This window comes from Rattus norvegicus, chromosome X, assembly GCF_021556685.1.
Source record: "Rattus norvegicus strain SHRSP/BbbUtx chromosome X, alternate assembly SHRSP_T2T, whole genome shotgun sequence".
In the NCBI taxonomy this organism is placed as follows: domain Eukaryota; kingdom Metazoa; phylum Chordata; class Mammalia; order Rodentia; family Muridae; genus Rattus; species Rattus norvegicus.
Genome location: NC_141554.1, coordinates 138,457,890 through 138,529,978, shown reverse-complemented (window position 1 = coordinate 138,529,978; position 72,089 = coordinate 138,457,890). Strand labels below are relative to the sequence as shown.

The 72,089-nt window shown below is 39.9% G+C and overlaps 1 protein-coding gene, 1 non-coding gene and 1 pseudogene across 2 annotated transcripts; 2 read left to right on the top strand and 1 right to left on the bottom strand.

The window, feature by feature from the left end:
• The first annotated feature begins 41,324 nt into the window (after positions 1 to 41,324).
• Positions 41,325 to 42,263, top strand: Or1aa2 (olfactory receptor family 1 subfamily AA member 2). The gene has a single exon (NM_001000492.1). It carries the CDS (start codon positions 41,325 to 41,327, stop codon positions 42,261 to 42,263), a length of 939 nt encoding a protein of 312 aa, NP_001000492.1.
• A 3,998-nt stretch (positions 42,264 to 46,261) lies between these two features.
• On the bottom strand, positions 46,262 to 46,393 carry LOC120099488 (small nucleolar RNA SNORA17). Its single transcript, XR_015647222.1, has one exon. It is a non-coding gene; the product is annotated as a small nucleolar RNA SNORA17 (small nucleolar RNA).
• Positions 46,394 to 53,932: 7,539 nt separating this feature from the next.
• Positions 53,933 to 58,077, top strand: Srsf7-ps2 (serine and arginine rich splicing factor 7, pseudogene 2; annotated as a pseudogene).
• The last annotated feature ends 14,012 nt before the right edge of the window (positions 58,078 to 72,089 follow it).

Genomic DNA, 72,089 nt, shown 5'->3' with positions numbered 1-72,089 from the left:
TTTCTAGTTCTATCCCTTTGTCTATGAATTTCATGAAGTCACTATTTTTTTTAATAACTTGAGTATTTCTTATATACATTTCAAGTGTTATTCCCTTTCCCGGTTTCCGGGCAAGCATCCCCCTCCCCCCTCCCCTTCGTTATGGGTGTTCCCCTCCCAACCCTCCCCCCATTGCCGCCCTCCCCCCATAGTCTAGTTCACTGGGGGTTCAGTCTTAGCAGGACCCAGGGCTTCCCCTTCCACTGGTGCTCTTACTAGGATATTCATTGCTACCTATGGGGTCAGAGTCCAGGGTCAGTCCATGTATAGTCTTTAGGTAGTGGCTTAGTCCCTGGAAGCTCTGGTTGCTTGACATTGTTGTACTTTTGGGGTCTCGAGCCCCTTCAAGCTCTTCCAGTTCTTTCTCTGATTCCTTCAACGGGGGACCTATTCTCAGTTCAGTGGTTTGCTGCTGGCATTCGCCTCTATATTTGCTGTATTCTGGCTGTGTCTCTCAGGAGCGATCTACATCCGGCTCCTGTCGGTCTGCATTTCTTTGCTTCATCCATCTTGTCTAATTGGGTGGCTGTATATGTATGGGCCACATGTGGGGCAGGCTCTGAATGGGTGTTCCTTCAGTCTCTGTTTTAATCTTTGCCTCTCCCTTCCCTGCCAAGGGTATTCTTTTTCCTCATTTAAAGAAGGAGTGAAGCATTCACATTTTGATCATCCGTCTTGAGTTTCATTTGTTCTAGGGATCTAGGGTAATTCAAGCATTTGGGCTAATAGCCACTTATCAATGAGTGCATACCATGTATGTCTTTCTGTGATTGGGTTAGCTCACTCAGGATGATATTTTCCAGTTCCAACCATTTGCCTACGAATTTCATAAAGTCGTTGTTTTTGATAGCTGAGTAATATTCCATTGTGTAGATGTACCACATTTTCTGTATCCATTCCTCTGTTGAAGGGCATCTGGGTTCTTTCCATTTTCTGGCTAGTATAAATAAGGCTGCAATGAACATAGTGGAGCACGTGTCTCTTTTATATGTTGAGGCATCTTTTGGGTATATGCCCAAGAGAGGTATAGCTGGATCCTCAGGCAGTTCAATGTCCAATTTTCTGAGGAATCTCCAGACTGATTTCCAGAATGGTTTTACCAGTCTGCAATCCCACCAACAATGGAGGAGTGTTCCTCTTTCTCCACATCCTCGCCAGCATCTGCTGTCACCTGAGTTTTTGATCTTAGCCATTCTCACTGGTGTGAGGTGAAATCTCAGGGTTGTTTTGATTTGCATTTCCCTTATGACTAAAGATGTTGAACATTTCTTTAGGTGTTTCTCAGCCATTCGGCATTCCTCAGCTGTGAATTCTTTGTTTAGCTCTGAACCCCATTTTTTAATAGGGTGATTTGACTCTCTGGAATCGAACTTCTTGAGTTCTTTGTATATTTTGGATATAAGGCCTCTATCTGTTGTAGGATTGGTAAAGATCTTTTCCCAATCTGTTGGTTGCCGTTTTGTCCTAACCATAGTGTCCTTTGCCTTACAGAAGCTTTGCAGTTTTATGAGATCCCATTTGTTGATTCTTGATCTTAGAGCATAAGCCATTGGTGTTTTATTCAGGAAATTTTTTCCAGTGCCCATGTGTTCCAGATGCTTCCCTAGTTTTTCTTCTATTAGTTTGAGTGTGTCTGGTTTGATGTGGACGTCCTTGATCCACTTGGACTTAAGCTTTGTACAGGGTGATAAGCATGGATCGATCTGCATTCTTCTACATGCTGACCTCCAGTTGAACCAGCACCATTTGCTGAAAATGCTATCTTTTTTCCATTTGATGGTTTTGGCTCCTTTTTCAAAAATCAAGTGACCATAGGTGTGTGGGTTCATTTCTGGGTCTTCAATTCTATTCCATTGGTCTATCTGTCTGTCTCTGTACCAATACCGTGCAGTTTTTATCACTATTGCTCTGTAATACTGATGAAGTCACTATTTTTAATAGTTGATTACTACTCCATTGTGTAGATTGATCACATGTTTTGTATCCATTCCTCTGTTGAAGTTCATCTGGGTTCTTTCCAGCTTCTGGATATTTTAAATAAGGCTTCTATGAGCATAGTGGAGCATGTGTCCTTGTTATATGTTGGAGCATCTTGTGCATATAGGCCTAGGAGTGGTATAGGTGGATCCTCAGGTAGTGCAATGTCCAATTTTCTGAGGAACCTCCAGACTGATTTTCAGAATGGTTATACCAGTCTGCAATCACACCAACAGTGGAGGAGTGTTCCTCTTTCTCCACATCCTCAGGATTATTTCAATATTCTTGTATTGGTTGAGGCTTCTTTTGTGACCAATTTTATCATCAGTTTTGGAGAAAGTACCATGATGTCCTGAGAAGAAGATAGATTGTTTTGTTTGAGGGTGAAGAGCTTGGTAGATCACTGTTCAATCCATGTGGCTCATAACATCTATTAATTACATTTCTCCTCTCTTTATTTCTGTTCCAATGACCCGTTCATATGTGAGAATGGGTTGTTGAAGTCACCTAGTATTATTGAATATTGTGCAATGTGTGCTTTGAGCTTTAGTAAATTTCTTTTATGAATGTGTGTGCCCTTGCATTTGGGGCATAGACTTCATAATTAAGATTTCTCTTGTTGGATTTTTCCTTTGATGAAGATGAAGTGTCCTGTCTTACCTTGCTTGATAATTTTGATTGAAAGTCTATTTCATTGGGCATTAGAATGGCAACTTCAACTTGTTTCTTGGGAGAATTTGCTTGGAAGACCTTTTTCTAGTCTTTTCCTTTGAGGTAGTATCTGTCTTTCTTATTGAGGAGTGTTTTTTTGTACACAGCAACATGCTAGATCTTGTTTGTGTATCCACTCTGTCAGCTTATGTTTTTTTTATAGGTGAGTTGCATCCATTAATTTTGAGAGATATTAAAGACAGATGAATGTTAGTTCCTGTTATGTTTGTTTTTGTAGGTGGCATTATGTCCATCTGGTTTACTCCTTTTGACTTTGTTGTGAGATGTTTAGCATCTTGTTTTTATTTTTTTTCTTTTTTTTCGATATTTTTTTTTATTAACTTGAGTATTTCTTATATACATTTCAAGTGTTATTCCCTTTCCTGGTATCCGGGCAAACATCCCCCTCCCCCCTCCCCTTCCTTATGGGTGTTCCCCTCCCAACACTCCCCCCCATTGCCGCCCTCCCCCCACCAGTCTAGTTCACTGGGGGTTCAGTCTTAGCGGGACCCAGGGCTTCCCCTTCCACTGGTGCTCTTACTAGGATATGCATTGCTACCTATGAGGTCAGAGTCCAGGGTCAGTCCATGTATAGTCTTTGGGTAGGGGCTTAGTCCCTGGAAGCTCTGGTTGCTTGGCATTGTTGTACATATGGAGTCTCGAGCCCCTTCAAGCTCTTCCAGTTCTTTCTCTGATTCCTTCAACGGGGGTCCTATTCTCACTTCAGTGGTTTGCTGTTGGCATTCGCCTCTGTGTTTGCTGTATTCTGGCTGTGTCTCTCGGGAGAGATCTACATCCGGGTCCTGTCGCTCTGCACTTCTTTGCTTCATCCATCTTGTCTAATTGGGTGGCTGTATATGCATGGGCCACATGTGGGGCAGGCTCTGAATGGGTGTTCCTTCAGTCTCTGTTTTAATCTTTGCCTCTCTCTTCCCTGCCAAGGGTATTCTTGTTCCCCTTTTAAAGAAGGAGTGAAGCATTCACATTTTGATATTCTGTCTTGAGTTTCATTTGCTCTAGGCATCTACGGTAATTCAAGCATTTGGGCTAATAGCCACTTATCAATGAGTGCATATCATGTATGTCTTTCTGTGATTGGGTTAGCTCACTCAGGATGATGTTTTCCAGTTCCAACCATTTGCCTATGAATTTCATAAAGTCGTTGTTTTTGATAGCTGAGTAATATTCCATTGTGTAGATTTTCCACATTTTCTGTATCCATTCCTCTGTTGAAGGGCATCTGGGTTCTTTCCATTTTCTGGCTATTATAAATAAGGCTGCAATGAACATAGTGGAGCACGTGTCTTTTTTATATGTTGGGGCATCTTTTGGGTATATGCCCAAGAGAGGTATAGCTGGATCCTCAGGCAGTTCAATGTCCAATTTTCTGAGGAACCTCCAGACTGATTTCCAGAATGGTTGTACCAGTTTGCAATCCCACCAACAATGGAGGAGTGTTCCTCTTCCTCCACATCCTCGCCAGCATCTGTTGTCCCCTGAGTTTTTGATCTTAGCCATTCTCACTGGTGTGAGGTGAAATCTCAGGGTTGTTTTGATTTGCATTTCCCTTATGACTAAAGATGTTGAACATTTCTTTAGGTGTTTCTCAGCCATTCGGCATTCCTCAGCTGTGAATTCTTTGTTTAGCTCTGAACCCCATTTTTTAATAGGGTTATTTGTTTCCCTGCGGTCTAACTTCTTGAGTTCTTTGTATATTTTGGATATAAGGCCTCTATCTGTTGTAGGATTGGTAAAGATCTTTTCCCAATCTGTTGGTTGCCGTTTTGTCCTAACCACCGTGTCCTTTGCCTTACAGAAGCTTTGTAGTTTTATGAGATCCCATTTGTCGATTCTTGATCTTAGAGAGTAAGCCATTGGTGTTTTGTTTAGGAAATTTTTTCCAGTGCCCATGTGTTCCAGATGCTTCCCTAGTTTTTCTTCTATTAGTTTGGTGTGTCTGGTTTGATGTGGACGTCCTTGATCCACTTGGACTTAAGCTTTGTACACGGTGATAAGCATGGATCGATCTGCATTCTTCTACATGTTGACCTCCAGTTGAACCAGCACCATTTGCTGAAAATGCTATCTTTTTTCCATTTGATGGTTTTGGCTCCTTTGTCAAAAATCAAGTGACCATAGGTGTGTGGGTTCTTTTCTGGGTCTTCAATTCTATTCCATTGGTCTATCTGTCTGTCTCTGTACCAATACCATGCAGTTTTTATCACTATTGCTCTGTAATACTGCTTGAGTTCAGGGATAGTGATTCCCCCTGAAGTTCTTTTATTGTTGAGGATAGTTTTAGATATCCTGGGTTTTTTGTTATTCCAGATGAATTTGCAAATTGTTCTGTCTAACTCTTTGAAGAATTGGATTGGTATTTTGATGGGGATTGCATTGAATCTGTAGATTGCTTTTGGTAAAATGGCCATTTTTACTATATTAATCCTGCCAATCCATGAGCATGGGAGATCTTTCCATCTTCTGAGGTCTTCTTCAATTTCCTTCTTCAGTGTCTTGAAGTTCTTATTGTACAGATCTTTTACTTGCTTTGTTAAAGTCACTCCGAGGTACTTTATATTATTTGGGTCTATTATGAAGGGTGTCGTTTCCCTAATTTCTTTCTCGGCTTGTTTCTCTTTTGTATAGAGGAAGGCAACTGATTTATTTGAGTTAATTTATACCCAGCCACTTTGCTGAAGTTGTTTATCAGCTTTAGTAGTTCTCTGGTGGAACTTTTGGGATCACTTAAATATACTATCATATCATCTGCAAATAGTGATATTTTGACTTCTTCTTTTCCTATCTGTATCCCCTTGACATCCTTTTGTTGTCTGATTGCTCTGGCTAGAACTTCAAGAACTATATTGAATAAGTAGGGAGAGAATCGGCAGCCCTGTCTAGTCCCTGATTTTAGTGGGATTGCTTCGTGTTTCTCTCCATTTAGTTTAATGTTAGCAACTGGTTTGCTGTATATGGCTTTTACTATGTTCAGGTATGGGCCTTGAATTCCTATTCTCTCCAGGACTTTTATCATGAAGGGGTGTTGAATTTTGTCAAATGATTTCTCAGCGTCTAATGAAATGATCATGTGGTTTTGTTCTTTCAGTTTGTTTATATAATGGATCACGTTGATGGTTTTCCTTATATTAAACCATCCCTGCATGCCTGGGATGAAGCCTACTTGGTCATGGTGGATGATTGTTTTGATGTGCTCTTGGATTCGGTTTGCCAGAATTTTGTTGAGTATTTTTGCATCGATATTCATAAGGGAAATTGGTCTGAAGTTCTCTTTCTTTGTTGTGTCTTTGTGTGGTTTAGGTATAAGAGTAATTGTGGCTTCGTAGAAGGTATTCGGTAGTGATCCACCTGTTTCAATTTTGTGGAATAGTTTGGATAATATTGGTATGAGGTCTTCTATGAAGGTTTGGTAGAATTCTGCACTAAACCCGTCTGGAACTGGGCTCTTTTTGGTTGGGAGACCTTTAATGACTGGTTCTATTTCCTTAGGAGTTATGGCGTTGTTTAACTGGTTTATCTGTTCCTGATTTAACTTCGGTACCTGGTATCTGTCTAGGAAATTGTCCATTTCCTGAAGATTTTCAAGTTTTGTTGAATATAGGTTTTTATAGTAAGATCTGATGATTTTTTGAATTTCCTCTGAATCTGTAGTTATGTCTCCCTTTTCATTTCTGATTTTGTTAATTTGGACGCACTCTCTGTGTCCTCTCGTTAGTCTGGCTAAGGGTTTATCTATCTTGTTGATTTTCTCAAAGAACCAACTTTTGGTTCTGTTGATTCTTTCTATGGTCCTTTTTGTTTCTACTTGGTTGATTTCCGCTCTGAGTTTGATTATTTCCTGCCTTCTACTCCGCCTGGGTGTATGTGCTTCTTTTTGTTCTAGAGCTTTTAGGTGTGCTGTCAAGCTGCTGACGTATGCTCTTTCCTGTTTCTTTCTGCAGGCACTCAGCGCTATGAGTTTTCCTCTTAGCACAGCTTTCATTGTGTCCCATAAGTTTGGGTATGTTGTACCTTCATTTTCATTAAATTCTAAAAAGTTTTTAATTTCTTTCTTTATTTCTTCCTTGACCAGGTTATCATTGAGTAGAGCATTGTTCAATTTCCAAGTATATGTGGGCATTCTTCCTTGATTGTTATTGAAGACCAGTTATAGGCCGTGGTGGTCCGATAGCACGCATGGGATTACTTCTATCTTTCTGTACCTGTTGAGGCCCGTTTTTTGACCAATTATATGGTCAATTTTGGAGAAAGTACCATGAGGAGCTGAGAAGAAGGTATATCCTTTTCCTTTAGGATAGAATGTTCTATAAATATCTGTTAAGTCCATTTGGCTCATGACTTCTCTTAGTCTGTCTACATCTCTGTTCAATTTCTGTTTCCATGATCTGTCCATTGATGAGAGTGGGGTGTTGAAATCTCCCACTATTATTGTGTGAGGTGCAATGTGTGTTTTGAGCTTTAGTAAGGTTTCTTTTATGTATGTAGGTGCCCTTTTATTTGGGGCATAGATATTTAGGATTCAGAGTTCATCTTCGTGGATTTTTCCTTTGATGAATATGAAGTGTCCTTCCTTATCTTTTTTGATGACTTTTAATTGAAAATTGATTTTATTTGATATTAGAATGGCTACTCCAGCTTGCTTCCTCTGACCATTTGCTTGGAAAATTGTTTTCCAGCCTTTCACTCTGAGGCAATGTCTGTCTTTGTCTCTGAGGTGTGTTTCCTGTAGGCAGCAGAATGCAGCTTCCTTGTTGCGTATCCAGTTTGTTAATCTATGTCTTTTTATTGGGGAGTTGAGGCCATTGATGTTGAGAGATATTAAGGAATAGTGATTATTGCTTCCCGTTATATTCATATTTGGATGTGAGGTTATGTTTGTGTGCTTTCATTCTCTTTCTTTTGTTGCCCAGACGATTAGTTTCTTGCTTCTTCTAGGTTATAGCTTGCCTCCTTATGTTGGGCTTTACTATTTATTATCCTTTGTAGTGCTGGATTTGTAGAAAGATATTGTGTAAATTTGGTTTTGTCATGGAATATCTTGGTTTCTCCATCTATGTTAATTGAGAGTTTTGCAGGACACAGTAACCTGGGCTGGCATTTGTGTTCTCTTAGGGTCTGTATGACATCTGTCCAGGATCTTCTGGCCTTCATAGTTTCTGGCGAGAAGTCTGGTGTGATTCTGATAGGTCTGCCTTTATATGTTACTTGACCTTTTTCCCTTACTGCTTTTAATATTCTTTCTTTATTTTGTGCGTTTGGTGTTTTGACTATTATGTGACAGGTGGTGTTTCTTTTCTGGTCCAATCTATTTGGAGTTCTGTAGGCTTCTTGTATGCCTATGGGTATCTCTTTTTTAGATTAGGGAAGTTTTCTTCTATGATTTTGTTGAAGATATTTACTGGTCCTTTGAGCTGGGAGTCTTCACTCTCTTCTATACCTATTATCCTTAGGTTTGATCTTCTCATTGAGTCCTGGATTTCCTGTATGTTTTGGACCAGTAGCTTTTTCCGCTTTACATTATCTTTGACAGTTGAGTCACTGATTTCTATGGAATCTTCTGCTCCTGATATTCTCTCTTCCATGTCTTGTATTCTGTTGGTGAAACTTGTATCTACAGCTCCTTGTCTCGTCTTTTGGTTTTCTATATCCAGGGTTGTTTCCATGTGTTCTTCCTTGATTGCTTCTATTTCCATTTTTAATTCCTTCAACTGTTTGATTGTGTTTTCCTGGAATTCTTTCAGGGATTTTTGCGATTCCTCTCTGTAGGCTTCTACTTGTTTATTAATGTTTTCCTGTGTTTCCCTAAGGGAGTTCTTCACATCTTTCTTGAAGTCCTCCAGCATCATGATCAAATATGATTTTGAAACTAGATCTTGCTTTTCTGGTGTGTTTGGATATTCCATGTTTGTTTTGGTGGAGAATTGGGCTCCGATGATGCCAAGTAGTCTTGGTTTCTGTCGCTTGGGTTCCTGCGCTTGCCTCTCGCCATCAGATTACCTCTAGTGTTACTTTGTTCTGCTATTTCTGACAGTGGCTAGACTGTCCTATAAGCCTGTGTGTCAGGAGTGCTGTAGACCTGTTTTCCTGTTTTCTTTCAGCCAGTTATGGGTACAGAGTGTTCTGCTTTCGGGCGTGTAGTTTTTCCTCTCTACAGGTCTTCAGCTGTTCCTGTGGGCCTGTGTCTTGAGTTCACCAGGCAGCTTTCTTGCAGCAGAAAAGTTGGTCTTACCTGTGGTCCCGAGGCTCATGTTCGCTCGTGGGGTGCTGCCCATGGGCTCTCTGCAGCGGCAGCAACCAGGAAGACCTGTGCCGCCCCTTCCCGGAGCTTCAGTGCACCAGGGTTCCAGATGGTCTTTGGCTTTTTCCTCTGGCGTCGGAGATGTGTGTGCAGAGAGCAGTCTCTTCTGGTTTCCCAGGCTTGTCTGCCTCTCTGAAGGTTTAGCTCTCCCTCCCACGGGACTTGGGTGCAGAGAACTGTTTATCCGGTCTGTTTCCTTCAGGTTCTGGCTGTGTCTCTGGCAGGGGTCCTGCCGCTCCTGGGCCCTCCCCCACGGGAGCCCAGAGGCCTTATACAGTTTCCTCTTGGGCCAGGGATGTGGGCAGGGGTGAGCAGTGTTGGTGGTCTCTTCCAAGCTCTGCAGCCTCAGGAGTGCCCACCTGACCAGGCGGTTGGGTCTCTCTCTCACAGGGTCTGGGAGCAGAGAGCTGCTGCAGGCCGGGATCTGCGGGTGTGGGACTTCCGGTAAACACAGAACGTGCCCGGTCCTAGAGGAATTCTGCTTCCATGTGTCCCAAGCTCACCAGGCAGCTTTCTTGCAGCAGAAAAGTTGGTCTTACCTGTTGTCCCGAGGCTCAAGTTCGCTCGTGGAGTGCTGCCCACGGGCTCTCGGCAGCGGCAGCAACCAGGAACTTGTTTTTGTTATGATTTTGTGGTTTTGGTGGTTTTTTTTTTTTTTTGTTTTGGTGTAGGTACCCTCCTTATGTTATAGTTTTCCTTGTAGAATCCTCTGTAGGATTGCATTGGTAAATACGTATTATTTGAATTTGGTTTCGTCCTGGAATATTTTGGTTTTTCCATCTATGTTGATTGAGAGTCTTGCTGGGTATAGTAGGCTAGGCTGGCATTTGCGTTCTCTTATAGTCTGCATGGCATCTGTCCAGTCTCCTCTGTATTTAAGTGTTTCTCTTGATAAATCTGGTGTAATTCTGATAAGTCTGCATTTATATATTACTAGGCCCTTTTCTCTTGAAGGTTTTCATGTTTTCTTTGTTCTGTGCATTCTGCATTTTGATTATGTTATGAGAGAATTTTCTTTTCTGATTCCATTTATTTGGTGTTCTATAGAACTTTTGTACATTTATGGGCATCTCTTTCTTTAGGTTTTAGAATAAAACTTTAGGGGAAGTTTTATTCTATGATTTTGTTGAAGATATTAGCTGGCCCTTTTAGGTGGGAATCTTTACTCTCTTCTTTCCCTATTATTCTTAAATTTTGACTTTTCATAGTTGAAAAGTCTCGATTTCCTGAATGTTGTGGATTAGGAGCTTTTTATGTTTTGAATTTTTGTTGACACTTGTGTAAATCTCTTCTAAGGCATATTCTATTCCTAAAATTCTCTCTTCTTTTTTTTTTTATTAACTTGAGTATTTCTTATATACATTTCCAGTGTTATTCCCTTTCCCGGTATCCGGGCAAACATCCCCCTCCCCCCCTCCCCTTCCTTATGGGTGTTCCCCTACCAACCCTCCCCCACATTGCCGCCCTCTCCCCACCAGTCTAGTTCACTGGGGGTTTAGTCTTAGCAGGACCCAGGGCTTCCCCTTCCACTGGTGCTCTTACTAGGATATTCATTGCTACCTATGAGGTCAGAGTCCAGGGTCAGTCCATGTATAGTCTTTAGGTAGTGGCTTAGTCCCTGGAAGCTCTGGTTGCTTGGCATTGTTGTACATATGGGGTCTCGAGCCCCTTCAAGCTCTTCCAGTTCTTTCTCCGATTCCTTCAACGGGGGTCCTATTCTCAGTTCAGTGGTTTGCTGCTGGCATTCTCCTCTGTATTTGCTGTATTCTGGCTGTGTCTCTCAGGAGCAATCTACATCCGTCTCCTGTCGGTCTGCACTTCTTTGCTTCATCCATCTTGTCTAATTGGGTGGCTGTATATGTATGGGCCACATGTGGGGCAGGCTCTGAATGGGTGTTCCTTCAGTCTCTGTTTTAATCTTTGCCTCTCTCTTCCCTGCCAAGGGTATTCTTGTTCCCCTTTTAAAGAAGGAGTGAAGCATTCACATTTTGATCATATGTCTTGAGTTTCATTTGTTCTAGGCATCTAGGGTAATTCAAGCATTTGGGCTAATAGCCACTTATCAATGAGTGCATACCATGTATGTCTTTCAGTGATTGGGTTAGCTCACTCAGGATGATATTTTCCAGTTCCAACCATTTGCCTACGAATTTCATAAAGTCGTTGTTTTTGATAGCCGAGTTATATTCCATTGTGTAGATGTACCACATTTTCGGTATCCATTCCTCTGTTGAAGGGCATCTGGGTTCTTTCCAGCTTCTGGTTATTATAAATAAGGCTGCAATGAACATAGTGGAGCACGTGTCTTTTTTATATGTTGGGGCATCTTTTGGGTATATGCCCAAGAGAGGTATAGCTGGATCCTCAGGCAGTTCAATGTCCAATTTTCTGAGGATTCTCCAGACTGATTTCCAGAATGGTTGTACCAGTAGGCAATCCCACCAACAATGGAGGAGTGTTTCTCTTTCTCCACATCCTCGCCAGCATCTGCTGTCCCCTGAGTTTTTGATCTTAGCCATTCTCACTGGTGTGAGGTGAAATCTCAGGGTTGTTTTGATTTGCATTTCCCTTATGACTAAAGATGTTGAACATTTCTTTAGGTGTTTCTCAGCCATTCGGCATTCCTCAGCTGTGAATTCTTTGTTTAGCTCTGAACCCCATTTTTTAATAGGGTGATTTGTTTCACTGCGGTCTAACTTCTTGAGTTCTTTGTATATTTTGGATATAAGGCCTCTATCTGTTGTAGGATTGGTAAAGATCTTTTCCCAATCTGTTGGTTGCCGTTTTGTCCTAACCACAGTGTCCTTTGCCTGACAGAAGCTTTGCAGTTTTATGAGATCCCATTTGACGATTCTTGATCTTAGAGCATAAGCCATTGGTGTTTTGTTTAGGAAATTTTTTCCAGTGCCCATGTGTTCCAGATGCTTCCCTAGTTTTTCTTCTATTAGTTTGAGTGTGTCTGGTTTGATGTGGAGGTCCTTGATCCACTTGGACTTAAGCTTTGTACACGGTGATAAGCATGGATCGATCTGCATTCTTCTACATGTTGACCTCAAGTTGAACCAGCACCATTTGCTGAAAATGCTATCTTTTTTCCATTGGATGGTTTTGGCTCCTTTGTCAAAAATCAAATGCCCATTGGTGTGTGGGTTCATTTCTGGGTCTTCAATTCTGTTCCATGGGTCTATGTGTCTGTCTCTGTACCAATACCATGCAGTTTTTATCACTATTGCTCTGTAATACTGCTTGAGTTCAGGGATAGTGATTCCCCCTGAAGTCCTTTTATTGTTGAGGATAGTTTTAGCTATCCTGGGTTTTTTGTTATTCCAGATGAATTTGCAAATTGTTCTGTCTAACTCTTTGAAGAATTGGATTGGTATTTTGATGGGGATTGCATTGAATCTGCAGATTGCTTTTGGTAAAATGGCCATTTTTACTATATTAATCCTGCCAATCCATGAGCATGGGAGATCTTTCCATCTTCTGAGGTCTTCTTCAATTTCTTTCCTCAGTGTCTTGAAGTTCTTATTGTACAGATCTTTTACTTGCTTTGTTAAAGTCACACAGAGGTACTTTATATTATTTGGGTCTATTATGAAGGGTGTCATTTCCCTAATTTCTTTCTCGGCTTGTTTCTCTTTTGTATAGAGGAAGGCAACTGATTTATTTGAGTTAATTTTATACCCAGCCACTTTGCTGAAGTTGTGTATCAGCTTTAGTAGTTCTCTGGTGGAACTTTTGAAATCACTTAAATATACTATCATGTCATCTGCAAATAGTGATATTTTGACCTCTTCTTTTCCGATCTGTATCCCCTTGACCTCCTTTTGTTGTCTGATTGCTCTGGCTAGAACTTCAAGAACTATATTGAATAAGTAGGGAGAGAGTGGGCAGCCCTGTCTAGTCCCCGATTTTAGTGGGATTGCTTCAAGTTTCTCTCCATTTATTTTAATGTTAGCAACTGGTTTGCTCTATATGGCTTTTACTATGTTCAGGTATGGGCCTTGAATTCCTATTCTTTCCAGGACTTTTATCATGAAGGGGTGTTGAATTTTGTCAAATGCTTTCTCAGCATCTAATGAAATGATCATGTGGTTTTGTTCTTTCAGTTTGTTTATATAACGGATCACGTTGATGGTTTTCCGTATATTAAACCATCCCTGCATGCCTGGGATGAAGCCTACTTGGTCATGGTGGATGATTGTTTTGATGTGCTCTTGGGTTCGATTTGCCAGAATTTTGTTGAGTATTTTTGCGTCGATATTCATAAGGGAAATTGGTCTGAAGTTCTCTTTCTTTGTTGTGTCTTTGTGTGGTTTAGGTAAAAGAGTAATTGTGGCTTCGTAGAAGGTATTCGGTAGTGATCCATCTGTTTCAATTTTGTGGAATAGTTTGGATAATATTGGTATGAGGTCTTCTATGAAGGTTGGATAGAATTCTGCACTAAACCTGTCTGGACCTGGGCTGTTTTTGGTTGGGAGACCTTTAAGGACTGCTTCTATTTCCTTAGGAGTTATGGGGTTGTTTAATTGGTTTATCTGTTCCTGATTTAACTCCGGTACCTGGTATATGTCTAGGAAATTGTCCATTTCTTGAAGATTTTCAAGTTTTGTTGAATATAGGTTTTTATAGTAAGATCTGATGATTTTTTGAATTTCCTCTGAATCTGTAGTTATGTCTCCCTTTTCAATTCTGATTTTTTTAATTTGGACGCACTCTCTGTGTCCTCTCGTTAGTCTGGCTAAGGGTTTATCTATCTTGTTGATATTCGCAAAGAACCAACTTTTGGTTCTGTTGATTCTTTCTATGGTCCTTTTTGTTTCTACTTGGTTGATTTCAGCTCTGAGTTTGATTATTTCCTGCCTTCTACTCCTCCTGGGTGTATTTGCTTCTTTTTGTTCTAGAGCTTTTAGGTGTGCTGTCAAGCTGCTGACATATGCTCTTTCCTGTTTCTTTCTGCAGGCACTCAGTGCTATGAGTTTTCCTCTTAGCGCAGCTTTCATTGTGTCCCATAAGTTTGGGTATGTTGTACCTTCATTTTCATTAAATTCTAAAAAGTTTTTAATTTCTTTCTTTATTTCTTCCTTGACCAGGTTATCATTGAGTAGAGCATTGTTCAATTTCCAAGTATATGTGGGCATTCTTCCTTGATTGTTATTGAAGACCAGTTTTAGGCCGTGGTGGTCGGATAGCACGCATGGGATTACTTCTATCTTTCTGTACCTGTTGAGGCCCGTTTTTTGACCAATTATATGGTCAATTTTGGAGAAAGTACCATGAGGAGCTGAGAAGAAGGTATATCCTTTTTCTTTAGGATAGAATGTTCTATAAATATCCGTTAAGTCCATTTGGCTCATGACTTCTCTTAGTCTGTCTACATCTCTGTTTAATTTCTGTTTCCATGATCTGTCCATTGATGATAGTGGGGTGTTGAAATCTCCCACTATTATTGTGTGAGGTGCAGTGTGTGTTTTGAGCTTTTGGGGCATAGATATTTAGGATTGAGAGTTCATCTTGGTGGATTTTTCCTTTGATGAATATGAAGTGTCCTTCCTTATCTTTTTTGATGACTTTTAGTTGAAAATTGATTATATTTGATATTAGAATGGCTACTCCAGCTTGCTTCTTCTGACCATTTGCTTGGAAAATTGTTTTCCAGCCTTTCACTCTGAGGTAATATCTGTCTTTGTCTCTGAGGTGTGTTTCCTGTAGGCAGCAGAATGCAGGGTCCTCGTTGCATATCCAGTTTGTTAATCTATGTCTTTTTATTGGGGAGTTGAGGCCATTGATGTTGAGAGATATTAAGGAATAGTGATTATTGCTTCCCGTTATATTCATATTTGGATGTGAGGTTATGTTTGTGTGCTTTCATTCTCTTTCTTTTGTTGCCAAGACGATTAGTTTCTTGCTTCTTCTAGGGTATAGCTTGCCTCCTTATGTTGGGCTTTACCATTTATTATCCTTTGTAGTGCTGGATTTGTAGAAAGATATTGTGTAAATTTGGTTTTGTCATGGAATATCTTGGTTTCTCCATCTATGTTAATTGAGAGTTTTGCAGGATACAGTAACCTGGGCTGGCATTTGTGTTCTCTTAGGGTCTGTATGACATCAGTCCAGGATCTTCTGGCCTTCATAGTTTCTGGCGAGAAGTCTGGTGTGATTCTGATAGGTCTGCCTTTATATGTTACTTGACCTTTTTCCCTTACTGCTTTTAATATTCTTTCTTTATTTTGTGCGTTTGGTGTTTTCACTATTTTGTGACGGGAGGTGTTTCTTTTCTGGTCCAATCTATTTGGAGTTCTGTAGGCTTCTTGTATGCCTATGGGTATCTCTTTTTTTAGGTTAGGGAAGTTTTCTTCTATGATTTTGTTGAAGATATTTACTGGTCCTTTGAGCTGGGAGTCTTCACTCTCTTCTATACCTATTATCCTTAGGTTTGATCTTCTCATTGAGTCCTGGATTTCCTGTATGTTTTGGACCAGTAGCTTTTTCCGCTTTACATTATCTTTGACAGTTGAGTCAATGATTTCTATGGAATCTTCTGCTCCTGAGATTCTCTCTTCCATCTCTTGTATTCTGTTGGTGAAGCTTGTATCTACAGCTCCTTGTCTCTTCTTTTGGTTTTCTATATCCAGGGTTGTTTCCATGTGTTCTTTCTTGATTGCTTCTATTTCTATTTTTAATTCCTTCAACTGTTTGATTGTGTTTTCCTGGAATTCTTTCAGGGATTTTTGCGATTCTTCTCTGTAGGCTTCTACTTGTTTATTAATGTTTTCCTGTGTTTCTCTAAGGGAGTTCTTCACGTCTTTCTTGAAGTCCTCCAGCATCATGATCAAATATGATTTTGAAACTAGATCTTGCTTTTCTGGTATGTTTGGACACTCCATGTTTGTTTTGGTGGGAGAATTGGGCTCCGATGATGCCATGTAGTCTTGGTTTCTGTTGCTTGGGTTCCTGCGCTTGCCTCTCGCCATCAGATGATCTCTAGTGTTACTTTGTTCTGCTATTTCTGACAGTGGCTAGACTGTCCTATAAGCCTGTGTGAGGAGTGCTCTAGACCTGTTTTACTGTTTTCTTTCAGCCAGTTATGGGGACAGAGTGTTCTGCTTTCGTGCGTGTAGTTTTTTCTCTGTACAGGTCTTCAGCTGTTCCTGTGGGCCTGTGTCTTGAGTTCACCAGGCAGGTCACTTGCCCTATACAAGTTGGTCTTACCTGTGGTCCCGAGGCTCAGGTTCGCTCGCGGGGTGCTGCCCACGGGTTCTCTGGGGCGGCAGCAACCAGGAAGACCTGTGCCGCTGTTTCTGGGAGCTTCAGTGCACCAGGGTTCCAGATGGTCTTTGGCTTTTTCCTCTGGCGTCGGAGATGTGTGTGCAGAGAGCAGTCTCTTCTGGTTTCCCAGTCTTCTGCCTCTCTGATGGTTTAGCTCTCCCTCCCACGGGACTTGGGTGCAGAGAACTGTTTTTCCTGTCTGTTTCCTTCAGGTTCTGGCGGTGTCTCAGGCAGGGGTCCTGCCGCTCATGGGCCCTCCCTCACGGGAGCCCAGAGGCCTTATACAGTTTCCTCTTGGGCCATGGATGTGGGCAGGGGTGGGCAGTGTTGGTGGTCTCTTCCGCTCTGCAGCCTCAGGAGTGCCCACCTGACCAGGCAGTGAGGTCTCTTTCCCACGGGGTCTGGGAGCAGACAGCTGCTGCGGGCCGGGATCCGCGGGTGTGGGACTTCCGGTAAACACAGGACGTGTCTGGTCCTAGAGGAATTCTGCCTCTGTGTGTCCCGATTTCTCCAGGCAGCTTTCTTGCAGCAGACAAGTTGGTCTTACCTGTGGTCCTGAGGCTCAAGTTTGCTCGCGGGGTGCTGCCCACGGGTTCTCTGTGGCGGCAGCAACCAGGAAGCCGAAATTCTCTCTTCTATCTCTTGTATTCTGTTGGTGGTTTTTACATCTGTAGTTCCTGACTCCTTTTCTAGGTTTTCTTTTTTTATGGTTGCCTCCCTTTGTGTTTCTTTATTGTTTCTACTTCCACTCTTAGGTCTTAGATCACTTTATTCAATTCCTTTACCAGTTTGACTGTGGGTTTTTTTTTTTTTTTACTTAAAAGTTTTGTTTCCTTTTTAAGGGCTTCTGCCTGTTTACCTATGTTTTCCTTTAGTCCTTTCACTGAGTTATTTATATCCTCCTTAAAGGACTCTCTTACCTTCATGAGATAGGATTTTAGGTCAGCCACCTGATTTTCAGGTGTGTTGGTGTGTTCAGGGCTTGCTGTGGTGGGAGAACTGGGTTCTGATGATGCTCTCTCATTTATTGGCTTCTGTTGCTTATGGTCTAGTTTTTGCCTCTTGCCATCTGGTTATTTCTGGTGTTTGCTTGTCTTGGTATCTCTATCTGGAGCCTGTCTCCTTTATCCCTGGGTTGCTTCAGGTCTCTTTATAGTTCTGTCACCCTGGCTGTAGCAGACCTTTTGTGGGGTTTTCCAACTGGGGCATCTTCTGAGGGGCAGAGAATCTGCTGATTTGCTGCCCTGGCTACAGCAGATCTCCTGGGATGCCTTCAGACTGTTCAGTTTTGAGAGAAGGTGTAAAGCTGTTTCCTTTTGCGTAGATGTTCTCCACGGAGTCCTATAGACTGTGGTTTCCATTTCCCTATGTGCAGGAGAACTCCAGGGAGGCTTTCAGACTATTGGTTCAGTTTTCCTGTATGCTGCTGAGCCCCTGGGAGGTAATTAGACTGGTGTTAGTTGCACACTTGCCTTGTGTGCAGTGGACCTCTTGGGATGCCTTCAGGCTGTGGTGTTTTCAGGGAAGCAGAGTAGCTCATGATCTTCCCCAGCAGAGGACATTGACTGAAAGGGAGTGGAATTTGGTGGGCAGGGGCTCTGGGGGATGATGGGTCCTGATTCCACTGGGCTCCTGCAGGCAGTTGTGGGCCCCTGGGAGGTTTATCACCAGTTGCCCTGTGTGCATGAGAATTCTTGGGATGCCTACAGGCTGCGCTGTCTCCTGGGAGCACAGGGCACTTGCTGGAAGGAGATAAATGGTTTAAACCTATATTCTCCAAGGAAATAGGTACAGTCCCCAAACAAACAAACAAACAACAAAAAAACCCTGACCCCAAATAAGGCCAGTGCCAGACTATTTTAGTGCAGAATTAGCCCGGACTTTCAATAACAAACTAATGCCAATACTCCTCAAATTATTTCACAGAATAAAAACAGAAGGAAATTTGTTACATTTATTTCATGAGCTCACAGTCACTCTGTCACCAAATTACACAAAGATTCAACAAAGAAAATTACAGACCAAGTTCCCTTATGAACATATATGCAACAACACTCAACAAAATACTAGCAAGCCGAATATAAGAAAATATAAAAAATCAGCCTCAAGAACAAAGTAGGCTTTGTCATAGAGCAGTGATGGTACAACATAATTTAAAAAAAGAAAAAGGAAATAAGAAAAAAAGAAAACCAGTCAATATAATCCACAATATGAACCATCTAAAAAAAACCCACATGGTTATCCCACTAGATGCCAAAAATGCATTTTGAAAAATTCAGCATCCCTTTATGATAAAAGTGTTTTAGATATCAAGGATATAAGGAACATACCTAAATATAATAAAGACAATTATAGAATGCCTATAGTAAACATCATCCACAAAGATAGATGGGAAAACATGATCCAAGTTTTACTGAAATAATGAAATAGAAATGAAAAAAATAGCAATACAAAGGACATGAAGATTGGTGTTTTGTAAAGATTAACACAATTGACAAATTAAACAATTGTCTAAAAGCCGAGTCGACCACAATGAAGAATGAAAAAAGATACATGTAAGTAATACTAGAGATGAAATGAAAAATGTTACAACAGATACTAAAGAAATTGAAAGAACCATAAGGATATCCATTAAACATTCATTATCTGTGAAACAGGAAAGAAACAAATTTATAGAGATATATGACCTATAATCTAAATCAAGATGAAGCCGATAATTTAAATAAACCCATATTTATTTAAATTGCGATAAAAGCAGTATTTAAGTCTTTCAGCCAAAAGAAGAATTCAAGGTGCATATGGATTATGTGTAGAATTCTACCAGATCTTTAAAGAAGTACTAAAACCAACACTCTGGAAACGTTTTTTTTTTTTTTTTACAAATTCAGTATTTAACGTACTACCAAAAACCGGTAAACACCCAACATAACAATCTTATAGGCCAATGTATCTAGTGCACACATGTGTAAGAATTCTCAACAAAACACTAGGAAACTAACCTCACAAACACATCTAAAACATTATCCCTCATGATCATACTAGCTTACCTTTAAAGATATAAGAATGGTCCTACGTATATATATGAATAAATATAATTCATGACATAAATAGTCTCAGTGACAGAAACCATATAATCATGTCATTCAGTGCAGAAAAGTGCTTTGAAAAAATAAACCACATCACTTCAGGATAAATTTCCCAGAGAATATATGGACAAGAAGGACATATCTCAACATAATAAAGGCATTATACAGAAATTACTTCAGCAAAATTACCTTAAATGGTGAAAACAAAATCCTCAAAACATTTCCAGTAAATTCAGAAACAAGATAAGGATGTCCACTTTCTTTACTTCTGTTTAGTATAGCACATGAAGTCTTAGCTAGAACAGTAAGAGTGGTAAAAAAAAATCAAGGGGATACAAATTAGAAAAGCAGTAAAAGTATCTTTATTTGCAGATGATATAATTCTGTACATAAAACCCCTAAAGATTCTACCAGAAGCCTCCTAAATCTGGCAAATATATTCAATAAAGTAGCAGGATATGAATGCTGAACATGCTGAGATAGAATCCAGGAAAATAAAACCAGTCATAATAACCTCAAGAAATATCTAGTAGTAAGTCTAGCCAAGGAAGTGAAAAAAACTATACAATAAAAACATCATCTTTTGAAGACTCAGCCACTGAAAGACTTATCCATGGATCATTCCAGGCTCCATCTGCACACTGAAGGTAAAGCTGCCCACAGCTCTCCATAACCAAATCCCACTTGGAGAGAGCTGGTCTATCAGGAATGCTCTCACTCCTAAGCCCACAGGTGAGAGACCACGTTTACTCCAATAACTGTCCAAAGACGGACCTTCCTGGAGTTCACAGGGTACAAGAAACGTTGAGCACCTGGAGACAGGATCCTTCCTGTCTCTGTCTACGCTCTGGAGTTGAGGCTGTTCCAAATCTCATACCCAAATCCCACCCAGAGAGAGCTGGTCTCCCAGGAATGCTCTCACTCCAAAGATCACTGACTAACAGGCCCACAGGAGGGACAAGGTCCAGTCAGAATGAACCAGAACAACTAAAATCAGAGATAACCAGATGCCAAGAGGCAAGCACAAGCAACGGAAACCAAGACTACTTGGCATCATCAGAACCCAGTTCTCCCACCACAGCAAGTCCTGGATACACCAACAGTGTAAAAACTTGCAGGCAATATTATTAATATTATTATAACAGCCAATGCTATTTTTTACCCTCCAGAAAATGACAGTAACATTCTACCCATGAAGACACCACATATGAGAGTAACACAGAAACCCACAGGTGTGCACAGTGCCACGAATAAAAGACTATGGAATTCTCAAAGGGGACTTCTAAGTTAAAGCCCATCTTCCTAAGGATCAAGGATCCTTGCATAAGAGGAAACCTAAAGAATATAAGAGGCAGGTGAGGTAGATGACTACAGAGAGACTGTTTCTTCAGGACATATCAATGCAGTTGGACATATGAACTTACAGCTGTTATGACAGCATGCACAGGACCTGAGCAAGCTCAGTCCAGACCAAACCCCAGGAAAAAGACGGGAGGTGAACACAAAGTCCCAACATCTAGTAGGACAGCTTATAACTGCTGAAAGAGGGAAAATGAGTTTTCTTAAAGAGTATATATCCAAGTAAGTTACATTCTAGTATAAGACCAGACATTCAAGAATATCTGAGCGGTACAAATTGGATTTGATAGGTTTAAAAAATATGTAGGACACAGAGTTGGGTGAATTAGAAGGGTTAATTGATATGGGAGTATCTTGGGGGAGTTAGTTATGATCAAATCACATTATAAAATCCATAAAAATTACTTTAAATTATTTTTATTATTAATGTTTATGCCTATGCTTGGGGGTGCTGTTTGCATGAGGGTATTAAGAGACAGCTTTCCAGTGGTTAGGACAAAACGGCAACCAACAGATTGGGAAAAGATCTTTACCAATCCTACAACAGATAGAGGCCTTATATCCAAAATATACAAAGAACTCAAGAAGTTAGACCGCAGGGAAACAAATAACCCTATTAAAAAATGGGGTTCAGAGCTAAACAAAGAATTCACAGCTGAGGAATGCGGAATGGCTGAGAAACACCTAAAGAAATGTTCAACATCTTTAGTCATAAGGGAAATGCAAATCAAAACAACCCTGAGATTTCACCTCACACCAGTGAGAATGGCTAAGATCAAAAACTCAGGGGAAAACAGATGCTGGCGAGGATGTGGAGGAAGAGGAACACTCCTCCATTGTTGGTGGGATTGCAAACTGGTACAACCATTCTGGAAATCAGTCTGGAGAATCCTCAGAAAATTGGACATTGAACTGCCTGAGGATCCAGCTATACCTCTCTTGGGCATATACCCAAAAGATGCCCCAACATATAAAAAAGACACGTGCTCCACTATGTTCATTGCAGCCTTATTTATAATAGCCAGAAGCTGGAAAGAACCCAGATGCCCTTCAACAGAGGAATGGATACAGAAAATGTGGTACATCTACACAATGGAATATTACTCAGCTATCAAAAACAACGACTTTATGAAATTCGTAGGCAAATGGTTGGAACTGGAAAACATCATCCTGAGTGAGCTAACCCAATCACAGAAAGACATACATGGTATGCACTCATTGATAAGTGGCTATTAGCCCAAATGCTTGAATTACCCTAGATGCCTAGAGCAAATGAAACTCAAGACGGATGATCAAAATGTGAATGCTTCACTCCTTCTTTAAAAGGGGAACAAGAATACCCTTGGCAGGGAAGAGAGAGGCAAAGATTAAAACAGAGACTGAAGGAACACCCATTCAGAGTCTGCCCCACATGTGGCCCATACATATATAGCCGCCCAATTAGACAAGATGGATGAAGCAAAGAAGTGCAGACCGACAGGAGCCGGATGTAGATCGCTCCTGAGAGACACAGCCAGAATACAGCAAATACAGAGGCGAATGCCAGCAGCAAACCACTGAACTGAGAATAGGACCCCCGTTGAAGGAATCAGAGAAAGAACTGGAAGAGCTTGAAGGGGCTCGAGACCCCATATGTACAACAATGCCAAGCAACCAGAGCTTCCAGGGACTAAGCCCCTACCCAAAGACTATACATGGACTGACCCTGGACTCTGACCTCATAGGTAGCAATGCATATACTAGTAAGAGCACCAGTGGAAGGGGAAGCCCTGGGTCCTGCTAAGACTGAACCCCCAGTGAACTAGACTGGTGGGGGGAGGGCGGCAATGGGGGGAGGGTTGGGAGGGGAACACCCATAAGGAAGGGGAGGGGGGAGGGGGATGTTTGCCCGGATACCGGGAAAGGGAATAACACTCGAAATGTATATAAGAAATACTCAAGTTAATAAAAAAAAAAAAGAAGAATCTAATGCATTCATAAGAAAAAGAGGTTTTGGTACTAACATTAACAGTTTAGGAAAAAAATGATCCCTCAGGATTTGCTGACCAAACGAAACTCAATGAAAGTACTAGCATTTGGAAGTTAAGTTTTTTTTTTAATAATTATTTTTTATTCTTTGAATATTCCATACATTAAGCAATACATATATCATGACTGTTTCCAAATCCTCCAGTGCCTTCAGCCTCCTAACCTCATGCTGTTATTTTGTTAGTGAACCAGCGAGATGTTGATGTACAGGCGGGATTCTGACTAAAGGCCGCAGGACACAGATGGCCTGGGTAAGAAACATAGTTGAAGTATTAAAGACACCACAGCAGACATCTAGACCAGGTTAGAAAATAGGAAAGAATAGAGTGCACTAATAAAAAGTCCCCTGACTTAGACATTTTAACTAGGCAGTATCAAGAAGTTAGTCAGCCCAGTAAAGGGCCATTTTGTGAAGACTAGCATGTCTTGAGAAGAAGGGCAGCTCTAAAACCTAAAGTCAGGTAGAATACAAGACAAAAGTGTCCTGTTAAGTACTATGAATACACTAGAAACTATGTGGAGATCCAATGCCCACTTGACAATATTATACAGCTAGACACAGAGACACATCACGAATCCAACTGTCTCCATTTTCTCAATTTAATTATAAAAGCTGAAAGTTCTGGCAGTATTTCTGGATTTCAAAGTTTAGAGTAACACTGAAATGAAGTTTCTTATACTTCCTATAATCATGGTCTGTTCTCCAGGATAGCTTGAGGCAGTATTAAAATAAACAGCATTTAAAAAATAACTAATAGGGCTGGAGAGATGGCTCAGCCATAAAGAACACTGACTGCTCTTCCAGAGGTCCTGAGTTCAATTGCCAGCAACCACAGGGTGGATCACAACCATCTGTAATGAGATCTGATGCCCTCTTCTGTGTGTCTGAAGACAGTGACAGTGTACGTGCATACATAAAATACATAAATAAACCTTTAAAAAATTAAAAAAAAAAGAGACAGCTTTCCAGAGGCTGTCCTATCCTTCCACCATGGGTTCTAGGTCATCTGGCTTTTTCACAAGTACTTTTTCCTGATAAACCATCTCACCAGTCCAAGAAATTATTTCTTAAATTAGAATATCAAAAAGATCAATTTTAATAGATATATATTTCTTTCAGATAGAGTGGAAAAATATAAAGGATGAAATCAATAAACACTTTAAGGAACAATCACAGATCTTAAGAATTATTGCCTAGATTAAAAGAGATGCTTTTATGCTTAGTAAAATTTGTGAATATATACACACTGAAGGCACACCGTATTGAAATGTAAAACACTGAAAACTAAGAGAAGATTATGTCTAATGATTGTTTTTTACTAGAAAGATGGCAGTAAGTGCCAATTATTGTGCATTGATGTAAACCCCTGCTATACCAAACCTATCAAATTCTCCCTCATCTACTTTAAAACAATATAAAATACTCTAAAACTTCTGTCTGCTTTCTCTGTGTCTTTTCTGTCCAATCCATTGTCACATTTCTCAGAGAGTATTATATTATAAAAGGAAACTCCATCTTCCTTGGGGCGCCCTGTAGTTTTTCTACTATACAGCACCCATAACTAACTTGGTAAAGTATAAATTAGAATCATTACCTCCATTCTTAATCTCCTAAGAGATCTAATATTGCATATAGAATTAAATGCAAATTCTTTTCCATAGCCTTCTGTTCTCTTCATAATTCTGTCTATAATTGATTATCTCTCAACTCTATTATCTATTTTTCATTTTAATCACACTGATCTTTATAGTTTTTGTATGTGCTCAACACATTTATATAAACAGCTTATCTAAAATAGTCATACAATTCTCTAGAACATTTTATTCCTATCAGGTATTACCAGATAGAATTATATTTTCAAATCCAATTGCCTGTTCATATAAGGTCTTTCTTTGGCCAACTGGCATGCAAATGCTGTTAGAATAGAAAATGAATTTATCTTTCTCAATTATCATTATGTCTCAATATCTAGAATAGAGATTTACATGTCATGTTGCTGAAAAACATTGAATTAATTGACTAATTATGTCTTAGTCAGTGTTCTGTTACTGTGAAGAGACACCACGACCATGGCAACTCTTGTAAAGAAAGTTATTTAATTGGGGCTTGCTTATAGTTTCAGAGGTTTAGTCCTTTATCACCATGGTAAGAAATTGGATGGTATCCAGGCAGACATAGTGCTAGAGAAGGGAATGGGAGTTATACATTTGGATTTGAAGGCACCACGAAGAACAAGTCCCTGGGCCCGGCTTGAGCATTTGAAATCCCGAAGCCCACCCCCGTAAATACACTTCCTTCTGCAAGGCTGCACCTACTCCAACAAGGACACACCTCCTAATCACTCTCAGGTAGAGTGCTACTCCCTAATGACCAATCATTCAAATATTTGTGTTTATGGGGACAATTCCTACTATATGCCAAGCACCAACCTTTTCTCCATTTTACCCAAAGAATTTATGGATGTTAAAGATCACAGTAAATAGAGTTGTGGGCACACATGGTGACATATTGGGCCCATATTGTGGCATTCAAAATTATCTCCTCAATGATTAATAGGGACTCAATGACTAGTCGAAGTGCTAAGTATAGGCGACTGTTGATGGTTCTGCCCTGAATGGGACGTTTATATCAATCCTCCCTGATTCATAAAACAGTGAAGATAAGGGGAAAGGAAGAGCATTTGGAGGATGGGGGAAATGTTATTAAACTTTTTTCTGGACATGACATATATATTGCATTTATGTGGTTTCATAAATGAGACCTTCATAAGATAGGATGTACACACAATAGAGAGGTTCATGAGGTCCTGTCCTGAGAAGTTCATGTCAGTTAATGTTTTCAGGGTGTTGCCATTTTGTTCAGGGTTGTACTACTAGTAAGTTCCCCAAACTCCAGTAAGGAATGCTCGATCCATTATCTTGCAAGCAACTGCAATTAAACTCAGTGCCTCATAAACATACAAAAGTCATGAAAGTAGGAAAAGGACTTGTTGGAAGAAGAGGATTTCAAATTGAGTAGAATGAGGATAAGAGAGGGCAACTGGGATGAAAATGGCCACATTTCACCATATACTTGTAGGAAGCTATCAAAAATTAATAGTTTTAGAAAGATAGATCACAGTCAAGATTAAGATAGACTAATTGTCTTCTAAAAGAATAAAGCAGTTTTGAACTCTTGTAATGTTCTCCATCTTATTAGTTTCCATAATATAAGACTGCCAAAGGTAGAGAAAAATCAAAATTAGTGAGAAAGAAATACACAATACAGTGAAATAGAATACCCATAAACAGTTGATTCAGAGTTTGAGAGTCAGGTCCTGTTCTTTACTTCATTTAATTTTCTTTCCTTTTTTTTTTAACTTGACTATTTCTTATATACATTTCAAGTGTTATTCCCTTTCCCGGTTTCTGGGCAAACATCCCCCTCCCCACTCCCCTTCCTTATGGGTGTTCCCCTCCCAACCCTCCCCCCATTGCCGCCCTCCCCCGAACAGTCTAGTTCACTGGGGGTTCAGTCTTAGCAGGACCCAGGGCTTCCCCTTCCACTGGTGCTCCTACTAGGATATTCATTGCTACCTATGAGGTCAGAGTCCAGGGTCAGTCAATGTATAGTCTTTAGGTAGTGGCTTAGTCCCTGGATGCTTGACATTGTTGTACTTTTGGGGTCTCGAGCCCCTTCAAGCTCTTCCAGTCCTTTCTCTGATTCCTTCAACGGGGGACCTATTCTCAGTTCAGTGGTTTGCTGCTGGCATTCGCCCCTGTATTTGCTGTATTCTGGCTGTGTCTCTCAGGAGCAATCTACATCCGTCTCCTGTCGGTCTGCACTTCTTTGCTTCATCCATCATGTATAATTGGGTGGCTGTATATGTATGGGCCACATGTGGGGCAGGCTCTGAATGGGTGTTCCTTCAGTCTCTGTTTTAATCTTTACCTCTCCCTTCCCTGCCAAGGGTATTCATTTTCCTCATTTAAAGAAGGAGTGAAGCTTTCACATTTTGATCATCCGTCTTGAGTTTCATTTGTTCTAGGCATCTAGGGTAATTCAAGCATTTGGGCTAATAGCCACTTATCAATGAATGCATACCATGTATGTCTTTCAGTGATTGGGTTAGCTCACTCAGGATGATATTTTCCAGTTCCAACCATTTGCCTACGAATTTCATAAAGTCGTTGTTTTTGATAGCTGAGTAATATTCCATTGTGTAGATGTACCACATTTTCTGTATCCATTCCTCTGTTGAAGGGCATCTGGGTTCTTTCCAGTTTCTGGCTATTATAAATAAGGCTGCGATGAACATAGTGGAGCACGTGTCTCTTTTATATGTTGAGGCATCTTTTGGGTATATGCCCAAGAGAGGTATAGCTGGATCCTCAGGCAGTTCAATGTCCAATTTTCTGAGGAATCTCCAGACTGATTTCCAGAATGGTTTTACCAGTCTGCAATCCCACCAACAATGGAGGAGTGTTCCTCTTTCTCCACATCCTCACCAGCATCTGCTGTCACCTGAGATTTTGATCTTAGCCATTCTCACTCTGTGAGGTGAAATCTCAGGGTTGTTTTGATTTGCATTTCCCTTATGACTAAAGATGTTGAACATTTCTTTAGGTGTTTCTCAGCCATTCGGCATTCCTCAGCTGTGAATTCTTTGTTTAGCTCTGAACCACATTTTTTAATAGGGTTATTTGTCTCCCTGCGGTCTAACTTCTAGAGTTCTTTGTATATTTTGGATATAAGGCCTCTATCTCTTGTAGGATTGGTAAAGATCTTTTCCCAATCTGTTGGTTGCCGTTTTGTCCTAACCACAGTGTCCTTTGCCTTACAGAAGCTTTGCAGTTTTATGAGATCCCATTTGTTGATTCTTGATCTTAGAGCATAAGCCATTGGTGTTTTGTTCAGGAAATTTTTTCCAGTGCCCATGTGTTCCAGATGCTTCCCTAGTTTTTCTTCTATTAGTTTGAGTGTGTCTGGTTTGATGTGGAGGTCCTTGATCCACTTGGACTTAAGCTTTGTACAGGGTGATAAGGATGGATCGATCTGCATTCTTCTACATGTTGCCCTCAAGTTGAACCAGCACCATTTGCTGAAAATGCTATCTTTTTTCCATTGGATGGTTTTGGCTCCTTTGTCAAAAATCAAGTGGCCATGGGTGTGTGGGTTCATTTCTGGGTCTTCAATTCTATTCCATTGGTATATCTGTCTGTCTCTGTACCAATACCAGGCAGTTTTTATCACTATTGCTCTGTAATACTGCTTGAGTTCAGGGATAGTGATTCCCCCTGAAGTCCTTTTATTGTTGAGGATAGTTTTAGCTATCCTGGGTTTTTTGTAATTCCAGATGAATTTGCAAATTGTTCTGTCTAACTCTTTGAAGAATTGGATTGGTATTTTGATGGGGATTGCATTGAATCTGTAGATTGCTTTTGGTAAAATGGCCATTTTTACTATATTATTCCTGCCAATCCATGAGCATGGGAGATCTTTCCATCTTCTGAGGTCTTCTTCAATTTCTTTCCTCAGTGTCTTGAAGTTCTTATTGTACAGATCTTTTACTTGCTTGGTTAAAGTCACACCGAGGTACTTTATATTATTTGGGTCTATTATGAAGGGTGTCGTTTCCCTAATTTCTTTCTCGGCTTGTTTCTCTTTTGTATAGAGGAAGGCAACTGATTTAATTGAGTTAATTTTATACCCAGCCACTTTGCTGAAGTTGTTTATCAGCTTTAGTAGTTCTCTGGTGGAACTTTTGGGATCACTTAAATATACTATCATGTCATCTGCAAATAGTGATATTTTGACCTCTTCTTTTCCGATCTGTATCCCCTTGATCTCCTTTTGTTGTCTGATTGCTCTGGCTAGACCTTCAAGAACTATATTGAATAAGTAGGGAGAGAGTGGGCAGCCTTGTCTAGTCCCTGATTTTAGTGGGATTGCTTCAAGTTTCTCACCATTTAGTTTAATGTTAGCAGCTGGTTTGCTGTATATGGCTTTTACTATGTTCAGGTATGGGCCTTGAATTCCAATTCTTTCCAGGACTTTTGTCATGAAGGGGTGTTGAATTTTGTCAAATGCTTTCTCAGCATCTAATGAAATGATCACGTGGTTCTGTTCTTTCAGTTTGTTTATATAACGGATCACGTTGATGGTTTTCCGTATATTAAACCATCCCTGCATGTCTGGGATGAAGCCTACTTGATCATGGTGGATGATTGTCTTGATGTGCTCTTGAATTCGGTTTGCCAGAATTTTATTGAGTATTTTTGCGTCGATATTCATAAGGGAAATTGGTCTGAAGTTCTCTTTCTTTGTTGTGTCTTTGTGTGGTTTAGGTATAAGAGTAATTGTGGCTTCGTAGAAGGAATTCGGTAGGGCTCCATCTGTTTCAATTTTGTGGAATAGTTTGGATAATATTGGTATAAGGTCTTCTATGAAGGTTTGATACAATTCTGCACTAAACCCGTCTGGACCTGGGCTCTTTTTGGTTGGGAGACCTTTAATGACTGCTTCTATTTCCTTAGGAGTTATGGGGTTGTTTAACTGGTTTATCTGTTCCTGATTTAACTTCGATACCTGGTATCTGTCTAGGAAATTGTCCATTTCCTGAAGATTTTCAAGTTTTGTTGAATATAGGTTTTTATAGTAAGATCTGATGATTTTTTGAATTTCCTCTGAATCTGTAGTTATGTCTCCCTTTTCATTTCTGATTTTGTTAATTTGGACGCACTCTCTGTGTCCTCTCGTTAGTCTGTCTAAGGGTTTATCTATCTTGTTGATTTTCTCAAAGAACCAACTTTTGGTTTTGTTGATTCTTTCTATGGTCCTTTTTGTTTCTACTTGGTTGATTTCAGCTCTGAGTTTGATTATTTCCTGCCTTCTACTCCTCCTGGGTGTATTTGCTTCTTTTTGTTCTAGTGCTTTTAGGTGTGCTGTCAAGCTGCTGACATATGCTCTTTCCTGTTTCTTTCTGCAGGCACTCAGTGCTCTGAGTTTTCCTCTTAGCACAGCTTTCATTGTGTCCCGTAAGTTGGGTATGTTGTCCCTTCATTTTCATCAAATTCTAAAAAGTTTTTAATTTCTTTCTTTATTTCTTCCTTGACCAGGTTATCATTGAGTAGAGCATTGTTCAATTTCCACGTATATGTGGGCATTCTTCCCTTATTGTTATTGAAGACCAGTTTTAGGCCGTGGTGGTCCGATAGCACGCATGGGATTATTTCTATCTTTTTGTACCTGTTGAGGCCCGTTTTTTGACCAATTATATGGTCAGTTTTGGAGAAAGTACCATGAGGAGCTGAGAAGAAGGTATATCCTTTTGCTTTAGGATAGAATGTTCTATAAATATCCGTTAAGTCCATTTGGCTCATGACTTCTCTTAGTCTGTCGACATCACTGTTTAATTTCTCTTTCCATGATCTGTCCATTGATGAGAGTGGGGTGTTGAAATCTCCCACTATTATTGTGTGAGGTGCAATGTGTGTTTTGAGCTTTAGTAAGGTTTCTTTTACGTATGTAGGTGCCCTTGTATTTGGGGCATAGATATTTAGGATTGAGAGTTCATCTTGGTGGATTTTTCCTTTGATGAATATGAAGTGTCCTTCCTTATCTTTTTTGATGAATTTTAGTTGAAAATTGATTATATTTGATATTAGAATGGCTACTCCAGCTTGCTTCTTCTGACCATTTGCTTGGAAAATTGTTTTCCAGCCTTTCACTCTGAGGTAATATCTGTCTTTGTCCCTGAGGTGTGTTTCCTGTAGGCAGCAGAATGCAGGGTCCTTGTTGCGTATCCGGTTTGTTAATCTATGTCTTTTTATTGGGGAGTTGAGGCCATTGATATTGAGAGCTATTAAGGAATAGTGATTATTGCTTCCCGTTATATTCATATTTGGATGTGAGGTTATGTTTGTGAGCTTTCATTCTCTTTGTTTTGTTGCCAAGACGATTAGTTTCTTGCTTCTTCTAGGGTATAGCTTGCCTCCTTATGTTGGGCTTTACCATTTATTATCCTTTGTAGTGCTGGATTTGTAGAAAGATATTGTGTAAATTTGGTTTTGTCATGAAATATCTTGGTTTCTCTATCAGTGTTAATTGAGAGTTTTGCTGGATACAGTAACCTGGGCTGGCATTTGTGTTCTCTTAGGGTCTGTATGACCTCAGTCCAGGATCTTCTGGCCTTCATAGTTTCTGGCGAGAAGTCTGGTGTGATTCTGATAGGTCTGCCTTTATATGTTACTTGACCTTTTTCCCTTACTGCTTTTAATATTCTTTCTTTATTTTGTGCGTTTGGTGTTTTGACAATTATGTGACGGGAGGTGTTTCTTTTCTGGTCCAATCTATTTGGAGTTCTGTAGGCTTCTTGTATGTCTATGGGTATCTCTTTTTTTAGGTTAGGGAAGTTTTCTTCTATGATTTTGTTGAAGATATTTACTGGTCCTTTGAGATGGGAGTCTTCACTCTCTTCTATACCTATTATCCTTAGGTTTGATCTTCTCATTGAGTCCTGGATTTTCTGTATGTTTTGGACCAGTAGCTTTTTCCGCTTTACATTATCTTTGACAGTTGAGTCAATGATTTCTATGGAATCTTCTGCTCCTGAGATTCTGTCTTCCATCTCTTGTATTCTGTTGGTGAAGCTTGTATCTACAGCTCCTTGTCTCTTCTTTTGGTTTTCTATATCCAGGGTTGTTTCCATGTGTTCTTTCTTGATTGTTTCTATTTCCCTTTTTAATTCCTTCAACTGTTTGATTGTGTTTTCCTGGAATTCTTTCAGGGATTTTTGTGTCTCCTCTCTATGGGCTTCTACTTGTTTATTTATGTTTTCCTGGAATTCTTTCAGGGATTTTTGTGTCTCCTCTCTATGGGCTTCTACTTGTTTATTTATGCTTTCCTGGAAATCTTTCAGGCATTTTTGTGATTCCTCTCTGTAGGCTTCTACTTGTTCTCTAAGAGAGTTCTTCACGTCTTTCTTGAAGTCCTCCAGCATCATGATCAAAAATGATTTTGAAACTAGATCTTGCTTTTCTGGTGTGTTTGGATATTCCATGTTTGTTTTGATGGGAGAATTGGGCTCCGATGGTGCCATGTAGTCTTGGTTTCTGTTGCTTGTGTTCCTGCGCTTGCCTCTCGCCATCAGATTATCTCTAGTGTTACTTTGTTCTGCTATTTCTGACAGTGGCTAGACTGTCCTATAAGCCTGTGTGTCAGGAGTGCTGTAGACCTGTTTTCCTCTCTTTCAGTCAGTTATGGGTACAGAGTGTTCTGCTTTTGTGCGTGTATTTTTTCCTGTCTACAGGTCTTCAGCTGTTCCTGTGGGCCTGTGTCTTGAGTTCACCAGGCAGCTTTCTTGCAGCAGAAAAGTTGGTCTTACCTGTGTTCCCGAGGCTCAAGTTCGCTCGTGGGGTGCTGCCCATGGGCTCTCTGCAGCGGCAGCAACCAGGAAAACCTGTGCCGCCCCTTCCGGGAGCTTCAGTGCACTGTGGTTCCAGATGGTCTTTGGCTTTTTCCTCTGGCGTCCAAGATGTGTGTGTTCAGACAGCAGTCTCTTCTGGTTTCCCAGGCTTGTCTGCGTCTCTGAAGGTTTAGCTCTCCCTCCCACGGGACTTGGGTGCAGAGAACTGTTTATCCTGTCTGTTTCCTTCAGGTTCTGGCGGTGTCTCAGGCAGGGGTCCTGCTGCTCCTGGGCCCTCCACCACGGGAGCCCAGAGGCCTTATACAGTTTCCTCTTGGGCCAGGGATGTGGGCAGGGGTGAGCAGTGTTGGTGGTCTCTTCCGCTCTGCAGCCTCAGGAGTGCCCACCTGACCAGGCGGTTGGGTCTCTCTCCCTCGGGGTCTGGGAGCAGAGAGCTGCTGCGTGCCGGGGTCCGCGGGTGTGGGACTTCCGGTAAACAAAGAATGTGCCCGGTCCTATAGGAATTCTGCTTCCGTGTGTCCCAAGCTCACCAGGCAGCTTTCTTGCAGCAGAAAAGTTGGTCTTACCTGTGGTCCCGAGGCTCAAGTTCGCTCGTGGGGTGCTGCCCACGGGCTCTCTGCAGCGGCAGCATCCAGGAAGACCTGTGCCGCCCCTTCCGGGAGCTTCAGTGCACCAGGGTTCCAGATGGTCTTTGGCTTTTTCCTCTGGCGTCCGAGATGTGTGTGCAGAGAGCAGTCTCTTCTGGTTTCCCAGGCTTGTCTGCCTCTCTGAAGGTTTACCTCTCCCTCCCACGGGATTTGGGTGCAGAGAACTGTTTATCCGGTCTGTTTCCTTCAGGTTCTGGCGGTGTCTCAGGCAGGGGTCCTGCTGCTCCTGGGCCGTCCCCCATGGGAGCCCAGAGGCCTTATGCAGTTTCCTCTTGGGCCAGGGATGTGGGCAGGGGTGAGCAGTGTTTCATTTAATTTTCATAAACCATCAATTGTCCTACAAATAAAACACATAGGCTGTTTGGATTCTATGATTATATTATTATATTGGTTGTATTAAAGTACCTTTCTTATAGGACACAAAATAGGACTTGTTCAGAAAACAGGAATGCTTTTGCTCCCTGGAGATGGCATAGCAAAATATCATAGACTGGGGTGTTTAAATGACAGAAAATAATCCTCACATAGCTTTAGATGTTGGAAATCAGATGAGAATTTTAGCATGGTTGGTTTGTATGGGGATTTTAGGGGGTTGTAGTAGGACATTTGTTGCATGTTTTTCTGCGTGGGGAAAGGGAAAGTGAGTGGGGGAGGAAGGAAGGAAAGAATGACTCATAGTACACTGGAACAGCAACCCATAATGCCTCCATTTGTGGCCTTAATTAAGCCCACTATCTTAGTGCCTCCCTTTCAAATAATGTCACATGAGGGTTTAATGATTCAACATGTAATTTGAGGAACACAATTTAGAGATATAATGAAGATGGTAGCAAGACTAAAAATTAAGTCCCTCATAAATTTGTGTATTTTGGGGGTCATAACACTTCTTTCTTCAGATCTTTACATTTCCAAATTGATATGGGATGAATGTAAAGATAAGTGTGTTCTAGGAGCAAGGTAAATGACTTAACGGTTAAAGAGCACTTGCTTTACAAGCTGCCAGGGCCTGAGTTCAGATCACTAGAACCCACATATTGTTGGGCAAGTGTGACATCCCTAGCATTAGGACAGCAGAGGAAAGAGATCCATACTGCAAGCTGGCTGGCTCTACTGACCAAATGGAGCTCTGCGTTCATGTAAGAGATTCTGTCTTAACATATAAGGTGAAGACAGGTTTAGAAATGTATCTAACTCTAGTCTCAGGCTTCGCTGTGAACATACACTCTGATATGTGTCATATTCTAAATTCATCTCAAATGATCATGTTTTGTACCCAAGGAAGAATATCATTTGTGCCAAGAAATCAAACACCTGTGTTAGTGTACTGATAGGTTCATAGTCACCCTGAAAATGACATTTCCAGCCATATTAGAGTCACAAAACTATTGTTTACTAGCAGGAAGCTTTTCCCTTGAAAGAAAATAGTTTTTGCCCAAATACAGTCAAGTTTGGCGTGGTTCTGAGGGAATTCAACTGAGATTTAAGACCCACTACAGTGCTGTGTTGTGACCCTCGCAGGACACTACTGTTCAGTTCCTTTTCTGGACATCCTATGCAGGGAGCTAAAAAGCAAGAAGACCTACCTTCTCCACAAGCCTTCAAATGTCCTCAGGAAAGAAGGAAAGACCATCATATCTTTGTTGCTTTGACACTTCAGGATGGAAAACTTCATCCTTTCCCAGGCCTATTAAAAGCTTGCAAGTACCTTGTTAAACCTGTGAGCTGTCTTTAAGGACAACATTCTCCCTAAGTCCCACACAACAATAAATATTACTTAACCTTGACAAATAAGCCCAGATCACAATAGAAAATATCAAGATCTCTACTGAGAATAAAAGGTTGACTGAAAAGATCCCCAGTGATCTCTGAGTTCTAGAATGAGGAGCATGTTTAGGGCAAAACCCTCCTCATTCTGGCTCTTCTATGGCTTGGGTTTTTATTCTCATTTGCTCTTGTTCAGTTGCTGCTTTAAAACAGTCAGGGTTGAAGAGTTGACTGTACCCATACTCTTGCTCTCCCTAACGGACTCATAGCTGCTGTACACCCGCATCTGTGGTCTTTAGACCAACGCTTGATGTCTTCAAAACCTCACTTTCTACCATCCCCTTTCACTGTCGAAATAATTGGCATTTGGGAAGAATCATAGAAAAGCTTAAGGTACAGCTGATGCATTAGCTGAAACAGGCTGAATAGCAATATGGGAAGCCATCTGTGATGAATTTCTGCAACACTGAGAGCTAAGTGCTTCAACTTGGCTTCCCAAACCTTTCCTTCACTAGATCCCCTGAGTCCCGGTGCCACTCTTAAATGGCTGCTAATGAGATCTTGATGGAACTGATCATTATGAAGTGACCTGAGATTGGATGAAAATATGATCCTTTCTCAAGGATGCAGATGTGAGAATTTTTCTATAGGGCACAGTAAGCAAAAACATTTTTAGATTTAAGATGTGTTTTTCTATTTGTTTGTTTTGGACATGAGTGCTCTATCTGCATGTATATCTACCTGCATGCCAGAAGAGGTATAGATGGTTATCAGTCACCATGTGGTTACTGGGAATTGAACTCCGGACTTTTGGAAAATTGGACAGGGCTCAGAATCACTGAGCCATCTCTTCAGCCCCAAGTAAAAACTTTTAACAGGCAAGACTGGATGATGGAGCACAGCTGGGTTATTGGATCCTTGCCTTTTCTTTCCTCTTGATGTTTCTTTCCTTTAATGTTATGGATACTTATGAGAAAGGAGGCTTCTTGGGTCTTCTGTACCAAATAGGTGAGTTTTAGAAAAGAATGAAGCCCTGTGGAATACTTTACTCACATCATCTTCTTTTTCCCAGTACTGAAGAACCACTTCAAATCTCCCATTAATGATATAAGGAAATATAGAACTATATATTTAATATATACATATATAAAATATAAATTCTATTTAGATAAGTTATATATAACTCCTAAGCTAGATCACCTCCAGTTTCATTGATAAATTCATAATCATTTCTATGTTTTTCACAAACTTACTAGGGAAGATATTTAAAGCAGTTTTAACTTTTTTCTACACCTTTCCCTTTCCCTATTTTCCCCTTTCAAGCAGAAACCTATACTACTAACCCCAGGTGACCCCCTTTTGCAAACACACTCATTTATAATGAGCTCCTCCCTAATCTGCATAAAACATAAGTGAACCGATTAGGCAAAATGTAATTTTTTGTCTCTAATTCTCTCAAAGCTTGAAATTGGGAAACATCATGAATTATACATCAGAATGTATACACAAAGGTACTGTGTTAGTTAGAAAGAAATTGTACTGTTTCTACTATCCATATACAATCACACTTTTACCACACCATGAATAAATGAATCTAATTAGAAATTGTAGGATTTTCAAATGTCAGAGTGGAATGGGAGTATAGAGATCATTTAGTATAACTCTTTCATTTTATGAAAGATAAAACTAACACCCCGAGAGAAGACTTTACAAAGGTGACTCAGGTAGCTGTGAATAGAATGGGACTACAATGGCTTGCATGTTTATGATGTCCTATGTCAGCGCAAACAAACACACAGACACCCAAGAACATAAATGCGTGTAGATCAATACTCCAAATGAGGAAACACCAACCTTTTCAAAGCAAAAATGACCCCATTCATCATTTCTGAAAGTCCCTGTCCTTTCCTGCACTGCTTTGCTGCTTGTCAATTCCCAGGACACTTCCCTTCCCCTGAACAGCCCTCACGGATGAACAATTCCTAAGTGCATTTGCTATGACGTATGCAAAAGCAGCCACTCAGAGAAAAGGTCAGTGTCAGTGTCCTTTGTTTCCAAATATTCTTCTTAAAAAAATAAAAAAAAACTTCGAACATTGCAACACGGAATACAAATTGTCCCAATTGTCTAAAGACTTATAGATATCCTCTAGGAAAGTCCAAGGCTCCCGGAGAAATGGCAAATCCATTGAAACTTGTGATTTGCCAAGCTGAAAAGGCTACATGGAAGGGGCACTGCTGAGAGACTCTATTTTTCTAGTGGCCTAGGGAATTGTGTTGACAGTTCTGCAAGTGGCAGCCGTGACTTTTGATTGTCAGTCTTTCTATGCATCCATTTCTTTAGTACCTTAAAAAGCCATGCAGATCTGACACAGGTTTGTCCATCATTATTTGATATAGGGTGTCAGATTTCTGGAGAGCTCAGAGCAAAGAAGGGAATACCTGAAAGGAGAAAGCAATTATTTATACACATTTTGTTTGTCTGTGGTATGTGTGTATGTGCATGTGTGTGTGTATGTGTGCATGTGTGTGTGTATGTGTGTGTATGTATGTATGTATGTATGTATGTATGTATGTATGTAAACTTCTGTGTGTGACTGTGTATGTGTATATGCAGGTGTGTGTGAATATACATGTATCTGTGTGTTACAGATCTCATAAATTATATGGTACATACAAAGACATTCATATCATCCCCAGTTATATCACTACCAGATATTATTCCTAGTCTTGAGAACTATCATCATGAAAGGTAGTTGTAAGCTTAGATTTTTCAAATACTACTTTAACTAGGATCCTACTTAAATGTTTCAACCTTCCTTCTAGTCCACTGACCAAAGGAAGGGGAAGAAGGTGGTTAATAGGACAAGTTGGATATGCACCTGTTTAGAAGTAGTTCTTTGGGGGCCATTCTTATCTTCCTTGGTAGGATGTCAGCAGTCTAGTCACATCAAACATGAGTCAGTAGTGGCAGTCCAGTCCAATTCACCAACACCAAACACAAATCAGTAGCAGTGGTTCAATCCAGAAGAAATCGCAAGGCTCTGCCTTATGGGCCAGAGTCCCTGGAAGCTGAGGAAGTAGCTGGAATAACCTGAGACATTATTTGGTGCATTTTTGTCTACAAAGTCATGGCAAACAAAGATCAGTGAAGATCAGCAAAGTGTTGCAGTGTGAGAATGTACTTCACTGTCTGTTGGGTTCTATTCTATTCTTTCAAACATCACATGTCCTTTCAAGTGTCTGCCTCAACAAAACATCCTTTGATAAATCCTCCTCAGGAAAGTATCCTCTCATCAAACAGCAGCCAGAAAAATACCATATGACTCAACTAAGTCTCCAAAGAAACCAGAAATTTCCACTTCAGATAATAAACGAAACCCTGAGAATAAAAAGATAATTATATTTGAAGGAGAGAGTTGAACAAGCAAGGAAAATTCTGTCATATCACCATAAATATTTAAATATCTATTAAGATCCAATAAAAGGTAAATGCAAAAGAATAGTCACCCAACTAGAAGGAATCCCAGGCTTGTAAGAGTTTCCCAAAGCCAAGGAAGGAATGTATGTTAGGAAGGGTGACCATCTGAGGTAAATGCTGTGAAGTTGCCATGAAAACTGGATTTAGCAGCATAAGTGTCATCATGACCTTCAAGAACTATTTCCGTGAAATTATGTGGAGCAGAAGGCAGATTGGAGTGGGCTGAGGTGACTAAATGGAGACAGAAATACAGCTAATACAAAAAAAATTGTGTTTAATGATCAAAATAATTTAGTTTAGTAACTAAGTGTCTGAAATAGATGGTGATTTGATTGTCTGTTTGCTTGTACTTTGCAAAGACTAGAACAGTTTTGAAATCCAAGTGTTTGAAAACAGTTTTGAAACACCTGTTGATTTAAATCTCCATGGAAGACAAATGGATATAGGATCCTGAACATAGGAAGAAGGTTAGCCAGTGATGTTAAATGGAAACATGATGGGAAAACACAGTAGTATGAATGTCTGTACTCTCCAGTGTTAGAAACAGAGCTGGCTCTAGGTTTAGTTGTAACGGTTTCATAGTAGATTTGAGTAGGTGCTGAGGAAATTTGCTCCGATTTTGAAGGAAGAATTGTAAGAAGGAAATGTTACTCTATGCTTTTTATAGCTCCTCCATCCATGATCATTAAGAAACAGTATCGTAAATGACTACAAAGGATCTAATGAGAGACTTTCTTGGTAATGATGTGTCTACCACCATCACCAGTTCTTTAATTAACTCATTCAAACTCTGACTTCAGTTTGTCTGTGTAAAGGACATCGTATTTTCCCCATATCACAGTTTTATTATGAAAATCAATATACATGGTGGGCTTAGAGTAGTACATGGAAGATGATAAATGCTCCAGTTTTACTTTTATTGCTAAATTTCTCCAAATAAAAATCTTAGATTAAATGGATATTCAAAGAACAATTATTATTATATATGAGGAGGCTGAATTTTTCTTCAAATCAAATATTTTAGTTCATGACTAGATAAAAAAATCTAGCATGTATATAATGTTTTCATCTATTCTGGTTGCATACAATCTTCATATATCACAAAATTAGATAATGCCCATGAATTCCAGTGGGGAACACTTGGTCCATAGAGGATGGGCATGTGAATGGTTTTTAAATAAGATGCCTTGAAGATTGTGTCCTGAGCCCAGAATGCAGAAGCACAGACAACACTGGTTGGATTTTTCATCCTTCCAAACTTTTTTCTCTTTTCTCTTTCTGTTTGGTACTGTTTTTACTATGAGGAGGAGAAAAAGTTGATATTGTAGCTGGAAAAAAATGCTGACTTCTTAGTTAATAAAGTGAAGCCATTTCTGTATGTAAGTAAGAGCTTTGAAACAGCCGTAAAAACCCAAGGTGAGTACCATGGGAGGGAGACCTCAACACCAAACATAAACACTTGCTTCCTACATTCATTGCAAACATATTGTGCCAACTTAGTGTCTTGAATAAGAACAGCGACAGATGGAAGGAACAAACATGCTTGGTTGTGAAGGGTAGCATCAACTTGGAGAGGGTAGATGGGAACATTCAGTTAAATGGAGCAAGCTAATATGATGTCTTGAAAGTCAAATCAGAAACGTGCGCTGTTAAACTTGGTTAATTCAATCTGCATTAATGAAAAGCCTAGATTACATGCACATTATAATATGCCACTTTATTATTTTCAGTACATTTTGTACGTATGAAACAGCAGAGTGTTGCCTAGCAGAGGTCCCACCAGACCTTATCCTGCTTGATTTACAATTAGCACATTTGTTAGTATGCAAATGAGGACTGCTATGGTACTTAGAAAAAAACCTGTGTTATTAAATAAGTGCAGCATCCTTCCTGTAATCTTGCTCTGACTATTCAGGAGTGTTAGCAACCTCTTTTTTTGTTTGATCATGGAAGGCACACTCTTAACAGAAAACCAGTAAAGTTATAGAAATTTACATAATAGCAGTTCTAATTGTGTTAGGCTGGGAAGATGGTATGAAGGCATGACAGGCCTTCATGTAACAAATTAATAAAAATGGATCTGCAAACATCATGTAGGACAGTCTAGAAGAGGTCCAAGTTCGAAGAAGGAAAAACCAATCTTGCAGTTTGCACATCCATTGTCTATTTGCTCCCAGTGTGGGTCAATTAAGTTCTAATTCACAACTCAAAGTCCAACTCTATTATGACAGACAGTGTATGACTGGATGAATAAGTTTTCAGGTGTATTGAATATGGGTGACGTTGAATCAATATTAATTATTGGCTCCTCTGATGCATTCACAATGGTGTAAAGCAGTATAGAGACGTTACAGCCCAGGAATCAAGCAAGACATCTCTAAAATTATGCTGGCTAAGCTCAGAACTGACTCGGCTGCACTGGTTTCTCTGTTCATTTGATCGACATAACTCTGGACGTACCAAATTTTCATCTATACATTTGCATTTCAATAGTCCTATGTATTTTATAAGGTTAGGGTAAATATTTGAAAAAAGTGCATCATGTAAGGCACTTAGTAGAATATTGACAACTTAGAAGATGGAATGATTACTGACACTTAAGGTATGACAGAAACCATCCTTTATTTTGGCTTCTTTCTGTTCAAATGATTTCAGTGTAAATTGGCTCAGGGCACTACATTTTATCTCTTTGTTGCTTGCGTGAGTGGGCATTCCTGCATGGCTCTCCTGTGGTACTTCATGTAGATGATCACTTCCTCTTGGTAAAATGTATAAAGTGGGGTTTGGGTCAGCTTTTCTTTGGAGCTTTCTTTTTGCTTTTAGGCTCCACGAGGTTTTCAGATTAGTGAATGATGGCTGCTGTAGTTGGTGCAGTTGTGACTCAAACACACCTGACTACTTCGCATGTGTCAGTACAATCCTCCCAGCACCTAACAGAAAATAGAAACTGATTAAATAGCGCCATAGTGCTCAGATAACAAAGACATGAATACTGAGCTGTAAATATAGACTTCCCATTTTCCCCTTTAATCCATTTACTAATAATACTGGTCTCTCACTGTGGACTAGGCTTTTGTCTTACAGCTGTTTTATTAATAGGGAAAGAATGTAACCTTGGGTTTTCTGTCTCCAAGGCCTGACTCTCCTCTACAATCTAGTGTGATGTACTGATGGGCTTCTGTGTCATGTTGCCATTTAACGACGAAGATGAATTTCCCCTTTTTAGATACAGCGCAGAACCATGCACCAAGGAAACCGAACTGCTTTCGCTGGATTCATCCTCCTGGGACTCACAGTGGGGTCTGAGCAGCAGCTGCTCCTCTTCACGCTGTTTCTGTGCATGTATCTGGTCACTATGGTAGGAAACTCACTTATCATTCTGGCTATCATCAGTGATACTCACCTTCACAGTCCCATGTACTTCTTCCTTGCCAATCTATCCTTCACTGACATCTGCTTCACAACCACTACAGTCCCTAAAATGTTGGCAGACATTCAAAGCCAGAATCCAGCCATCTCCCTTGCAGGATGCTTTACACAAATGTACTTTTTTATGTTCCTGGTGGACCTGGACAATTTCCTTTTGGCAGCCATGGCATATGACCGATATATTGCCATCTGTCACCCATTACACTATGCTGCACTGTTGAATCCCAAGCGCTGTGCCCTGTTGGTTGTCATTCCATGGATTATCTCTAATCTAGTCTCAGTACTACATCTCAGCTTGTTGAGTCGCTTGCCTTTCTGTGACCAGAGAGTAATCCCACACTTTTTCTGTGATCTGGAACCTATTTTAAGGCTTGCCTGCTCAGATACTCAAATCAACAACCTGCTCATCCTTGTTGTTGGGGGAACAGTTATCTTCATCCCCTTTGTTTTTATTCTTGTATCCTATGCACTTATTGGCACTGCTGTTCTCGCTGTTCCATCAGCAAAAGGAAAGTGGAAGACATTTTCTACATGTGGGTCCCACCTCTCAGCAGTGTCTCTCTTCTATGGGTCTATTGTTGGTGTCTACTTTCTCCCACCTTCCAGCTACTCACCAGAAAGAGATAAGGTAGCTGCTGTCATGTATACAGTTGTAACCCCCATGATGAATCCCTTCATTTACAGTCTAAGGAACAAAGTCATGAAAAGGGCACTGAGAAGGTTATTCAGCCAAAGAAGCTTTTGTTTGTAGTTGGTGAACTCTGTCTTACAGATATCTTTATTAATCCTTATAAACCTAGATAGGCAAAAAGGATACAGGGCCTTAGGCTACTCAGCATCCTTAGCAGTTTCCTCCCATCAACTTCTTAACCTCAGTTCTGTCCCAAGATTCTAGTTCCAAGATATCTCATCACAATAAAAGGATCACAACAACAAAACAAAACTCCTTTATTTTATTTACAACCTTTCTTCACTGCTTGCATAAAGACTGTTCCTTAAATGAATTTCTTTATACAAATGAATATATAGTCAAGGTTTAATAATTTTATTTAATGTTTGGATTGAATTACCTTTTATTCTCAACTAGATTTTACATATTAAATTATAAATTTCAAAAGAGGTAAGGGAAGAGTAAGATAAGGGAGACAAGGGATCAAGGGAAGGTAGGGAATAGGTAAAGAAGAATGGCTATTATTTACAGTATCATATAGATAAAACAATGTTAACATTCACAATGTCCAATGAATAACTTCTTTTTCTAGTCCTTTGAGGTAAAGGTTGTGGTGTTCTCATGTGCCAGGTAAGAAGAAAAAAGTATACACTATGAAAAGAGTGTGCTTCCAAAACACAGCAAACATCTTGTCCTATGAGAACTACAGAGGCTCTTTAGCTATGAAATTCTTCTGAAGTTCTGCAATGATGACTCCCTAGAACTATGAAGCATCACTCATGTTTCATCTAGCTTTGCCACACTCTCTGTTGTAGCTACATTGAACATCTTCTCATTCCTTGAGCAGTCTCTGATTTTTCAGCACTCTAGTCCTCACAATATATGTGCTCTCCTTGAAATGTGTTTTATCTTCTCATTCTAATATATTCTACACATTCTTTCTGGTTCCATAGTAGATGCTGCATCCCATGAGCGCTCATGTTTCTAGGTACAACTCACTTTTCTTTTTTCTCTCATATAGCACTTTATTTTTCTCTGCGTGTATGTTGCTATTACTGAGCAATATTTCCAGCCCTTAGCAAATTGAACACCCACTTCATATGAATGTTTTATTACTTGACACAATGGATTATAATTAGTACAATATTTGTTTGTGTTGTCCAAAGTACTACGAACCCTTGGAGGTGGGTAGGATGATCTTGTCATACTAAACTCTGTAGCTCTTGCCAGAATACAATGCCTAAAATAGAGTAAACACTCAGGAAGATGAATTGAATCAAGTAGACATTCAAAAGATAGTTTTTTCTCTGACAATTTTTTGTTAGTAATTCCTGATCAAATACCAATTTCTTATGATCGTCACTTTTCATATGGTATAATCTATTAATTAGTTATACTAGTGCCTATCTCTTTTTTACATCTATTGATGATATAGTGTAGTTAGTATTTAACATGTCTTGAGATAGAAGGCTCTGAAATTCCATACTAGATAGACTGCTGGGTCATCACAGGTTGCTGTTCTAGAAAATAGCTTCTCTTGTCTGTAGCCTTCTGTAAGCCACCAACTATTCTTTTTACAAATTTAAGCTTTAAAATTTCATTTTATGTGTATGGGTGTTTTGTTTACATGCATGTCTGTGCATCACTTGCATATCTTGTGCCCCATAGATGCCAGAACAGGCATCAGATTCTCAATAACTGGAGGTACTTATGGTGTGAGCCAAGATGTAGATGTTGGTAATTGAAGTGATGTCCTCTGGCTGAGGACATGAGTTCATGTCCTCTGGCTGAGGACCAGTGCTTGCTTGCTTGCTTGCTTGCTTTATTTATTTATTTATTTATTTATTTATTTATTTATTTATTTATTTATTTATTTTTATTCATTGTTATCTTATGCAATATACCCTGAATTCAGGCTCCCCTCATTTTTCTCCTCACAGCACCCACTTCTGTTCTAGACTCATGGCACCTCTGTTTCCTTTCACAAAAGAGCACACTTCTCAGTGATATCAACTGAATGTGGCAGCCAGTGCTCTTTCTTTTAAACTTTTTATTGGGTCTTTGTGAATTTTAAATCACGTACAGCAATCCAGTTCAATCCCTTCACACCCACCCTCTACCCTTTTAACAACCCCCTGTAATGGAGAAGAAAATCTTATTGTGGAAGATAGTGAATCACAGTGTGTCTCACCATATACCCTTTTGTCTACACTTCTATGCTTGCACATGTTCATTGCAGTGATCCCTTTTTATGAGGCCTCTTGCCTCTGTTACTCTATCAATACTGGAACCTCACTGAGACTTCTCTTGGACATCACTTAGATATACTGTTGTTGTCCTGAATAGTTTTGAATCTGTAGACCTGACTTCTTCATGCATCCCAGCAATTCCTCACTGGGGTAGATGTTAGGGTGAGCCAATTCAAAGGCCAGGATCTAGGCCATAGTGACATCTCATCTGGTCAACCTACTGGCTCTCCAGGTCTTCTACCCTCTGGGCTGGCTCACCAGCAACCCCTGCTACCAAGTCTAATTCTATGCTGCTGTCCAGGTGAGGTGCAGGACCAGCTCTCCCAAGTGTTACAGCAGGTGAGAGTCATGGCCAGTTCTCCCACACTGATGACCCCTGGACCAGGTCTCCCAAGTTTTGCACAGGTGAGGGTCATGGCCAGTTGTCCTACACTCATGAACCCTAGGCCAGCTTTCCTGCCTTTCATAGATGGTGAGAGTTGAGGAAGGGGAGAAGGGCCTTTTTTGCTCATTTGTGCCTGCCTAACAAACAGGAGGCAGTTTCAGGTCTCCCTCAGTTATGCCCCCCAGGGCTGGCTCATTTGCAACCCCCCTGAATCCAGGGCTAGTTCTACTCTGCTGCTCAGATGAGGAGAAGGGCAAACTCTCCCACTCTGATGACCTCATGGCCAGCTCTTCTGCCTGCCATCTCTCCTTTGCCCATGACACCACATGGCAGACAATTGACAGGGCCAGCTGTCCCATGCTCAGACCCTCAGTCCTGCTTATTTTTGCTCCCACCAGGAGGGTTAGTTTTTACTGTACAGACCAGGTTAGGTGCAGGGCCTGTTCTCCAGAGTGTTGAGTGTTGCAGCTGATGAGTGCTAAGGCCATCTTTCCTACTCTCATGAACCCAGGGACAGGTCTTCTGCCTGCCACAAGTGGTGAGGAACACAAAGGGAGGAGGACATTTCTCATTGGTCCACACCATCCCATGGGAGATGAGTGGTAGGCCATGTCTCTCAGGGGCATACCCTTGGGCATGGCTCACTTGCAATTCCTGCAACGTGCAGGCCTACTCTCCCAAGTACTACAGATGGCTAGGGGCAGGGTCACATCTGCTTTCATGCTCCCAAGTCCAGCTCTCCCTAAGTACTCAAGTGAGGGATGAGGCCAGTTCTTCACAGCCTTCAAACAAGTCCCTGGTCAACAGCCCAGACCAGTGATGCCATCTGGGCTTTGGTGGTAATAGATCCTGCTGCTTCAGGGCCACGGACCCCTACATGGCCCCCAGTGGCAGTACAGACGTTTACCTCACCATGGTTTTAGGTGGTATCACCAGATACTCATATCAGGCTGTTCTTCAGTATACTTGAATCTCCAGTTGTGCCTCTTTTCATCATGCCCACATCCTTTTGTTGTTTATCTTCCATTTCTCAACCATTTACTTGCTACTTTTAGAGGACCACAGGATCCCTGAATGTCTGGGGCCGTCTTAGGAGTCGTATTAGAAGTATGATGCCCTGCTTATGCATTACGGTATCTGGCAGGGGTCATCTCGGGAATGGTCTGTTCCCCATTTCCCTGATCTGTCCAGCACCTAACTGGTGGTTATCTCAGGCTAGTTCTTTGTCCAGGCCCCACTATGCCAGTCTAATGGTTATCTTTGGTTTCCTCCTCACATGGACCACTCAAGTGGATCCATAGAAGGATCATTTGTCTTCTGCCCAGGGCCCTCAGTTCCTGGTGGGTTTCTTCTAGTCTCTCGCTTGTTCCTGGTCCTGGGAGCCATTGGGGCCTGTGAAGCACTAGGCTGGTGGTTATCTCAGGGTTGCTTTTTTTTTTTCAGGGAATATCAGGCTCTTAATCATTCAGATGTTCATAGGTTAGAACACTGAGCATAGACCTAGCCTCTCTACTCTCTGCTACCTACTGACATAGGTGTGACACAGCAGCCACTCCTGCAACAATTTTAGGGCTAGGTCAGACTGTGCTCTTAGTCATTAAGCTTTCTCTCTAGCTCCCAACTATTATTCTTGTTGGACGACAAATACATATATATATATATATATATATATATATATATATATATATATATATATATATGTGTGTGTGTGTGTGTGTGTGTGTGTGTGTGTATGTGTGTGTATGTGTGTGTATGTGTGTATGTGTATACACATATATGTACATATTTCAAATATATATTACTGGATATTTGACCATACTGTAAACTCGTATATTGTATTCTTTACTAAAAAAAATATGTTTTCAGTTGTGGTCTGCTTCAGCCTTTGTACACAGCCTTAGCAAACACCTTTAATCCAAGTCCCTTTTGCTTGAATTTTGTCAACTGGATTAAATAACACCAAACATACATCAAGAAGAGGAACAAGGAACCAGGTGACAGGAAGGGAACATAGGATTTTTGAGAAAAATACCATAGAGAGTAAGGGGGAATGAGGAGGACAGATAGAGAGATACACATGAAGGGAGGGACATTCGTTTTGAATGAGGTTTTCTTAAATGGCAGGAGAGAGCGGCGTTCATTCTGGGGTGTTAGCTGAGGAGGTCAGCTGGGTTCTTTCTCTGCCTTTCTGAGTTAGCTTTCACCCCAGCATCAGGATGGTCAGTCATCAGGAAAATTGAATGATTGAGATTTTGGTTAAAAAAATTGCCACTCCAATCCATGGTACAACCACATACAGAGCAAAGTTATACCAGCTGCAAACAATACTAGAAAGATTTGGCAAACGCGATATTGGAAGCTGGTCCTCAGTTATAATGGTGAACGTGGTAGAAAGACGGAGGTAGGACCGTAGAACAATTAAATAGGACTAGAGGTATTAACATTCCCAAGTCTGTTGCTAGGTGAGGGTCAATACGCTGAATTACAAAGTCAGCTTGAATTTAATGATCACATCTTGGTGCTATGTCATTTAGTAGCATTACGTACTTGGGGAAAGTTTGAAGAATCAGGAAAGAGGTCTGAGGCATTTATTAAAATCATACAAGGAATGAAAGAAGCCGTCACTGACTTTTTTTTTTTTTGCAAAGACTGACTTCAGCTATAAATAGAATAGTATCAGATTTAGAAATCAAATATTAATCAAATCCTTGGCTTTTGAAAAAATGCTAATTCAGAATGCAAAAGAATGATTAGTCCTCTTAAAAATAATTTTATTTTCTTGGGTATTTTATGTATTTACATTTCAAATGTTATCCCCTTTTCATACTCTCCAATACCCCTCCACCTGCTTCTATGAGGATACTCAAATTCTCACTTACCCACTCCAAACTCAATGCCCTGGCATTACCCTATATTGGGGGAAGAAGCCTTCACAGGACCAAGGGCTTTTTCTCCCATTGATGCTGGAAAATGCCATCCTCTGCCACATATGGGGCTAGAGTCATGGGTACCTATGTGTATATCCACTGCTTGGTGATTTAGTTCCTGTGAGCCCTGGTTGGGTTTGGTTGGTTGATGTTGTTAGTCTTCCTATGAGGTGGCAAACCCCCTCAGCTCCTTCAGTCTTTACTTCCTCCACTGGGGTCCCCTGGTTCAGTCCAATGGTTGGCTGCAATCATCCTCATCTGTATCAGTAGGGCTCTGGCAGAACCTCTCATGACACACCCATATGTGGCTCCTGTCAGCAAGCACTTCTTGGCATCAGCAGTAGTGACTGGGTTTGGTAGCAGCACATGGGATGGATCCCCAGGTAGGGCAGTCTCTGGATGACCCATTCTTCAGCCCCTGCTCCACTTTTTGTCCCTGTATTTCCTCCTGAGAATATTTTTTCATCTTTATAAGAAGGAATCCACATTTTGGTAATCCTTCTTCTTAAGCTTCATATGATCTGTGAATTTTTTTTTCTTAGGAATTCCAAGATTTTGGGATAATAGACACTTATCAGTGAGTGCGTACTGTGAGTTCTTCTGTGACTGGGTAACCTCACTCAGGATAATTCTTTTTTAATTCCATCCATTTGCCTAAGAATTTCATGTAGTCATTGATATTAATAGTTTAGTAGTACTCCATTGTGTAGATGTACCGTATTTTCTGTATCCATTTCTCTTTTAAAGGACAACTGGCTTTTTGCATCTTTTGCCTAATATAAATAAGGCTGCTATGAACGTAGTGGAGCATGTGTCCTTCTTACATGCTGGAGCACTTTTTGGGTATAAGCCCAGGAGAAGTATAGTTGGGTCCTCAGGTGGTACTATTTCCAATTTTCTGAGGAAATGCCAGACTTCGATTTCAAGATTGGTTGTACCAGCGTACAGTTCCACTAACATTGGAGCAGTGTTCCTATTTCTCTCCAACCTCATCAGCATCAACTGTTATCTAAATTTTTGATCTTAGCCATTTTACGGGTGTGAGGTGGAACCTTAGATTTGTTTTGATTTGCATTTCACTGATGACTAAGAATGTTGAACATTTTTATGTACTTCTCAGCCATTTGATATTCCTCAGCTGTGAATTCTTTGTTTAGCTCTATTCCCCCCCTTTTTTCCTTTTTTTTCATTATATATATATATATTTTCCTCCATCTTTATGAAATTGGGTATTAGTTTTTTAAATTTCAAATGTTTTTCCCTTTCCTGGTTTCCAGGCCATAATCCCCCTAAAACCTCCCCTTCCCATTCTATGTGGGTGTTCCTCTCCCGATCCTTCCCCCATTACTGCCCTCCCCCCAACATACCATTCACTGGCAGTCCAGCCTTGGCAGGGCCAAGGGCTTCCCCTTCCACTGGTGTTCTTACTAGGATATTCATTGCTACCTATGCAGCTGGAGCCCAGGGTCAGTCCATGTATAGTCTTTAGGTAGTGGCTTAGTCCCTGGAAGCTCTGGTTGCTTGGCATTGTTGTACATATGGGGGGCCTCAAGCCCCTTCAAGCTCTTCCAGTCCTTTCTCTGATTCCTTCAACAGGAGTCCTGTTCTCAGTTCAGTGGTTTGCTGCTGGCATTCACCTCTATATTTGTTGTATTCTGGCTGTGTCTCTCAGGAGAGATCTACATCCGGCTCCTGTCGGTCTGCACTCCTTTGCTTCATCCATCTTGTCTAATTGGGTGGCTGTATATGTATGGGCCACATGTGGGGCAGGCTCTGAATGGGTGTTCCTTCAGTCTCTGTTTTAATCTTTGCCTCTCTATTCCCTGCCAAGGGTATTCTTGTTCCCCTTTCAAAGAAGGAGTGAAGCATTCACATTTTGATCATCAGTCTTGAGTTTCATTTGTTCTAGGCATCTAGGGTAATTCAAGCATTTGGGCTAATAGCCACTTATCAATGAGTGCATACCATGTATGTCTTTCTGTGATTGGGTTAGCTCACTCAGGATGATATTTTCCTGTTCCAACCATTTGCCTATGAATTTCATAAAGTCATTGTTTTTGATAGCTGAGTAATATTCCATTGTGTAGATGTACCACATTTTCTGTATCCATTCCTCTGTTGAAGGGCATCTGGGTTCTTTCCAGCTTCTGGCTATTATAAACAAGGCTGCGATGAACATAGTGGAGCACGTGTCTTTTTTATATGTTGGGGCAAATTTTGGGTGGCCTCAACTCCCCAATAAAAAGACAGGAGCCAACGTGATCCATTATATAAACAAACTGAAAGAACAAAACCACATGATCATTTCATTAGATGCTGAGAAAGCATTTGACAAAATTCAACACCCCTTCATGATAAAAGTCCTGGAAAGAATAGGAATTCAAGGCCCATACCTAAACATAGTAAAAGCCATATACAGCAAACCAGTCACTAACACTAAACTAAATGGAGAGAAACTTGAAGCAATCCCACTAAAATCAGGGACGAGACAAGGCTGCCCACTCTCTCCCTACTTATTCAATATAGTTCTTGAAGTTCTAGCCAGAGCAATCAGACAACAAAAGGAGGTCAAGGGGATACAGTACGGAAAAGAAGAAGTCAAAATATCACTATGTGCAGATGATATGATAGTTTATTTAAGTGATCCCAAAAGTTCCACCAGAGAACTACTAAAGCTGATAAACAACTTCAGCAAAGTGGCTGGGTATAAAATTAACTCAAATAAATCAGTTGCCTTCCTCTATACCAAAGAGAAACAAGCCGAGAAAGAAACTACGGAAACGACACCCTTCATAATAGACCCAAATAATATAAAGTACCTTGGTGTGACTTTAACCAAGCAAGTAAAAGATCTGTACAATAAGAACTTCAAGACACTGAAGAAAGAAACTGAAGAAGACCTCAGAAGATGGAAAGATCTCCCATGCTCATGGATTGGCAGTATTAATAGAGTAAAAATGGCCATTTTACCAAAAGCGATCTACAGATTCAATGCAATCCCCATCAAAATACCAATCCAATTCTTCAAAGAGTTAGACAGAACAATTTGCAAATTCATCTGGAATAACAAAAAACCCAGGATAGCTAAAACTATCCTCAACAATAAAAGGACTTTAGGGGGAATCACTCTCCCTGAACTCAAGCAGTATTACAGAGCAATAGTGATAAAAACTGCATGGTATTGGTACAGAGACAGACAGATAGACCAATGGAATAGAATTGAAGACCCAGAAATGAACCCACACACCTATGGTCACTTGATTTTTGACAAAGGAGCCAAAACCATCCAATGGAAAAAAGATAGCATTTTCAGCAAATGGTGCTAGTTCAACTGGAGGTCAATATGTAGAAGAATGCAGATCGATCCATGCTTATCACCCTGTACAAAGCTTAAGTCCAAGTGGATCAAGGACCTCCACATTAAACCAGACACACTCAAACCAATAGAAGAAAAACTAGGGAAGCATCTTGAACACATGGGCACTGGAAAAAATTTCCTGAAGAAAACACCGATGGCTTATGCTCTAAGATCAAGAATCAACAAATGGGATCTCATAAAACTGCAAAGCTTCTGTAAGGCAAAGGACACTGTGGTTAGGACAAAACGGCAACCAACAGATTGGGAAAAGATCTTTACCAATCCTACAACAGATAGAGGCCTTATATTCAAAATATACAAAGAACTCAAGAAGTTAGACCGCAGGGAGACAAATAACCCTATTAAAAAATGGTGTTCGGAGCTGAACAAAGAATTCACAGCTGAGGAATGCCGAATGGCTGAGAAACACCTAAAGAAATGTTCAACATCTTTAGTCATAAGGGAAATGCAAATCAAAACAACCCTGAGATTTCACCTCACACCAGTGAGAATGGCTAAGATCAAAAACTCAGGTGACAGCAGATGCTGGTGAGGATGTGGAGAAAGAGGAACACTCCTCCATTGTTGGTGGGATTGCAGACTGGTACAACCATTCTGGCAATCAGTCTGGAGGTTCCTCAGAAAATTGGACATTGAACTGCCTGAGGATCCAGCTATACCTCTCTTGGGCATATACCCAAAAGATGCCTCAACATATAAAAGAGACACGTGCTCCACTATGTTCATCGCAGCCTTATTTATAATAGCCAGAAGCTGGAAAGAACCCAGATGCCCTTCAACAGAGGAATGGATACAGAAAATGTGGTACATCTACACAATGGAATATTACTCAGCTATCAAAAACAACGACTTTATGAAATTCGTAGGCAAATGGTTGGAACTGGAAAATATCATCCTGAGTGAGCTAACCCAATCACAGAAAGACATACATGGTATGCACTCATTGATAAGTGGCTTTTAGCCTAAATGCTTGAATTACCCTAGATCCCTAGAACAAACAAAACTCAAGACGGATGATCAAAATGTGAATGCTTCACTCCTCCTTTAAATGAGGAAAAAGAATACCCTTGGCAGGGAAGGGAGAGGCAAAGATTAAAACAGAGACTGAAGGAACACCCATTTGGAGCGTGCCCCACATGTGGCCCATACATATACAGCCATCCAATTAGACAAGATGGATGAAGCAAAGAAGTGCAGACCGACAGGAGCCGGATGTAGATCGCTCCTGAGAGACACAGCCAGAATACAGCAAATACAGAGGCGAATGCCAGCAGCAAACCACTGAACTGAGAATAGGTCCCCCGTTGAAGGAATCAGAGAAAGAACTGGAAGAGCTTGAAGGGGCTCGAGACCCCAAAAGTACAACAATGTCAAGCAACCAGAGCTTCCAGGGACTAAGCCACTACCTAAAGACTATACATGGACTGACCCTGGACTCTGACCTCATAGGTAGCAATGAATACCCTAGTAAGAGCACCAGTGGAAGGGGAAGCCCTGGGTCCTGCTAAGACTGAACCCCCAGTGAACTAGACTATGGGGGGAGGGCGGCAATGGGGGGAGGGTTGGGAGGGGAACACCCATAAGGAAGGGGAGGTGGGAGGGGGATGTTTGCCCGGAAACCGGGGAAGGGAATAACACTTGAAATGTATATAAGAAATACTCAAGTTAATAAAAAAAAAAAAAGGCCATTCAGCTGTGTGGCTTGAATGCCCATCCTCCAACACAAGAGGTACAGGAATACTCAGATAAGAAATACTCAAGTTAATTAAAAAAAACCATTATATAAAAGCCACAATGATATTCTTTTTTATTTTATTTAATCTTTTTTTTATACTCCAGATTTTATCCCCCTCCTGCTCCACCCTTTGACTGTTCCACATCCCATACCTTCCCCACCCCGGGCAATGTTTTTTTTAATACCATTTTAAGCCAATGAGAGAGGGGGGACAGAGAGAGAACACAAGAGGGGGGTGTTATATTACTCGGATTGGATTTTCAGGGAAATCTTCAGATGGCTATATTAGTTACCAGTAGTTAACTGAGCACTAGGTGCCAAGAGGAGAATTTTCCCCCCCTCTGGCTTCTGCTATATCTAACTCACTTAAAAATATAGACATTATATATCGAGACATATGCAGCCCAATTGTAAATAAGGTCATAGCTTTTTATAATCACATCCCAATAAAAGGAAAAAAAGTGGGGTCTATACTATGTGATGGTGATGGTCTACCAGGGTTAAATGATAGTCACAGGATCTGAAGTGACCTCTTCCAGCAATTAGGACAGGTATGATATGCCAGAAGTTTCTAATGAATTTCCTAGTTATTTTTCCCATTTTATCAAGAAGGCCTATGGATGGTTTGTATATGCACAGTCTAGGGAGTGGCACTATTAGGAGATATGGCCTTGTTGGAGTAGCTGTGGCCTTGTTGGAGTAGGTGTGTCACTGTGGAGGTGGACTTTAAGACCCTCATCTTAGGTGCCTGGAATCCAATCTTCTAGCAACCTTCAGATGAAGATGTAACTCTCAGCTCCTCTTGTACCATGCCTGCCTAGATGCTGCCATGTTCCCACCTTGATGATAATGAACTGAAACTTTGAACCTGTAAGCCAGCCTGATTTAAATGTTGTCATTATAAGAGTTGCCTTGGTCATGGTGTCTGTTCACAGTAGTAAAACTTTAAGTCAGCCGACATAGCCAAGCTATTTGTGGGGTTGTGTTTTTAACATCTCTAGCACAGTTGAAAAGATGACTTAAGGGACTGTAGAAACCTTTACGTATACAGTAACCAAGTATGTGGCCTTATGAGATGGACATAAATGAATGCAGTAGCAACCCCTGCCAATGTGAGGGAATAGAGGTGCTGAGCTGTCCGCAGAAGATCTATATGGACACATTTCTGGCCTGCCTTTCTCCTTCCATTACCTTGGAGCCTCAGGCTATGCTCGTGTCTGTCAGCCTGGATTCACAGACAGGAGCATAGCATAACTGTCCTCTGAGAGGCTCCATCAAGCAGCTGACCAAGACAGATGCAGAGACCCACATCCAAGCATTATTCAGAGCTCTCAGGAAGTCTTGTGGAAGAGTTGGGGGAAGGATTGAAGAACCTGGAGGGGATAGAACTCTACAAGAAAGACCAGAAGAGTCAACTAACCTGTACCCTTGGGAGTTCCCAGAGACCAAACCGCTAACCAAAGAGCTGGACCTAGGCCTCCCCACACATATGTAGCTGATGGGATGCTTGGTCTTCCTTAGGGTCTGCCAACCATTGGAGTGGGGGTGGGGTCTTACCCTAACTCTGTTGCCTGCTCCTCTAACTGGGCAGTCTTGTCTGGCTTCAGTGGGAGAGAATATATCTACTCCTGCAATGACTTGAGGTGCTAGGGTGGGTTGGTTCCTTAGGAGGAATCTTCCCCTTCTAAGAGATGAAGGGGAGTAGGTATGGTGGAATGGGGAAGAAACTGGGAGGAGCAGGGTTCAATCAGGATGTAAGGTGAATAAATGAACTAATGGTAAAAAAACAGACAGGAGCAATTTGTGGTTTAATCTGTTTCTAGTCCTGTAGGCTTCTTGTATGGTCACGGGCATCTCTTTCACTAGCTTAATGATTTTTTTCTATAATTTTGTTGAAGATATTTACTGGCCCTTTAAGTTGGTAATCTTCATTCTCTTCTATAAGTATTATCTTTAGGTTTGGTCTTCTCATTGTGTCCTATATTTCCTGGATGTTTTGGGTTAGGATCTTTTTGCCTTTTAAGTTTTCTTTTAAGGTTGTGTCAATGTTTTCTATGGTATCTTCTGCCCCTGAGATTCTCTCCTGTCTCTTGTATTCTGTTTTGTTTTCATCTGTTTTTTCAAACTTTTTATTGGATATTTCTTCATTTACATTTCAAATGTCATTCCCTTTCCTGGTTTCCAGTCCATAAGCCCACTATTCCCTCCCCTTCCCCTTCTATACATGTGTTCCCCTCCCCAACCACCCTCCCTTATCTTCCTCCCACCCTGACATTTTCTAAGTCTGGGGTTCCAACCTTTGCATGACCAAGGGTGCCCAACAAGGCCATCCTCTGCTACATATGCAGTTGGAGCCATGGATCAGCCCATGTATAGTCTTTTGGTAGTGGTTTAGTCCCTGGGAGCTCTGGTTGGTTGGCATTGTTGTTGGCATTGTTGATACTTGAATCTATCTGTCTGTGTTTGACTGTGAGCTTGTGATCTTTGGATTGAGAGTGCTCTGGCAGACTAGCTCTCTGTAGGCATGTTTTGGGTCCTAGAGCTGTGGGATAGCTACAGACTGGGAACAGATGAAGACTGGAAGGGCCAAGTACCAGGCTGCCATGTGGCTCCTCTAGCCCTGTGCACTCTTGGCTGCTCTCTCCTTGGACAGTCAATGGGGAGCATGTAGGGCCTCACCTGTGGGCTGAGAGCTTAGGAGTGAGAATGCTCTGTGTGGCCATGTTTTGTGTCTGAGGGCTGTGAAACAGTCCTGTCTCTAGGTGCAGATGGAGACAGGAAGGGCCCTGTCCCAGGCTGCTGATTAGTCCTTTTAAGGTAGGATCAGCACCAATTAGTAAATGGATTAGAAATATGGCTTATATTGGATCTCACATTTATGATGCTACTCTGATAGAAGTAATTTCTTAAAATTAAATAAAATATAAAAATGTCAAATGTTTTATTGTGGTAAGCAAAAGCATTTTAGAAGTGATGGTAGTCAAGGTGTTCCTAGAAACAATCTTTTGGTCTTCTAGAGATAGTTCAAAAACAAGTCTCTAGAGTTTGGGAATATGCAGAATGTATAACAAAAGCTGGCATTAAATTAATGAATGCAGATCAACAAGGGACAGGCAAAGTAACCTATTACCATTGGGAAAGTCACTAGGGCCTCCTGCAGAACCCAATATTAAATTTGATTCAGTCATTTTCTTTCATTGTCAGAGGAACTCATCCACAAAGCAAATCCTAATTAAAAGATTTAATTAATGCCTGTTTTTAAAAATCATACTTTTCCACATGTAATCCAAGACAGAACAGGTTCAGTAGGCAAAGCAAAAATTCAGGAGATAGCAGAAAACAAGTATTTTTGCAAGCTCCTATAAATCAACATCTACCAAAGCTAAAAATACAAATAAATTGCATTGAAATTGAAGTTTTATTAGACACAGCTCAGATATAACAAAATTTTTTCCCAAATATTGCTATCCAGGTTGGCTTTTCAGCTTCTAAGGATTGGAACTTTATTTCAAGAGGAAAAAATTGAAAGTTGTGTTGAGTGTACATGTCCAAAAGTACAAATAGAAAAATTAAAGTCATATGTGGTTAATATAACCATGAATTTATGGGGATATAATTTGTTATTGCAATGAAAGTAACAGATTAACATTCTTCCAACATCAGAAACAAACTATAAGATAAATAGTGGTTTTAAAAATATTAAATGGTATTATTCAGAGAGTCACATCCTGTTCAGGATGTACATAAGCCAGACACAACAGCTTTTAGTTTTTCAAATGTACTAACCTTTACAATGGTTAACTGACAAACTTGTGTGGGTGAAACAATGGCCTTTGACATCAGAAAAATTTCAAGCACTAGGACGGTTTGTACTGGAGCAGCTAAGTGTTCAACATATTGTAGAATAAACCAATCCTTGGAATTTTCCAATATTTGTCATTAAACAGAAATCTGGAAAATGGAGCGTGTCAACAGATTTAAGAACCGTAAGTAAGCTGATTCAGCCAAGGAATATCCTTTTTATGGCATGGAATTCTCTTACCTACTTTAGTACTTAAAGTATTGTCTATTATAGTGACTCATATAAAATACTGCTTTTTAAAAAATTATACCTTTATAAGAACAAGATAATGAAAAATTTGTCTTTACAGCACCCACTTATAATAATGCTCAACCTGTTAAAGGGGATCCCTGGAATGTTCTTCTACAGGAATGTTATTAGTCCTACTCTTTGTCAATATTTTGTATAGCAGCCATTAGATATAATTCATAAATAGTTTTCAGAATCCAACATTTATCATGATATGATTGATATCCTATTGGATGATTCTGAAGCAGGTACCCTAGAAAAAAGGTTGATGAAGTAAAGAGAATTTTGCTTTGCTGGAGATTACAAATTGCTTCTTAAAAATACCAAGAGGAGATTCTACGAATTATCTAGTATATAAGATAGGTCTCCAGAAAATTTGTCCATAGAAATTTCAAATCATGAAAGATCAACTACAAACTGCTCATAATTTTCAGAAATTGTTGGGAGAGAGTGCCACCAGTATCATTGGTATAGGGGGTAGTACAGCTGTTTCCATGCTAACACTGTGAGCAGTGCAGACTAGAGTCAAGTATGCTCGCTGGCCATATTATTGGTGGTATGGAGGAGAAACCAGAGTATATATTGGTAGATTTGTAATTGGTACTGGTAATGGAGAGTTAGAAAAGTCAATCAGTTACTATGGACCCTTACAAACTGTATGGATTGCCAGAAATCCTCTAGGTTTACCTTTGTGGAATTTGAAGATCCTAGAGATGCAGAAGACACCTTTTTAAGATTGGATGATTTTTGTGATTATCAAGTGAGTGTTGAAATATCGACAGGCATGCCTTTGAGATCTTGCTTTGATAGGCTATTATCCCTTTGATCCTAATGATAGGTGCTATATGTATGGTGAAACAGGAGATTATGCTTATGACTGATATCAGCAGAGCAGACAAAGAAGATGGTCATGATCTAGATCACATTCCTGATGCAGAGAAAGGTGATACTATTGTTCATACAGTAGGAGCTAAGGAAGGAGGTCAAGATCAGCGTCTCCTCAATCACCAAGGGTTGTATCTCTTTGTTGATCAGCTTCATTTAGAAGATATACGTCTGGTTCTATAATAGGATCAAGGTATTTCCAATCCCACTCAAGGTCAAAATCAAGATCCAGGACTATTTCATGATCAAGAAGCAGCTGATCAAAATACATATCTCCATCTCCTAAAAGAGGTTATTCCCATCACAAGGTCCACACAGAAGTGCAAGTACAGAAAGAATAGTCAGAAATTCTTCATTTCACCTGTTAGGGAAAAGTTATTTTGTTTATGTTATTATAAGGGATTTGTTATATCTTTAAAGTATAGCATAGGTAGGATCATCAACTGTTTAATAAAATGGATCTGGATGATTACTCTGCAAAATTCACAACAGTAAAATATTGTTTTTGTTGAATGTATTAACATCCTGTTTCCTGAAAGAGTGGAGCAGAGAAGTCTCCACCTGGGCATTCATTTTACATGCAGACAGAAAACCCAGACACTATTGCTGATGCCAAGAAGTGCTTGCTGACATTAGCCTGATACAGCTGTCTCCTGAGAGGTTCTGCTAGATCCTGACCAATACAGATATAGATGCTTGAAGCCCACCATCGGACTGAACACAGGGACCACAACGGAGGAGTTAGGGGAAGGGCTGAGGAGCTGAAGGTGACTTATCTGTTAACAATGAGAGGGGAGGCCCTTGGTCTTGATGCCCCAGTTTAGAGGAAGGCTAGGGTGGTGAGGTGGGAGTGGGTGGGTAGGGGAATACCCTCATAGAAGCAGGATAAGGGATGGGTTAGAGGGCTTGCATATGGGAAGCCAGAAAAGGCATTAACATTTGAAATGTAAATAAATAAAATATCCAATTAAAAATTTTTTAAAAAGGACATATTTAAATTAAATGTTTCTAACTAAAACGAAAAAGAAAAAAGAAATTACTGGGAGATAATAATTGGCTACAGTTCATAATTAGATTAACTACTCAAGAGCTAAGTAATTTATTCCAACCCTTACAAGGTGATAAGGACTTAAATAGTCCAAGAAAATTATCAGCTGATGCTGAGAGGGAACTGATTTTGGCAGGAAAGAAATTACATAATGTACATAATGTGGTTTACTTGAGTATAAAGCTTGGTTGTACTTTTAGTCATTTCAACATCTAGTCATTCTCTCACTGAAATTTTTATGCAAAGAGAAAATAATAACTCAGAATGGATACTTTTAGCACACAGAGTAAAAATTCAAGACTTATATGCAAAAGATTTCTGAATTGATCCTGAAAGCAAAACTTTGACTTCATCAATTAGTAGGAAAAAAATATATATAGCAGAAATTTTTAGTACCCTTTAGTAATGCTGAAATTGCTTCATTACATGTAGAAAATGAATATTGTCAAAGAGTTTGTAATAATTGTTTGGGAGCTGTTGACAACAAATATCCCAAAAGCAAGAAACTTCAGATATATGAAGAATTAATTGGATTTGTCCTCATATGGTAAAAAGGATACCAATTGCTGGAGCCCCTGCATTCTATATTGATATAAATAAATCAGGAAAGTCAGATTATAAGAGGAAAAATAAGTAAAGATTTCCAGAGCCCCTGTGATTCAGTTAAAAATAGAATCATATGTCATTCTTATGATGTTATTAGATTTTCCCGAATCTATGTTGAGGTCTAGGAATCACTTCACAAACCACACAAACACACATCAGTCAGTTAGACAAGGATGGTTTATCGAATGCCCACCCCAAGACTCTATCAACCAGGGTAGCAGTTCAGGCTTGAAAGTTCAAAGTTGTGCACTAGACATTTCTAAGGATCAGCTTATAAATGCTAAAACTGCAAAAACTGCAATGAGCTCATATGTAGGTGCTGGAAGTGTTGTCTGCTGGTCAACCCTGAATTAAGATATTTTATTTTATTTTTTTAAACGTTCAAACTATTTATTTATTTATTTAATAAAACAAAATTATATCATTATCACTTTTTTGTTTATATTCTTTTTGTTTTTTCTCCTTTATTAAATTTGGTATTTCTTATTTACATTTCAAATGTTATTCCCTTTCCCTGCTTCCAGGCCAACATCCCCCTAACTTCTCCTCCTCCTCTTCTATGTGGGTGTTCCCCTCCCCATCCTTCCCCATAACTACCCTCCCACCAACAATCCCATTCACTGGGAGTCCAGCCTTGGCAGGGCCAAGGGCTTCCCCTTCCCCTGATGCCCCTACTAGGCTATTCATTGCTACCTATGAGGTTGGAGCCCAGGGTCAGTCCATGTATAGTCTTTGGGTAGTGGCTTAGTCCCTGGAAGCTCTGATTGGTTGGCATTGTTGTTCACATGGGGTCTGGAGCCCCTTCAAGCTCTTCCAGTCCTTTTTCTGATTTCTTCAATGGAATCTTTTATTACTTGGTAACAAAACAAGAAATTTATAAGGAAATGTCTTACTACTAATCCATAAGATTCCCCTGAAAATCAAATTTAGCAAATAGCCTTGTTTCATTTTACAGAGTTTGGAAAATTAGATTATGTGCACCATGCTATAGTTACATAGGATCTCAAAAAGCAACTGCCTTAATTTCTAAAAAGGCTGATTGTGTCATTATACATTTATTCAATGTTATGGCTATTATGCAGATAGCTGTAAAAATTAAAACTGATAATATTCTAGCATGTATCTCTAGTAAAATGTAACAATTTTTGCATATTACAACATAAGCATACTAAAGGTATACTACACAATCCTGTAGTACAAGCAGTTTAAGGTAGATGCAATCAAACATTAAGAGGTAATCTTAATAAGCAGATAGGTGTAATAAGGACACCCAGAGATAGATTATTCAGTGCTTTATTAACTTTAGCAGTCTTAAATGTTAATGAGGAAGAAACAACCATTATGGAGAGACATTGGGTAGTAGAAAAACTGCTGAAATAAATAATCCTGCACATTTTAAAGATGTGTTGACTCAGACGTGTTGAGTGGGATATGTGTTACTTTGGGGAAGAAGTTTTGTGTTCATTTCTGGAGGAGAAGAAAAGCTGTGGATATTATCATGATTGATAAAGATTAGGTTCAAATAGAAAAGATCTCATGAATAAGGAAAAGTGACAGTTCATCAGACAGCTTGTCCATTTAATCCAAACTAACTCATAAGTATTAACAAATGGCTTTTATTTGATCACACATAAAACATAAAATACTTGCCTTATTGATGTGAAACAAAAAATTTTAAGGTACATGTCTTAATTTCATGTTAGAATATTAGACTATAGGTTGCCTCATGGCCCACACCTACTTGGACTTTTGAAGTTTCTTCTTAAACAACAAAGGATATTTTTGGTGTTTGGTATTTAAAGCTCAGGTAAGCAACTTGATATGTTTTAAGTAAATTCAAAGGTTACTACAGTTTAAACTTGTTTTCTAAATCTCTATGAGTTGCAGTGATTTAGATCTAAGATAAAGTAATTGAACAGGGCAGTGACAGTGCATGTCTTTAATCACAGTGGATCTCCATAAATTAGTTCTTTTCTAAATTCTGGAGTTAGAGTGAACAAGGTAGTGGTGGCACATACCTTTAATCCCACCACCCAGGAACAAAGCTCAGATGCAGTTCCTAATTGATATATTTTCACACTAAAGAAATCACATACCATATTTGCAGATTATTATAAAACCCCTGTATAGGATTACTAGAAAGTCAGCTAGTTCCTAATGAGGACAGGATCAAAGTTCAGCTTTTGCGACTGCTGGCAAGCTTATCTCTTTGCAAGCAACATTGTCCAATATTCAATCAGATGATACCCTAATTATGGATGTCCTATATTGGCTAATTGGCAAGTGGGAACTTCTCCTAAAGCAACAAGTTATCCACCAACATTAGCTTCTCTTGCAAACAGTTTCCATATATGGAGAACATTCTCTCTTTGAGAAAAAATGGGGACATTTTACAAGGTGTGGAGAACATTATATTTAGCCATTGCCCACTATCCTGTGGTCATAAGGGTGCCCCTTAGAATGATGGACTGAGTTTGTTTAAAGGCTTAGCTATAGAAAAAAAGGTGTTACAATGGAACTGGTCCTTACTGGAATTTTATTGTGAGCAGGATGTGGTAGCAAAACATTCTGTGTTTCCTGCACTGAGAAAATACCTCAGATTCCTAAACTTCTTACCCCTCCCCCAAATGAGGCACATTTTTACCTGTAGGGACCCACTGAATGGGCACAGCATTTGGCTAACTCATGGTTTATTGATAGTTCCTCAATGAATAATGGAAACAAAACTAATAGAAAGCAGCAGCCTATAGACCTGGGGGATGGAATGGTCAATACTAGGAAAGAACCATAAAATCAGTGCACCATTATTGGCTAGAAGACAAATAACTTTGAAAGCCAAAGGAAAATCTCTATCTTTTCCAATTTATGCTGCATGTGCAATGGTATAGCTATATGTGCACCAAAATTGAAAAACATTAACCTATAGATAAATGGCAAAGATATCTGGTTATAGGAGTCATAAATGGAAATGGCAAAACTTAGAAAAGACATTAAATTATATGCAGCTCATACAGGAAAGACATAAAATAGTCTGAAAGTAATGAAATAGTGGAAAAATTAGCATTATGATTAATTTTTTCCAGAAGCAAAAAGAAAAAATGATTTTCTTTTAGGCTGTTTTTATCCCTGAAGTTTCACATGTGTCTTAGATATGCATAACAAAATCACATGGATGCACTCCAAAGAATTCTCAGTGTTTATTAAATAACAAGAATATGTATTGAAAAGAGAATATTCAATGTTTATTCAATGTTTAATTAACATAAATACAAAAAGGAACTGAATGTTGGCTTAATTCAAATAAATTATAATAATTTAATAAAGAATCAGCAGTATTCCCCAAAGTTGGCAAAAAGATCCTTTATTTATTTTCTTTTATTAGATATTACCTTTATTTACATTTCAAATGTTATCCCTTTCCCTGGTTTCCCCTCCTGAAGCCCTTCTTCCCATCCTCCAAACTCTGCTCCCAGAGGGTGCTTTCCCAAACCACCCACTCTGTCCCACCTCTATGCCCTGGCATTCCCCTGCACTGGGGCATCAAGACTTCACAGGACCAAGGGTCTCTCCTATTGATGCCCAACAAAGCCCATCCTCTGCTACATATGCAGCTGGAATCATGGGTTGTTCCATGTGTACTCTTTGATTGGTGGTTTGGTCCCTGAGAGCTCTAAGGTGTCTAATTGGTTGATATTGTTGCTGTTCTTCTTATGGAGTTGCAACCCCCCTCAGCTATCTCAGGCCTTTCTTTAACTCCTCCACTGGGGACCCTGTTCTCAGTCCAAAGGTTGGGTGTGAGCATCTGCCTCTATATTTGTCAGGCTCTGGCAGAGCCTCTCAGGAGACACCTATATCATGCTCCTGTCTTCAAGCACTTCTTGGCATCAGCAATAGCGACTGGGTTTAGTCATATGGGACAGATCCCCAGGTGGGGCACTCTCTGGATGACTTTGCTTTCCCTACTCCACTCTTTGTTTCCTTTTTTTCCTCCTGTGAGTATTTTGTTTCCCCTTCTAAGGACTGATGCATCCACATTTTGTTTTTTTTTTTTTTTCTTCTTGAACTTTATATTGTCTGTGAATTGTATCTTGGATATTCCAAACTTTTGGGCTAATATCCACTTATCAGTGAGTGCATATCATGTGTAACTGTGTCACCTCACTCAGAATCATATTTTCTAGTTCCATTCATTTGTCTAAGAATTTCTTGGAGTCATTATTTTTAATAGAACTCCAGTGTGCAAATGTACCACATTTTCTGTATCCATTCCTTTCTTGAAGGACATCTGGGTTCTTTCCAGCTTCTGGCTTTTGTATATCATGCTGCTTTGAACATAGTGAAACATGTGTCCTTATTGTATATTGGAGCATCTTTTGGATATATGTCCAAGAGTGGTATAGATGAGTCATCTGGTAGCATTATATCCAATTTTCTGAGGAACTGCCTGAAAAATTTCCAGAGAGGTTGGACCAATTTGCAATCCCACCAAAAATGGAAAAGTGTTCCTCTTTCTTCACATCCTCACCAGCATCTGCTGTCACCTGAGGTTTTTTTTTTTTTTTTTTTTTTATTAACTTGAGTATTTCTTATTTACATTTCGAGTGTTATTCCCTTTCCTGGTTTCTGGGCAAACATCCCCCTAATCCCTCCCCCTCCCCTCCTTTATGGGTGTTCCCCTACCCATCCTCCCCGCATTGCCGCCCTCCCACCAACAATCTAGTTCACTGGGGGTTCAGTCTTAGCAGGACCCAGGGCTTCCCCTTCCACTGGTGCTCTTACTAGGATATTCATTGCTACCTATGAGATCAGAGTCCAGGGTCAGTCCATGCATAGTCTTTAGGTAGTGGCTTAGTCCCTGGAAGCTCTGGTTGCTTGGCATTGTTGTACATATGGGGTCTCGAGCCCCTTCAAGCTTTCCAGTTCTTTCTCTGATTCCTTCAACGGGGGTCCTGTTCTCAATTCACTGGTTTGTTGCTGGCATTCGCCTCTGTATTTGCTGTATTCTGGCTGTGTCTCTCAGGAGCGATCTACATCCGGCTCCTGTCGGTCTGCACTTCTTTGCTTCATCCATCTTGTCTAATTGGGTGGCTGTATATGTATGGGCCACATGTGGGGCAGGCTCTGAATGGGTGTTCCTTCTGTGTCTGTTTTAATCTTTGCCTCTCTCTTCCCTGCCAAGGGTATTCTTGTTCCCCTTTTAAAGAAGGAGTGAGGCATTCACATTTTGATCATCAGTCTTGAGTTTCATTTGTTCTAGGCATCTAGGGTAATTCAAGCATTTGGGCTAATACCCACTTATCAATGAGTGCATACCATGTGTGTTTTTCTGTGATTGGGTTACCTCACTCAGGATGATATTTTCCAGTTCCAACCATTTGCCTACGAATTTCATAAAGTCATTGTTTTAGCCATTCTGACTGATGTGAGGTGGAATATCAGGGTTGTTTTGATTTGCATTTCTCTAATGACTAAGGATGTTGAACATTTCTTTAGGTGCTTTTCGGCCATTCAATATTCCTCAGCTGAGAATGTTTTGTTTGGCTCTGTACCCTATTTTTAATAGGGTTATTTGACTTTCTGGAGTCTACGTTCTTGAGTTTTTCTGTATATTTTGGATATTAGCCCTCTATCAGATGTAGGACTGGTAAAGATCTTTGCCCAAACTGTTGGTTGCTCTTTTGTCCTAATGACAGTGTTCTTTGCCTTACAGAAGCTTTGGGATTTTATGAGGTCCCATTTGTTGATTTTTGAGATTAGAGCCTAAGCCACTGGTATTCTGTTCAGGAAATTTTCCTCTGTGCCTATGTGTTCAAGGCCTTTTCACTTTTTGTTCTATTTGTTTCAGTTTATGTGGTGTCATGTGGAGGTCTTTGATCCACTTGGACTTGAGCTTTGTAGCAGGAAATAAGAATGGTTCAATTTGAATTTTTCTATATGCTGACCTCCAGTTGAACCAGCACCACTTGTTGAAAATACTGTCTTTTTTCCATTGGAGAGTTTTAGATCCTTTGACAAAGATCATATTACCATTCCTTTGTGTGTTCATTTCCATGTCTTCAATTCTATTCCATTGATCTACATGCCTGTCTCTGTGCCTATACCATGCAGTTTTTACCACTATTGCTCTGTAATATAGCTTGAGGTCAGTAATGGTGATTCCCCTAGAAGTTCTTTTATTGTTGAGAATAAATTTCTCTATCCTGGGATTTGGCTTTTCCAAATAAATTTGTGAATTGCTTTTTATAACTCTATAAAGAATTGATTTGGAGTTTTGATGGGGATTGCATTGATTCTGTAGATGCTTAAGGTGGCCATTATTACTATATTAATTCTGCCAATGCATAAGCATGGGAGATCTTTCAATTTTTTGAGTTCTTTCATCAAAGACTTGAAGTTTTTGTCATACAAATGTTTCACATGCTTGGTTAGAGTCACACCAAAGTATTTTATATTATTTGTGATCATTGTGAAGGGTGTCCCTTCCCTAATTTCTTTCTCAGCTTGTTTATCCTTTGAGTAGAGGAAGGCTACTCATTTGTTTGAGTTAACTTTATATCTAGTCACTTTTCTGAAGTTGTTTATCAGGCTTAGTAGTTCTCTTGAGGAATTTTGGGGTCCCTTAGGTACTGTCATATCATCTGCAAATAGTGATATTTTAACTTCTTCCTTTCTAATTTGCATCCTGTTTACTTCTTTTTGTTGTCTAATTGTCTGGCTAGGACTTCCAGTACTATATTGAATAGGTAGTAAGACAGTGGACAGCCTTGTCTAGTCCGTGATTTTGGTGGCATTGTTTTAAGTTTTTCTCCATTTAGTTTGGTATATATTGTTTTTAATATGTTTAGGCATGGGGCTTAAATTCCTGATCTTTCCGTTCAAAGGGGCTTTTAAGTTTTAACTTTAATTTAACTTGAGTTTTCTTTTGCCAGAAAACATGTTGCCCTAGGAAATACATATCTGGTATAAAAGACACCTCCAAGTTAGCATTTTATTTTTCCAGGGAAATAAAAGATACAACTAAGTAATCTAGAGACCACTGGAGAAGTGAAACATTTGGACGAAGTACATGAATCAATAAGAGAAAATGTCTCAATTCATTGGCCGAGTAGTATTGCCCATGTCCAACTTCTCTCTGCTGCCATTTGCAGACATAAATGACAAATGGTCTTTATGTGGTCCCAATTCAATTAAAAATTAATTCTGACTTTGGGGTTGGAGCATTGCTTTCTTCTTTAAACCCATGATACATGCTTGTTAAAGGAATATCCAAAATCTCTGTCTCATATCAGAAAAGCCACCTCATATGGTATAAATATTATCTCAAAACCTGTAAGATGATTTTGTATATAAAAACTTTCTGTCATGATACTGGTAGTCATACCAAATACTAACTCTAGAAATAAACCTCATTTGACTTTCTGTATGTGTTTTCAGGGTTGAATCTGAAGCAAGTAAGCAGGCCAATTTAGAACATTGGACAAAGGATGTACTTAATAATTTGTGTACCTCATCCCTTTCAAAGATTAGCTTTATATGCCATTTTAATTATTTATGCTTGCTATAATAAACTGTAGCCCTTCCTAACAGTAGTAACCTTTGAGGTCTCCAAGAAGATGATGGGGCCTTGCAACATGGAATTTACTTGGATTGTGCTAATACTAACCACTGGCCTAAACTGTCCCACACACCTCTTCTGATGACGGATTCGATACAAACAGTAGATACCTTTTGGTTGACTACAGTGTTCTACCTTTCCAGGTTTGCCACTAAGCTGACAAACACTACACAAAGATTAGTTTCAAACTAGAAACTGTGCAGAACATTCAAATTGATGAGTTCATATGAGACTGACAGTAACATTTTCAAAACTTCAAACTCAAAAAATCTATAATGTTGAGACTACCAAGTACAGCCAAGGAATACATTGTGGAAAGCTTGGAAGCAATGGTTTCATTATTTTAAATAGTTTTACTGTGTTAGAGCTAAAACATTTCTTTTTATTTATACGAAAGATGGGGAAAATAGCATATCTGATCACATTGTGAACTCTAAGATTGTGTTATTTACTAGAAAAACCTGTTTTGTGCTGTGATACAGCTCAGCCTTAGCACATACCTTTATTCCAAGTGACTTCTGCTTGAGCATTGTAAATAGGGTTAAATAAATTCAACCATAGGTAAATAGGTGAAGCAAGGAACATGTTGACAGGAAATAAACACAGGATTGTTAAGAAAAAACATAGAGAGTAAAGGGGAATGAAGAGGAAAGATAGAGAAATGCACATGAAGTAGAAGGGAAGGACATTCAGTGTGACAGAAGTTTTTTGAGATGGCAGGAGTGAGAAGTATTTGTTCCAGGACCTTGGCTGAGAGGGAAGGTCAGCTGGGTGCTTTCTCTGCCTCTCTGAGCTGAAGTGAAGCTTTCCTTTGGTTCTTCATGACTCATCATATACTCATCAAGTTGATGAGAACATGAAATGAGGTTATATAAGAATAAAGGAGTCATAAAATAGGATTGTTGCCATACCAACAAAATAATATTTTAGTTCAAGTCCTACCATAAGGTCAGAAGAGGCCAGAGCAGATACTGTTTGACAGAAAAGTTCTGTCTGACAGAGTTTGAAATTTAAATGGGACTACCAAACAGAAGTCTTTATGCTGCTGATTCTGTCATTTTTGGGCAAAGTGGGTATTTTAGAATAGGTTCAAAAGTGCAGAGGCCACATCTTCATCACTGAGGTGCTATTCTTTACCACAGTACTTTTCACAGATGAAGAATCAAAATGATGTTAGAACAAGATTAATACAAATTTTCAACAAAAATTAATATGTATGAAAATTTCATAAAGTTATTTGCTATATGAAAATATCATTTGGGAAACTATTATTTTTGCTATCAGTACAAAATACAAAAATTGGATAGTAGAACATATGCTATTTGAAAGAACATGAAAAATTACTGTGAACTTAAAGATTAAGCAGAGATGGGAACATGGTGTATAAGGAAGGTTTAATCAACACTAAGTATGGAGAAGCCTTCTGAAACCTCACTGTTGCATAAATTAACTTAAAGTATAAACTTTAAAATGAGTTTAAACATAATTACCAAATATTATTATCTTACTTCTGGTTTCCATTGCTGTAAAGAGACACCACAAGCAAAGCAACACTTATAAGGACAACATTTAATTGGAGCTTGCTTACAGGTTCAGAATTTCAGTCCATTACCATCAAGGCAGGAAACATGGCAGCATCTAGGCAAACATGGTGCTAGAAAAGGAGCTGAGAGTTTTATATCTGTATCCACAGGCAGTCAGGAGAAGACTGTCTTCCAGGCAGCTAGGGGGAGCCACTCCCACAGTGACACGCCTTTCCATCAAGGACATTCCTACACCAACAAGGTCATACCTCCTAACATTGCCACTCCCTGGGGCAAGCATATTCAAACCACCACTATTACTTAACAATATCAGTCTTGTTGGTTACTAAATGAAAAAGTCAGTATCAGTCATAGGTTAACTCGATATAAGTAATCAGTCAGAGAATATTAAAAGCACCAGTAATGAGATAGACTATTACCATTGCTTTTGGCTGCCTGCTGTAAGTACATAAGACATTGTTGTTAAAAACACTATATATTTTTCTTGCAGGGCACAGAGAAATCAGTCTCGAAGTAATCAGAAAGTGCTATCTGCTGACTAGCTTTTGCAATGAAGGTAGGTGCTATGCAGGTTTCTGTGGAAGAAAAGCAATCAGTGGTTTTATTCAGCCCTTGAATGCTACAACACTGACTCTTCAGGCAAGATACATCTTCTAGGACAGTAGTAGCAAAATGTTCTGTACGATAAATCAATCAATCACTGTTTTCACTTGAACTCTAATCCATGGGAAGGAATTTATACTTGATTCTAAAAATATAGTCAACACCCATGGATAGGGATTTCATAGACCCTAGGGGAGAATTTATTGCTATTGTTTTGATAAATGGTAACTGACTTCTCAATATTTGTTTATAGGCACAGATTTGCACTGTTAACAACTTTGGTTAGAGAACCTTATTTCCAAAGGTAGAGAGATTAATTCAAAGATGTATTATAAAAGTAACTTTTATTCCCCTGATATAATTGTCATCTTGAAGGCTTACTATGGAATAAACTCACTTTATCTAGCTCTTTCTGAAATCTGGCCAGCTGGTTCAACTTACCTATCCCGAATTAATCTCTTTTACAAGCTGATTGATTCAGTCTGTCATTTCTCAACTTCTCCCAGAATTGTTCTGCTTGGCCTCAAATTAGCTCTGGCAATTTGTTCTAATCTTCAGGCTCCTCACTTAGTGGCTTCAACTGCCTCTGGTTACGTGCACTGAACTTTATTAACCCATGAGCAAACTCAGCTTTGCTGCACTGTACTCAGTGAACTGACCCACAATTGACTCAACTCTACTGTATTGAACTCAACTAACTGAACAAAACTGACTGATTGAATTGAACAGAGTTTAACAGTACTCAACTGAACTGACTGACTAGAATTAATACCATGCCTCTGTCTCCTAAGTGCTGGGATTAAAGGCATGTACCATCATGCCTGCACCTAAGCTTTTTATTTATTAATAATAATACTATTATTATTACTATTATTATTTACCAGGAACTTACTATGTACCAGGCTCTGCCTCTGCCACTGCCTCTGGAGTGCTGGGATAAAAGGAACGTCCCAAGGTCATGTCTGAATTCTAGCCAGAGAAAAAGTAATGTTGCTGGATTAAAATTCCTCTACAAGGCATTACTATTCAAAGTGATCATTATCCTCCAGTCTTCCCTTTCTCCTCAGAAAAGAGAAGGACTTCCATGGATATCAATGCGCCTTGACATATCAGGTTGCATTAGGACTAGGGACATCTATTGAGGCTAGACAAGGCAACCCAGTTAGGGGAAAGGAATCCTAAGGCAGGAAACGGAATCAGATAAAGCTTCTGCTCCTACCCACACGGAGACTGAGCTGCACAACTGTAAAATATGTGTAGAGGGTCTCGGTCTGTCCCATGCATGCTCAATGTTTGGCAGTTTCATTTCTGTGGACCCCTTTGGGCTCGGGTTAGTTGATTCTGTAAGTTTTCTTGTTGTGTCCTTGACTTTTCTGGCTTCTTCAATTATTCCTTGCCCTCTTCAAAAAGATTGGTCAAGCTCCAGCTAATGTCTGACTGTGGGTCTCTGCATCTGTTTCCATCAGTTGCTGTGATGGAACTCAGATGAAAGTTATGCTAGGTGCATGACTGCAAGTATACTAGAATATCATTAACAGTTCAAATAGTGGGCTTTCTCATTTTAAGGATCTCAAGATAGGCCAGTCATTGGTTGACCACTCTTTTAATTTATATGCCATTTTTAACCCTTGGTATCTTGTAGACAGCACAAATTGTGGTCCTAAGTTTTTGTGGCTGGGTTGGTGTCCCAGTCCTTTCATTGGAAGTATTTTCAAGTTGCAAGAGTTGGTATTTTCAGCACTCTTTTTATACTCTCTTACTCTGTAAAAAATATACCAAATATTTAAAGTACAATAAGACAAAAATAAAACAAACCAAAAGTACACATACACATACACAGAGAGAGGGGGGGGGAAGAGGGAGGGAGAGAGAGAGAGAGAGGGAGAGGGAGAGAGAGAGAGAGAGAGAGAGAGAGAGAGAGAGAGAGAGAGAGGATAAGAAAAAGGAAACCATACCATCACCACCAAAAATATAGTATTTTGTTTTCTGTTCGTCAATTACTTTGGGGCATGAACTATGGCAAAGAGTTGATATATCCAGTGACACTCTACTAGAGAAAACTCTTATTCTTTTCCTTTTTCTAACATTTCTCAATTAAAAATAGCTTCTAGGTTAGCACTATTAAATATTAGAAGTGGCATTTAGCAAAAATATTGGAAATTCATACATAATGGACATGGGCTGATCTTAGTCCATAGAATAGTCAGAAGAATGTTGTGGTGTATGTGTGTGTGTGTGTGTGTGTGTGTGTGTGTGTGTGTGTGTGTATGTGTTTGTCTGTGTGTATTTCTGTGTATATGTGTGAAGCAGAGAGGAGGGGAGAGAGAAGAGAGCCCCACAGAAGAGACTAAAGCACTCAAATATTAATAAAAATTTGGAAACAATTTTATTAATAGCCACACAGAAGAATTTCAATCTTGAGAATGGCAATGATGAGTATGAAGGCAGGAAAGATCACCAGCAGAAGGACTGATCCACATCAGAGAGTTGAAATGGATGAAATTCTCAATAAAAACAAAACAACACCAAATTACACCATGTAGAAACAAATGATTCATTTTATGAGTGTTCAAGCAGAAGGATCAAAATGGAGGAAGTGGCATGAATGAAGATTATTATGATTTTGATATGTACAAGTCAAACATAAAATTAACTTCCCTAAAGTCTCTGTATGTATGACACTATTTTTGTATCATACAGCCACTAGTTGTATATCGTTATCCTCAAACCTGGCCTGTGCCTGGAACTGAACTGGTCCCACAGCTCTCTGTTGCCAAATTTTGTTGGGGAGAGAGTCAGACTTGCAGAAGTGTGGAAAATCCTGAGTGGTCATGGGAGACC

Bases quoted from the DNA above. Each gene is read 5' to 3' on its own strand.
- Or1aa2 (NM_001000492.1), top strand. From the start codon at position 41,325: ATGCACCAAGGAAACCGAACTGCTTTCGCTGGATTCATCCTCCTGGGA.